General features: G+C 42.2%; 4 protein-coding genes across 6 annotated transcripts in view; 1 reads left to right on the top strand and 3 right to left on the bottom strand.

Annotated features, from left to right (window-relative positions):
• Positions 1 to 16,393: 16,393 nt before the first annotated feature.
• On the bottom strand, positions 16,394 to 19,375 carry LOC308315060 (DIS3-like exonuclease 2; the record flags this gene model as incomplete). The annotated part of the gene is made up of 1 exon (XM_080762888.1): positions 16,394 to 19,375. The coding sequence occupies one exon, from the start codon at positions 19,373 to 19,375 to the stop codon at positions 16,394 to 16,396; it is 2,982 nt and encodes a 993-aa protein (XP_080619014.1).
• A 5,920-nt stretch (positions 19,376 to 25,295) lies between these two features.
• LOC308315061 (organic solute transporter subunit alpha) lies at positions 25,296 to 33,034 on the bottom strand (the record flags this gene model as incomplete). Its single annotated transcript, XM_080762889.1, has 8 exons — positions 32,942 to 33,034; positions 31,870 to 32,021; positions 30,828 to 30,901; positions 30,113 to 30,268; positions 29,812 to 29,923; positions 27,938 to 28,190; positions 26,892 to 26,962; positions 25,296 to 25,640 (listed from the first exon to the last, which is right to left on the bottom strand). The coding sequence occupies exons 1-8, from the start codon at positions 33,006 to 33,008 to the stop codon at positions 25,296 to 25,298; spliced, it is 1,230 nt and encodes a 409-aa protein (XP_080619015.1). The 5' UTR covers positions 33,009 to 33,034.
• Positions 33,035 to 34,674: 1,640 nt separating this feature from the next.
• LOC308315508 (protein-serine O-palmitoleoyltransferase porcupine-like) lies at positions 34,675 to 45,679 on the bottom strand. Of its 3 annotated transcripts, none has more exons than XM_080763526.1 (13): positions 45,568 to 45,679; positions 44,368 to 44,557; positions 43,063 to 43,255; positions 42,336 to 42,379; positions 42,023 to 42,204; positions 41,484 to 41,614; positions 40,977 to 41,102; positions 40,278 to 40,378; positions 39,566 to 39,642; positions 39,254 to 39,317; positions 38,740 to 38,825; positions 38,287 to 38,397; positions 34,675 to 35,707 (listed from the first exon to the last, which is right to left on the bottom strand). In XM_080763526.1, exons 2-13 carry the CDS (start codon positions 44,501 to 44,503, stop codon positions 35,606 to 35,608), a joined length of 1,353 nt encoding a protein of 450 aa, XP_080619652.1. In that variant the 5' UTR covers positions 44,504 to 44,557; positions 45,568 to 45,679; the 3' UTR covers positions 34,675 to 35,605. The 3 variants fall into 3 exon arrangements, with proteins under 3 accessions (XP_080619652.1, XP_080619654.1, XP_080619653.1); XM_080763527.1 differs by having other exon boundaries at positions 35,689 to 35,771; XM_080763528.1 differs by lacking the exon at positions 44,368 to 44,557 and having other exon boundaries at positions 45,568 to 45,671.
• Positions 45,680 to 56,592: 10,913 nt separating this feature from the next.
• The window catches only part of myt1a (myelin transcription factor 1a), a gene marked incomplete at its 3' end in the record, with an annotated part of 19,889 nt that continues 4,392 nt past the window's right edge, over positions 56,593 to 72,089 (top strand). The window contains exons 1-18 of the mRNA XM_080762890.1: positions 56,593 to 56,620; positions 60,276 to 60,364; positions 60,821 to 60,875; positions 61,091 to 61,142; positions 61,251 to 61,319; positions 61,771 to 62,000; positions 62,326 to 63,621; positions 64,003 to 64,122; positions 64,625 to 64,715; positions 65,426 to 65,545; positions 66,286 to 66,506; positions 66,979 to 67,190; positions 67,762 to 67,980; positions 68,492 to 68,646; positions 68,940 to 69,002; positions 69,369 to 69,437; positions 70,720 to 70,782; positions 71,930 to 72,013. Of these exons, the coding sequence (XP_080619016.1) occupies positions 56,596 to 56,620; positions 60,276 to 60,364; positions 60,821 to 60,875; positions 61,091 to 61,142; positions 61,251 to 61,319; positions 61,771 to 62,000; positions 62,326 to 63,621; positions 64,003 to 64,122; positions 64,625 to 64,715; positions 65,426 to 65,545; positions 66,286 to 66,506; positions 66,979 to 67,190; positions 67,762 to 67,980; positions 68,492 to 68,646; positions 68,940 to 69,002; positions 69,369 to 69,437; positions 70,720 to 70,782; positions 71,930 to 72,013 (3,233 nt within the window). The 5' untranslated portion in view covers positions 56,593 to 56,595. The remainder of the gene's footprint in view (positions 56,621 to 60,275; positions 60,365 to 60,820; positions 60,876 to 61,090; positions 61,143 to 61,250; positions 61,320 to 61,770; positions 62,001 to 62,325; positions 63,622 to 64,002; positions 64,123 to 64,624; positions 64,716 to 65,425; positions 65,546 to 66,285; positions 66,507 to 66,978; positions 67,191 to 67,761; positions 67,981 to 68,491; positions 68,647 to 68,939; positions 69,003 to 69,368; positions 69,438 to 70,719; positions 70,783 to 71,929; positions 72,014 to 72,089) is intronic.

Raw genomic sequence — 72,089 nt, forward strand, 5'->3', positions numbered from 1 at the left:
GAACAGCACTGTACTGTACTGTACATAATGCGTCGCATGTCGTTATAGGTGAACAGTACTGTACTGTACTGTACATAATGCGTCGCATGTCGTTATAGGTGAACAGTACTGTACTGTACTGTACATAATGCATCGCATGTCGTTATAGGTGAACAGTACTGTACATAATGCGTCGCATGTCGTTATAGGTGAACAGTACTGTACTGTACTGTACATTATGTGTCGCATGTCGTTATAGGTGAACAGTACTGTACTGTACTGTACATAATGCGTCGCATGTCGTTATAGGTGAACAGTACTGTACTGTACTGTACATAATGCGTCGCATGTCGTTATAGGTGAACAGTACTGTACTGTACATTATGTGTCGCATGTCGTTATAGGTGAACAGTACTGTACTGTACTGTACATAATGCGTCGCATGTCGTTATAGGTGAACAGTACTGTACTGTACTGTACATTATGTGTCGCATGTCGTTATAGGTGAACAGTACTGTACTGTACATTATGTGTCGCATGTCGTTATAGGTGAACAGTACTGTACATAATGCGTCGCATGTCGTTATAGGTGAACAGTACTGTACTGTACATAATGCGTGGCATGTCGTTATAGGTGAACAGTACTGTACTGTGCTGTACATAATGCGTCGCATGTCGTTATAGGTGAACAGTACTGTACTGTACTGTACTGTACATAATGCGTCGCATGTCGTTATAGGTGAACAGTACTGTACTGTACATTATGTGTCGCATGTCGTTATAGGTGAACAGTACTGTACTGTACTGTACATTATGTGTCGCATGTCGTTATAGGTGAACAGTACTGTACTGTACTGTACATTATGTGTCGCATGTCGTTATAGGTGAGACGTAATGTACTGTACTGTACATTATGTGTCGCATGTCGTTATAGGTGAACAGTACTGTACTGTACTGTACATAATGCGTCGCATGTTGTTATAGGTGAACAGTACTGTACTGTACTGTACATTATGTGTCGCATGTCCATATAGGTGAACAGTACTGTACTGTACTGTACATAATGTGTCGCATGTCGTTATAGGTGAACAGTACTGTACTGTACATAATGCGTCGCATGTCGTTATAGGTGAACAGTACTGTACTGTACTGTACATAATGCGTCGCATGTCGTTATAGGTGAACAGTACTGTACTGTACTGTACATTATGTGTCGCATGTCGTTATAGGTGAACAGTACTGTACTGTACATAATGCGTCGCATGTCGTTATAGGTGAACAGTACTGTACTGTGCTGTACATTATGTGTCGCATATCGTTATAGGTGAACAGTACTGTACTGTGCTGTACATTATGTGTCGCATGTCGTTATAGGTGAACAGTACTGTACTGTACATAATGCGTCGCATGTCGTTATAGGTGAACAGTACTGTACTGTACTGTACATAATGCGTCGCATGTCGTTATAGGTGAACAGTACTGTACTGTACTGTACATAATGCGTCGCATGTCGTTATAGGTGAACAGTACTGTACTGTACATAATGCGTCGCATGTCGTTATAGGTAAACAGTACTGTACTGTACTGTACATAATGCGTCGCATGTCGTTATAGGTGAACAGTACTGTACTGTACTGTACATAATGCGTCGCATGTCGTTATAGGTGAACAGTACTGTACTGTACTGTACATTATGTGTCGCATGTCGTTATAGGTGAACAGTACTGTACTGTACTGTACATTATGTGTCGCATGTCGTTATAGGTGAACAGTACTGTACTGTACTGTACATTATGTGTCGCATGTCGTTATAGGTGAGACGTAATGTACTGTACTGTACATTATGTGTCGCATGTCGTTATAGGTGAACAGTACTGTACTGTACTGTACATAATGCGTCGCATGTCGTTATAGGTGAACAGTACTGTACTGTACATAATGCGTCGCATGTCGTTATAGGTGAACAGTACTGTACTGTACTGTACATAATGCGTCGCATGTCGTTATAGGTGAACAGTACTGTACTGTACTGTACATAATGCGTCGCATGTCGTTATAGGTTAACAGTACTGTACTGTACTGTAGAGTACAGTAGGGGCGGCGGTGGCTCAGGGGTAGAGTGCCTGGATGGGAACCGCAAGGTTGCCAGTTCGAACCCGGGCTCCCCCAGAGTTACTGTCGAAGTGTCCTTGAGCAAGACACTGAACCCCTAATTGCTCCCGATGTGCTAGTTGGTGCCTTGCATGGTTTCCGCTGCCATCGGTGTATGAATGGGTGAATGTAATGCACAATCTATGTAAAGCGCCTTGGATAAAGGCGCTATATAAATGCACCATTTACCATTCACCATTTAGGTGAGACGTAATGTACTGTACTGTACATTATGTGTCGCATGTCGTTATAGGTGAACAGTACTGTACTGTACTGTACATAATGCGTCACATGTCGTTATAGGTGAACAGTACTGTACTGTACATAATGCGTCGCATGTCGTTATAGGTGAACAGTACTGTACTGTACTGTACATAATGCGTCGCATGTCGTTATAGGTGAACAGTACTGTACTGTACTGTACATTATGTGTCGCATGTCGTTATAGGTGAACAGTACTGTACTGTACTGTACATAATGCGTCGAATGTCGTTATAGGTGAACAGTACTGTACTGTACTGTACATTATGTGTCGCATGTCGTTATAGGTGAACAGTACTGTACTGTACATTATGTGTCGCATGTCGTTATAGGTGAACAGTACTGTACTGTACTGTACATAATGCGTCGCATGTCGTTATAGGTGAACAGTACTGTACTGTACATAATGCGTCGCATGTCGTTATAGGTGAACAGTACTGTACTGTACTGTACATAAACCGTCGCATGTCGTTACAGGTGAACAGTACTGTACTGTACTGTACATAATGCGTCGCATGTCGTTATAGGTGAACAGTACTGTACATTATGTGTCGCATGTCGTTATAGGTGAACAGTACTGTACTGTACTGTACATTATGTGTCGCATGTCGTTATAGGTGAACAGTACTGTACTGTACTGTACTGTACATTATGTGTCGCATGTCGTTATAGGTGAACAGTACTGTACTGTACTGTACATTATGTGTCGCATGTCGTTATAGGTGAACAGTACTGTACTGTACTGTACATTATGTGTCGCATGTCGTTATAGGTGAGACGTAATGTACTGTACTGTACATTATGTGTCGCATGTCGTTATAGGTGAAAAGTACTGTACTGTACTGTACATAATGCGTCGCATGTCGTTATAGGTGAACAGTACTGTACTGTACTGTACATAATGCGTCGCATGTCGTTATAGGTGAACAGTACAGTACTGTACTGTACATAATGCGTCGCATGTCGTTATAGGTGTACTGTACTGTACTGTACATAATGTGTCGCATGTCGTTATAGGTGAACAGTACTGTACTGTACATTATGTGTCGCATGTCGTTATAGGTAAACAGTACTGTACTGTACTGTACATTATGTGTCGCATGTCGTTAAAGGTGAACCGTACTGTACTGTACTGTACATTATGTGTCGCATGTCGTTAAAGGTGAACCGTACTGTACTGTACTGTACATTATGTGTGGCATGTCGTTAAAGGTGAACCGTACTGTACTGTACTGTACATTATGTGTCGCATGTCGTTAAAGGTGAACCGTACTGTACTGTACATTATGTGTCGCATGTTGTTAAAGGTGAACCGTACCGTTACTGGGTTAACGATCCCCATTTCCTGTCAGCCTACTTTCTATCCCTTCAGAAAAATATATAAAATAAAAGGCGAGACACCAACAAAAAAAAAAAAAAAAGGGAAAAAAGGCCTGTCTTGGTTTAAAGCCCACTCACCACGACAAGGTGCAGGCCGAGAGTGGGGAACACAGCACAAGAACACATAATAATAATAATATTTTTTTATTTATAACGCACTTTACATTTGAAGCAAATCTCAAAGTGCTACAGGCAGAAAAATGTAAAAAAAAATAAGAATAAAACAGTTAAAACAGCACACACTTTATGAGCAGTCCAAGTAGCATGACTGTCATTAGCAATAGTGGTTAGGAGTCAAGATATGTAGCATCATCTGTTGTAGTATGTGATCTGTCACTTAATATATAGCTTCAACCTATAGGCTCTGTAACCCTGAGAGAAAGAAAGAACAAAACAAAAGAAAAATGCTCATTATTAGCAGGTTGTTGTTCTTGCTTACTGTAAATTGTTCTGGATTATGGGCCTCTGTTAAATGCTTAAATTGTACATTGTTGATAAAATATTATAAATATATACAGACCTTGCTGTGTGTGTATATAGTTAATATTATTTAGGCATCATTATTATTTAGGCATTTAGCAGATGCCCTTAATCCATATAGTAAAGGTAATAGTTACCTTGCCATGATGGGAGTCAAATGAATGATGGGAAATTAAATGAAATTCATAGATTGTCTTGAAGAAATGAAATTCGTCAATTGTTTTATTGAATGAAACACACACACACACACTCTCGTATACACGCATGCATGCGTGCATTAACATCCACACCACCACAACGTCCTAATAGCTATAGGGTAATACGGTACGGAGCTGCACTACGGTAATTCATATGTTAATTTATGTCACTAGAAAAGTGACACAAATTCAACATTTGCCACCTGGAAAGTACTACAAAAGGGGGTTAATCAAACAGAAACTACAACATTTGGCCAACCTGGCAGGAAGGAAAGTACAGGATAGGGAAAACATTTGGCCAACCTGGCGGGAAGGAAACAACCTTGGGAAGGAAACAAGATATTCAACAGTTGGTACTTTGAAGAGATGTGAAGAGATGAAATCTGAAACTAGAGAAGAGAGAAAACTAGACTAAAGACCTTGGTAAGGGAGGCCGGGTAGCAGAGCACAATGGACGGGGGTCGCACGAGGGACCGCTGGGTACGACCCGGTTCCTGCACAACCCAGTTCCTGCACGACCCGCCTGCCCATTATGCCTGATTATCCCAGATTCAACCCATACCCCGGGGAGAACTACACTATAACTGACGTAGATCCAGCGTCGTCCAGCTCGTAGATTCAATGTTGTCAACGTCGGGCCCCAAATTCAACACGGCAAACGCATGCACGCACACACAGACACAGACAACCCCCCCCCACACACACACACACACACACACCCTTAGGCCCATCACAATTACTACATAATAAGTATTTGTGATAATCGCAAAACTTTTGGGATAATAGTCATAATCGCTCCCATGTTAGAAAGTAGTGGAAGTAGCAGATCTAGGAGCTCAAAACCCCATTGACCCCATTGGGAGACCCCCCAGGCATCTCGACCCTATCCCCGGCGTTCGGAGGTCACTCCCCTGGCGTTCCCAAGGAGCATTCCAGACATCAAGGACAGCCGGCATAATTTTCCTTAATAAATAATGCCTATAAATAAATAAACAAAAAAACAACAAAAAACAAGTGTTAGAAATGACTACACCTGTACGTGCCCATCGGCCTACTTGAGAACGATGCAACTAGGGAACCTAATAATACCCGTAGTCAACTTGTCATAGCACCCGTTTTAACGGGTCCCTTTTGTGCCCTTACTGTATATGGAGGTCTCTACTGTATCTGTCTGTCTGTGCCTGAAGAGTGCAAACTGACTGGAAAAAGTGGACTGGTTAAGTAATCAATTGGCAGGTGTGGGGTTGCCATGGCAATCAATTGGCTGAGGCAGAGGCTGTAAATTGCACAGGTGTAAGTATAGAAAGTAGAAAGTATAGTAATTCTACAGAATGTCCCATTACAAGTTTTCAAATGTGAGCTTGTAGATCGGCTACTTTTGTATACATGTATACAGGACTGAAGTGGTTAATGCATGTTTTGTAATAAATATTTAAAAAAATCTAGTAACAAATGTTTTCAAATAAATGTAGTGGATGTAGAAGGATAATATTTGGATCCGAGATGTAGTTGTAGAAGTAAAAAATATTGGGGGAAATATTTCAAGTGCAAATACCTCAAAATGTTTGTAGTTTTTTTCAACCAAGGTTCATGTTTTAGGTTGTTATTAGAGAAACTAAAAGGTTTCATTTGCAGCTTTCTTTCGTTTTAGGGATTTTAGCAGTTTTTGACAGCGGGGCGGGGGCATTCGAGCGTAGGGCTAAATATGTATTTTTTTACAAAATGTTATGGAAATTTATTTTTTTATTTCCTACTAGACCCCAAGAAATCTGGCCACAAAAGATCACAGGATCTACTGAATGTGACTGACATATTGAGCCTATACACACAGTGTGGCTTCCCCCAGTAGGCTACCTTCACATTCAGTAGATCCTGTGATCTTCCGTGGCCAGATGCAATTTCCTGGGATCTAGTAGGACTATAGTAAATAATAAAAAAATAAATCACCATAAAATGTTGTACAAAATACAAATACATATTTAGCCAACATGCTCGAATAACATTCATCTTTTACTTTCTCTGATAACCTAAAACATGAACCTTGGTTGATCAAAACTAAAGTTGTCCTTTGAGGAATGACCGAAGAACTCAAATTCCCTGGAAAACTGTTTTTGAGTGGTGTCACTCCCTTGGGTGGCTGTGTCTGAGCACGAAAACAGCATGGTTTTTTTTCACCACCTGTGCGCAGCCTAACGCACACACAAACACACACTCACGTATTAACTGTAAATATGATGATTTCGGGTGTGCCAGTACAGTACAGTACAGTACACATTAGACTAGAGACCCCGACACGGTAACCATTTCGGACACGGGGCGGCACGCGGGAACCGGGCCGGCACCCTGGGTGCGTTGCTGTAGGTCTGGAACTTTTTGCGCAGTGAACACTGTAATAACATAACTGTAACAGTGTAACATCATTGTAACAACACTCACCGGTCTGCCGGGGCCACAGGCCGGGGAGAGGCAGGGAGCCAAATCTGTACCTCTCCCCCACCGCAGTTCTGAGGAGAGTTCCCGACAAGGGTTCCCGACAAGGGTTCCAGACAAGGGCTCCAGAGGACAATTCTACAAATGCCTTCTAAATCCTGACAGTTTTCTGAAAAAACTCATGTTTCTATGTCAGTGGTTCTCAAACATTTTCATGTCAAGGACCCTCATCTGAAAATATGCTGTTCCAAGGACCCCCCCGCTCCCAAAGAGGCAAAGATTTGAGTTAAAAACGTTCGCTCTGAAATAATATATTCAAAGATTTGTGCCACATTTTCCAAAAAAACAACAACTACAAGCTCATCTACAAGCACATGAGCTTGTAGATCTAACATATTGCTTAACACCAAAAGGGATTCCCGCCCTCAATGTGTGAAAAGAATCACACCTGTGTGAAGTGAGGGGCCATTTGAGCCACGGAACCACCATTTGGCCTCTCATACCCAAAACTAAGGAATATTTTGGTGTCGTTGGAGAAGATGTTGTGCATCATTCCATGCTGTATTGATGTTGGTACCATTATTATATACTGTATGTGTGTGTGTATATATATATATAATTATACTGTAGGAGATATAGCAGGCAGATGATCAAAATAACAATTCTTTTACATTCTCTAATTGGGTAGACTTCTTGTAAATTAAGTAATGCAGAGGTTTAACAATAATTTAACTCTTGAGTGTAAAATTAAACCAAATATTTGGTTTCATTTTACGCTCTCAAGAGTTAAAGATCTATAGAGCGTCGCTGTCCCGCTCCCTCGAGAGACCCGGATTTTTTTTTTTTTCCTCAGACTTTTCAAAAAGTATTCATTTAAAGACGTTTACGCCGTGGACAAAGCCAATTCGTCATGATTTCTGAACACTTGAGTTGGCTCTGTCCGCGCCTTAAACAGCTTTAAATAAATACTTTTTGAAAAGTCTATGAGGAAAATGAACGTTATTATTTTTGTCTCTCGTTGTCATGAAAACTGCAACCCTCTATAAGGGTTCATTTGGTTACCAACTATCCATCATTTAGCTGGGGAACACCTAGCTGGAACCCTCTCAAGGACCACTGGTGGTCCCCGGACCACTGGTTGAGAACCACTGATTTAGATCATTAGTACAAAACACACATCAACCACATTAAGCCCTATATACACTTTGAAAATTGCTGATCTACAAGCATGCGATGTAACACAATGTTTAGTTTGTATAGATCTGCCATTTTAAAAATATCTGTATACAATTTATACATTTGAAAACGTGTGTGAAATAGGACATTCTGCATAATAATTGCAATCGTAGATTACTATGAAAACCGGCAAAACCCGTGGCGTGACCCATCAGTCACTCCACCATATACGGGCATCAGTCCGTCACGCCTCGTGACACAAGCGAGAACAGAGCGACACGGAGGCTGCCGTGACACTCCATATATGGGCATTGCATTGGGACTGGATTACCAAGAAGCCCTGAGAATTAAAGTTGCTAGAAGCAATATTTCTCAAAATTTTAAGGACATTTTTTTAATTGATTTCTTTGGTATTCAGACAGCCAGATACGAGTAAAACGCTCAAAAAATAATGTTACGTCTCTGTGACACATCTAGGGGCCACAATCGGCATTCAAAGATGTTCCTAGAAGCTTTGTCATTGGTCGAAAAGGCAGTGGTAGAAAACACATTTATTTTACCCCAGTGCCCCCCACAAAGTGACCGGAAAATGAAGGGAAACTTCACCCTTTTTGCAAAACAATATTTGTTTAGAAGATTTAGAACACTTTCCTTTGGGGTCTTTACGAGTGTAATATGTGGTTTTAGATATTTTAGATTTTAGCAGTGAGCCCAGTGTCTATGATGTCATGAACACTGGGCTCACTTACTTCCTGGACTACATATTGTTGTCTCAGTAAAACAGCCCTCCCTCTATCCACAAGGAGGAGCAGTGCAGAGCATTATGGGAATTGTAGTCCAGGAAGGAAGTGAGCCCAGTGTCCATGACATCAAAGACACTGGGCCCACTGCTCAAATATTAAAACTACATATTACACACATAAAGACCCCACGGAAAGTTTTCTAAATCTTCTAATCGTCATTAACATATTATGTTTTTGCAAAAAAGGGTGAAGTGTCCCTTAACCCATTTAGGCCTGACGTCGAAATAAATAAAAAGTCTTCTGAAAGAATATTATATTCAAAGATTTGTGCAGCATTTTCACAATTTTTCAAAAATAGCAGACCTACAAGCTCGTAGCGGCGCGCTATGAGCTTGTAGATCTGCTATTTTGCAATAGCTAAAGTATAATATAATGCTTAGTTAAAAGACCAAAAGGGGTTCCCGTCCAGAATGGATTAATATTCACCAAAACCAGAGCAGAACTCCCACCACGAGACTCTGGCAATCAATCAATACAGTTGGAACAACTATATTAAATGGCAAGTATTTCATAGAGCTCAAGTTAAAACAGTTGTGAACTATCCGTTTAAGCATTTCAAAATGTACTGGATTAACCCAATTTGGGCGGGAACCCATTTTGGTGTTAGCATTATGTTACGCTTTAGCCATTGAAAAATAGCAGATCTACAAGCTCATAGCGCGCCACCGAGTGGCGCGCTACGAGCGAAGAATAATAGTCGAAGAATGACTGACATAACATAGCTTTTTCAGAAAACTGTCAGGATGTAGAAGACATTTTTTAGAATCTGATCATAATGGGTTAAGCAAAAGTATCAATGCTTCCATGTGGAAATATGGTCCGGATTTCAAAATGTACTTGATTAAAACAGCGTACATGTTATTTATTATGAGCTACTTTCTGTCAAGAAATGCTGTGCAGGTAGCGCTCGTTTCAAGTCACTGAAGTGAACAGCCCTGCATACCACCGTTTTGAATTTGCACATAATGCAGGAGGCAGCAGCGCAGCCAGTTAACAACGAGTGCTTCCAAACTCCCACTCCAAAATCTGACCCCTCTGAAGTGAGTGGTACTGTACTGTATATGTCTGTTAGGCTGTGCAACAGTGACACCTGGTGTTGAACACACAATAAATATTGTCATGCTGTGACACACACTCTTACCAATACCATATACATTAATGGCAAGGTGCTAACAAGGTGCAACTTCCCATAGACAGCCCATTCATCCAAACAGAAGTCCTATCTGATTGTATTAAACAAGGTCAAACTCACCAACATTGCAGCTGTATGGAAAGCTTTAATTGTTCTCTTTCTATCCTCAAAGTGTTTGTTTCGTAAAAATCCACTGTAGACACGTTACGAGTTACTTTGTAGTTTGTGTCCTTGCAGGTGATTCTTTTTCCAAGTGATGGACTGGAGTTTGGGAGTGCTCGTTAGATATCACTCAACTGTCCTGAGTACCACCTGTTTTGAATTATCACATAATGCAGGAGGCAGCAGGACGTTGCTTTACTGAAAACGAGTGCTTCCAAATTCTGATGGAAATCTTGCCATCAGAGTTTGGAAGCACTCGTTTTCAGTAAAGCAGCGTCCTGCTGCCTCTTGCATTTCATGTGCAAATTCAAAACAGGTGGCACGCAGGGGCAGTTGAGTGATATCTAACAAGCACTTCCAAACTCCAGCAAGGACACAAAGTAGCTCATAACAACATGTCTACAGTGGATTTTTATGAAACAAACACTTTGAGGATAGAAAGAGAATAATTCAAGCTTTTCGTACAGCTGCAATGTTGGTGAATTTGACGTTGTGTAATACAATCAGATAGGACTTTTCTGTTTGGATGAATGGGCTGCCAGTGCCTATGGGAAGTTGCACTTGAACCTTGCCATTAACTTATATGGTAAGATGGTTGCACCACTCAAAAAGACACCAAACAAATATCTACAGTGCTTTGGCACCTTCCCAATCAACAGGATAGCCAACAACACTGCAGATCAGACAGGCCTGTGACCCACAAATAATTTAGCTTCCGCACAGTGTCAATAAATGAACACATTAAAAAAAACATTGTAGTTCTCTCGTGTTGTTACTTAAACATGGTCTATATGTTGTACACAAGGAACGAAACGTATATGCAACACAACACAACGCTTCCAATCACTTCCAATCCAGCAGCTGGTGATGTCAATTACAATTTAGGCATTTAGCAGACGCTCTTAATCCAGAGCGACTTACATTAAGCAAGAATTGCTTAGTGTGTGTGTGTGTGTGTGTGTGTGTGTGTGTGTGTGTGTGTGTGTGTGTGTGTGTGTGTCCAATCCAAATCACAATGTTGCACATTAAGCAATATCAAGATTTGTATGAAATGCATACAAATAGCAGATCTACCAGCTGTGCAAATATCACAGCGCGCCACACCATCATATCATATCACACAAAACAATTATTCTAACTAACTACTAGATGCTTTATCAAGAAACATCAAAGTGAAATTACACGCAGGCAATTCCATCAATTCCTTTAATGATAATTAAGCAGTTAATTAGCTAAGCCAGTGCACCATTGGTCCTTCCAGGTGGTCCCCAGCTAAATGAATGATTGTCATTTTGATCAACGTTTTGCCTGTCATCTCTCCAAATAGGTGGTACCAACATCAATACAGAGTGGACAACATATTTTATAGAAGTGTATATTTGTTAGTCTCTAGTCTATTTATGTTCTGATGAATTGAAAATGGTGGACCCTATTGTAAACAAGTGTAATGCTGTCCACAGTAACAGACAGTCCTTGTATTGAGTTGTGCTTTCATGTGAAATGTAGCCATGCTGCAAAACTGTTACTTCAATCAATCTTATCCAACACAACAAAACATTCTAATAGCCTATATATAGTTTTGGATCCGAGTAATTGTAGTGGTTCCGTGGCTCAAATGGGTCTGAGAGGCTAAATGTAGCTCTTCTCAACAACATTGACGACACAGGCGGTTCTTTATGAACGGGCAATTGGGCATTCTTCTCATCCCAGCTGTTCCATGCCTGGTTAACCGGCATGCCCACACAAAAACAATAAACACACAACACAAACAACCAGCAAAGTGCGTCACGATACAAAAACATTGACCAAACAAACACAAAGAAAATGCGCGATGCGCAGGCGAACACGTCCATCAAACAAACAACGCAACAAACACCAATCCAAACACGACAATACCTCGTTGGCCGACGGTCTGTCGCGGAAAAGTCCCCCTGCATCCCGAGTTGCTTTTAGAGTCCTTTGAAATGTCTCTTTGACTTAATGTTTTTATAACTTTAGCAGTGCAAACGCAATACACTGCTGCACGTGTAGTGCTTCCTTGTTCAGACCAGAGTCTGAATGAGCGAGACACGGCTGCAGCACCTGTGTGCAATCACTGCACTGCAATGCCAGGCAATCATGCATCAACCAGTCAACCATCAGAGAAGTTATCATCACACGTTTTACATTTTAACCTTAAATGAAATCAATTATGACAGAGACAAGACTCTGAGTGTGAATATGGAAAGCAAAAAGTTTAATCTAAGTAACAAGTTTGAATGTGTGTGGAGGAAGCAGCAGCCCACCTCCTTTCAGCACAGATGGTATTCTCTTTGGTTTTTCATAAGCTTACCGTGTTCATGTCTTCAGTCAACCACAGCACACCCACACACTGTCCTGTGAGACAATAAAAATGTTTATCAGCTATTAAAGACACACATTGATGAGGAAATGGGGAAGGTAGAATGAGAAATCCACAATGGGAGGACGGAGTGCCGCCTCGTTAATTTCTTGACTTCCTTGACATTAATTAGGAAATATACTGAAAAGGAGAGGGGGAGGAGACTGGTTCTGCTGGGAGTTGGAAAGTCCAAATTAATGCCTTGTCTCCTGTGTTTCAACATCTATCATGGGCTTCTTCAGTGGTTGTTGTCGAGTAGATCTACCCGTATAGTATACACAAACTCTGTGAAAGAGGCAAATAGCCTGGAAACCCATTTGGTAAAAAAAAAAAGAAAAGGGCTCACTCTTTTCTTCATCAGTTGGGGTAACTATGAACCAGGTGTCTGCCCTATCAAGAATGTATAATTGACCTAGACTAGAAGCATACTGAAATATAGTCCTGGAAATTAGCCAGGCGCCGTGCAATGTCCACAGTCCACCTTTAAAACTTTTTATAAAATGGCTTTTAACTAGAGGAATTAATTGTCCCTTATAGCCTATGTTTTTTTGTTGTTGTTATAATATATTTATAATGGGCCCAAACCCCAATCCCAGGGTGCTCGAGGCATGTGACGGGCTGTTGGCAGTAGAATTCCAGAATATCTCTTCAACCTCTACCCTGACACTGAAGAATTTGCCCCAAAACTCCTCCTTGCATTGTCCTATACTATAGTGTTCAAGAGGGGACACCCTTTGAATGCTTTCATGTAGTGATTCGGCACACCGACGCACAACCTATACATACTGTGTCAATACTAAGCTCGTTTGGCTGAGATGTTGCGGCCGGGTCTTGTCCAGGCTTGCAGGGCAAAAAGCATCTACCCCTGGCCTCGGTTTGTGGGAGCATGTCCTTGATTCACACTTCAGGCATGCGTCACAACCCTCATACGGCACAACATCCTTCATGTCCCTCACGCAAGAACCTCCTCCACGTCTTGCCGACTACACCAGATATAGTAGCCTAATTCGCCCCAAGCAGGAGTCGAACCTGCAGTGTCTCACTCGACAAACCAACGCACAAACTACCGTGAGCTGTCGTGGCCGGGCCTTGTCTCGGGCACTACATATAGAACGTGAAGATATTTGAGATTCTGGTTCCGCAGCACCCCAAGCCCTTAGTGAGTGACTTCCTCCCAGGACCCCCTGCAGTTTGCATCATAGGAAAACATTGATATGGATGATGCCATCATCTACAATGTAGATAGATGATACAGAGTTATGATGCAGTTATGGGGGTCCTTGAAATTTACAGGTTTGAGAACCGATGCATGTAGAGAGTAGACCAATGCACGTAGATTCTACACGCACCTGGAGAGGCAGTGTAGCACTGTGAGTCATGTTCTTCAACAACCAAGTGGAATACTGCTTAGATTACAGACTATACCTCACCAGAAGACCTCATTATGTCAGACTGCAGGACAGTATCTTTATCTGCCTATCGTAGCCTCAACTGCCAGTGGTATGGTACCAGTTCCTAAACTGCACATCTCTACCTTTCTATAAAATCCTCATTGGCATCTGTGAACAATCTGGTGTTGAGGGAGAAACACTCAGAGAGCAAGGTTTTAGAGTGGAATTGAATAAGGTGCTCTATTGATATTGCCCTATAGGGGTCAACATGGATTCCATATCCCCAAATAAAACACAATGTGTATACAGGCATTTCTTTTAGGCAGGGTTAGATAATAGTGACTGAATTCAATTGACATAAAAACCTTTACTTTTTGGTGTATATATATAAATAAAAATCACACCCATGTGAAGTGAGGGGCGCTCTTAGTCTTATCATCGTTCATCATCATACATGATCTCATACTGGCCAATCAGAATGCCTGTTGCCACAAATGTATGTCATATTTGGCGGACATTTGACCTAATTTCTACTTTCATTGTCGATGGCAAATATGAGACAAGATGACGTACATCTTCCCTTCATTGTCAATGGCATTTAATGTTTGTGTTGTGGACAATTTGTGGGGACAAAACCTGTCATGAGCACATGCCATGAGTCTAGCTGCCTGACTCATAAGCTGCACCATCCAGAAGGACCTCTCCGACTATTCAGATCATAGGCTTCACTTCTCCCTCTATCTCATCTCTTCACCACCTACAGTCAAATTCTGTACTAACCATAATCCAACAACAAAAAAATCTTTTGCGGGGTCCCTGCCACAAAGTCTCAAATGAGGTCTGCAGTGCTGCCTATTGCAATTTGGGGTCCACTGCACTATACAAACCATAAAGGCTCATTCATAGTGCAAGTTATAAATCATATATTTGACAAATTGGCATCCTTATCTAACAAACTACATACACCTGAAAACAAAAAGACAAATAAAATTGCCTGGTTCCAATTTCGTAATGCATGATCTACAGAAAGGACTGAGGACGCTTTCAAAACGAAGACACATGCAGATAACCAGTGGAGAATCTAAAACAAAACAAAAAACACAACACCATCAGATCAAGGCAAACACAGCACACCAGGCACTGTAATTGAGGAATCAATTGATTCAAGAAAAGGTCTGTCTCTAAATACATTTCAGGTTTGGACACTATTTTAATTTGATCTACACAGGAGAGGGAACTCATACAGGATATACAGGACAAACAAGTGAAATTGCAAGTGATTAAACAAAAAACATGAATTGGAACACAATAACATTGGAATTGGAACACAACAATGTTGATAAAGTACCTTTGTGAGTTTGCTCTCCTGATTTGGATAACATTGATATCCTCACCTGATAATGTATTTTCTGCTTACTAAAGAGCTGGAGTGACAGGGAGACAGACTCCTGTTAATACCGAACAAAACTCTCTATACAAAACTCTGTGTATGATTATTGATTACTAATTAGAATATTATAGAGAAAAAAAACAAAAAAATGTTTAATTATTTTTACACCACCTTCAAGCTTCTGCTCTAGAGTGAGGAACGTTTTAGCCATGCAGTCCCTTTTCTCCAAGCAGTTCCTTCTTCTCCTCATGCCGGCTGTGCTTCTACTCTGCAGAGGAAGCGTCCTCCAGAACCACTAGAAGGCAAAGGCAAGGCGGGAAGGGGAATGTTTATTTGTATAGCATGTTTAAACAAGGCAAGGCAATTCAGTGTTTTACATATACATTAAGCATTGATACATTAAGACACAGGGCATTAGGATAGACAGTGTAAAATAAACATTATAGAGGACATGATTTGAAGACATACAAAAATAAAAATAAGTTAAAATAAAATAGAGAAGTGTAGAAGTGTAGAAGAGGAAGAGAATCACCTATAGGTCTAGAATATACAGATCAGACCTGTGTAAGATCATTATTTATGGTTGTTACTTTGGGAATTGATCAATCTCTTGCTCATCTGTTGAGGCTGACACCGCTCTGAAGTCTAGCCTCAAGTTCCCAGACGAGCATCTCCTGCATAGCATTCAGCTTCTGCTTTTGTGTAGGATTCATTGTAGGCCCAGCTGTCTGGCACTCCTGCTTCCCTCCTGTAAACCTGACCCAAGAGCAGATACATAAGCAGGCATCCCACTTCAACGACAAGAGGACGGCATCTAAGAGAGCCCGGGACCTCAGCATTCAGCTGAAAATCCTTTTAAACGCAACCATCTGTTTGAACTCAAAGTGTACAAATTAATCTGCCCGCAGTCTCTCCTCTCTCTTGTTGTCTCTGTTCTGTATTAGAGACCCTATTATATTAATGGGTACAAGTTGTACTCTGATAATGGGTATAGGCTACAATGGGTATTGCTATTGCATAACCGTTCCAGAGTGGGTCAGTGACAAATGTCATACATTTTAATTATGTACCTTTGAATGTTCTATAATGCGTTCTCATCTGGCCTTTTAAGCACGGCACTGCATTTCATTGTAACAGGGTCCGCTATGAGCTGCACCTCAACTACGGTAAAGAGTGAAATGACCTGACAAACAGAGGGTTGCTGCGGGTCCTCATCTGACGCCCAGACGAGTGTCAGCTCAGATTTCTTCCCTACCTTGTGATGCTGGATCTCCAGGCCCGGCAGAGACTTGAGGTAGATGCGTTTCTGAACACCATAGCGGAGAACCATTATGTCAAAGGAATGGTCCAGTACTCCCATCACCATGGCCTCGGAGTCCAGAGGACCACACTCCTTGACTAACACACCGAAGAACAGCTCTGTGCTGAGGTCCTGGGCTCTCTTAGAGGCCGCCCTCTTGTCGTTGCAATGGGATGCCTGCTTATGTATCCGCTCTCTGGTCAGCTTTACAGGTGGGCCGCAACCCAGGGAGGCAGCCAGTAGCCTGTGTACAATGACGTCAGCGTATCGGCGGATGGGCGAGGTGAAGTGAGTGTAGAATGGAACGTTGAGGGCGTAGTGCTTAAAACGAGACTCCTCCTGCTGAACGCCAGTGCAGAAGTACTCTGCCATTTGCATTGGTCTGGAACACATGTTGGTGAGGACCTCCTTCCTGGCACTGGAATACTCATCATCGCTGAAGATGGCAAGGAGGCTACTGTGTAGAGCTCCGGCGGAGGAGAAGTCGATGTCGAGGCCCATTTGGTCACAGAACTCCTGTAACTCTGCCACCATCTTGGCCTGGGGTGGAGGGTGGCATCTGAGCAGGGCCAGCTCTCGGAAGGAGCGGTAGATCTGTTGGGCTGTGGCTATATTGGCCAGTAACATGAACTCCTCCACCAGCTCGTTGCTCTCTCTGTACTGGTAAACATGGCAGCTCTGTGGCATCATGGTTTCTTCGTCCAAGGTGAACGAGAGCTTCAGCCGGTCCAGTCGGAGAGCTCCTTCTTGGAAGCGCTGAGCTCTGAGGTTCTTGGCTATGGAGTGCAAGTTGAGCACAGCATGTTGGATCTCCTCAATGGTGTGCTCAGGGGCCACGGGAGGCAGCTCCTCGGGGGAAAACAGCTTGTCTGGTGCCTCGATCATGCACTGTGCGTGGTCATAGCTCAGCTTCACGCAGGAGCGGATCACGGAACGGTCAAAACACTCGTTCAGTATCTTCCCCTGTGGTGTGATGGTCCAGATGACTGAGAATGTAAGTCTGTCGGTGAGAGGGTTCAGACTGCACAGCTCCTCACACAGCAGCCTGGGCAACATGGGGATCACCTTTTGGACCATGTATACACTGGTGGCTCTCTGGCTGGCCATCAAGTCCAGAGCATTGCCCTCTTTCACAAAGTAACTCACGTCAGCAATGTGGACTCCAACCTCAAAATTACCATCCGGGAGTGGTTTACAAGACAATGCATCATCCAGGTCTCTAGCTGTATCGGGGTCAATGGTGAATATACACTCATTCCTCAGATCTCTCCTCTTGCTAAACTCCTCAGGTGGGATGGTCCAGGGTAGATTATTGGGGAGGCAGTCCTGCACGTCTTGCGAGAACTCTGAGAAATCCACATCATACTCTGTCAGGATGCCTTCTGTCTCTGGTTCGATATCCCCGGCCTGCCCCAACGTATTTGCAAGACGGCCTTCAGCTAACCAACTGTCAGCCGGCCAGTCGGTGATACGACAGATGAACAAGGTGTTGGAGTAGTCACTCGGGCGGGAGATGAAGTCGGCGGGGCAGTCGGCAAGGGGAACATTTATCCGTGGCACCCGGTGGTCCACAGGGCAGAACATGGTAAAGAACTTGTTATTGTTGTTGTGGTTGAATTTGAGGAAACCCGTAGCGGCTCTGGAGTGTTTCTGCTCGACGATGTACACCACATTGGCGGTCCTTTGGAGTATTTCTCTATTGAGTCGTGGGACAGAAGGGTCAAGGGTGTCGAATTCAACGTCATTATCCGATCTCACGACCTTCCACTTCTCCCGTGGAAGAACCTGCACCACTACTACATCACCGTTGAGTGCTCGGTTACGAGCTAAGATCCCATCAAGGAATATATCACGTGTGCCGTCCGGCGATGGAATGAAAGCCTCCTGGTACTTCCGGGGGTTGATTCTTAATGGTCCTTGAATTAGTTGTCCACTCTTTAGGCCCTGGTTTACTTCCTCAGAGGTCATGTAAGATTCAAAGATTTGCTTCCTTGGCCATTGCCCCCCTGTGCCATTATTAATATAGCCAGCGTGGAAATAAGGGGCATGGGCTGCGTGCTGCTGCTGCATGTTGTTGGCATTGACTGCAGCTCTCATCATGCCGTCCCTTCTGTTCTCCTCGTGATGCTTTGGCACGTTCTTCTTCTTTGGCCTTTTCTTCTCTTGTTCCTGGCCATTGCAGCTGACCTTCTTGGGCCATGATGCGCTGCCTTGGTGACATGGGGCACCATCCCTCGTATAGTCTCTGTGGAGGTCTTTGTTCCTCCTCTGCTGCTGCCTCTGGTGTGGTTGGGAGTCTCTTGCTCTGGGAGGGCGGGATTCCCCCACATACTCCACGTCTCCATATTGGCGACCAGTGATGGCGGATCTCCTCTCTCCACGTCGCTGCTTGTTGCCAGACACGCCATGATGCTTCCTGTCACAGTCCTGCGAGACATTTCGGTCATAATTAATGGAGCCGTTCTCCCCTCCTTTGCTGCAGTTCCTGGAGGAGAAATCATTTGAACGTGAGAAGTCGATGAAACCCTGGTCGCCCCTCCGCTGAGGTGTGTCGAGTCTGTCGGTCTCGAGTGCTGTGCTCGGTCTGTGTTCTTCCCCCTGTAATGACAACCCTTGTGCATACTGCTCCACGTATGTCTTGAACTTGATGCCATGATGCTTGCTCAAGAGCCTGGCATATTGGTCTTTCTGAGTGGTGGAATTATATTGGTCATCCTTCTGAGCAGTGGTGGAGTTGTTACCCCACTTATATCTCCTAGCCATGAATATATTCTGTCAGCAGTGATGGGAAATATATTCTGTCAGCAGTGATGGAAAAACATCCACACCGTTATGGTGTGCACACTCTGTTCTTAATCTCTCTTGGCTGGCTCTCTTTCTCTTCAGTTTGAAGTCTGTCCCTATTATCTATATATTCTAAGATTATATATATTACCCTGTATCTTTATCTCCTGTCTCATCATCTCACTGTATCTCTGCATATATAACTGCTTATATAGGCAGTCCCATTTCTGTGTGGTCTGACATCACACACAAAACAAACAAAACACTAAACTGTTGCCTTGCGTAATATGTGTAGGAGTGTAACGAAGAGGTCCTCCGTTACTTATATTTGGCACATTTATGCTTATTTTGCACACATATTGTACCAGTGTTTGATTGAAGTATTTATATTTGCACAGCATATGTACTTTAGTTAGTTGTATTTGCACACAAAGGAAAAGTCATGAGTTGAACTGGTTTATTGAAAGTATTATGAACATGGGAGTTGTTTCCTATCCGGCAGGATGGCCACTCAGCATTGGACAGTATCACCTGGGGAAACAGAGGGATGTTTGATCATGATGGGCAAGTGCAATACAGTTAAGAATGAATATGTGTCAGGGCAATAAGTACAATATATAATATGAGACTGTGTTATGGGTAATTGAATACTTACTGTTCTGTCTGTTCGGGCAAAAGAGTCCCCAGGCTATACCAGAGCACCATATATTGGTCTGGACTGGACCACAGTGAAATGGCTAGGGGGTGTTTGAGTTATGCATTGGAGCTGCTAATAATAATGGGATATGTGGTTTATCTTGCAATAGTGGGCATAATTTATATTTACTTACCGGTGTAGTGATATAGATTTATAGGCTCATGTGATGTGGGTTATGTGGGGTTCAGAAGTGTTGCATGTTTGACCGGTAATATGGTAGAGTCTGCACTGATTGTTTCAGCTGCCTATAAAAGGCTGCCAGGAAGCACACACACACACTCAGTGTTAGATCAGTGAGAGGGCATGGTGGAGCTGCACACCAACATGCCCTATTTGTTTGCTGCTTGTCATGCCATTTCCCATGCTGTACACCTTCTTTTGGGAATAAACCACGGTGTGGCTGCATTTGACCTCCTCACTCTGTGCTCATTTCCAGCCGCTTATCGGGCCAACACCACAAGGAGCCATAGTGCATAGTTGTATATGCCTTTAGTCTCATGTGCTAGTATAATTGATGGTTTGTCACTTTAATGGCACCGCACAGCTGGGACTGGGGCGCTGGCGCGCTGCCACACTGATATAACGTTTACCTGTCACTAGAGTAATGGAAGTTGGACAGAGACCTTTACATCCACGTTTAGGTATAGCTAAACCCTGGGAACTGTTGTAACCTTTACGTGTGGTGAGTGATAATGGTCAAACGTACAGCTGGAGTGAACCTGAATTAATTGCGTGCGCGTCATACAAGTGTCCTTTTAACTCTCATGTTTAGCTCCTTGCGGCGGCCTTTTAAACCGCTGCAACAATATGTATATGCATTATTTTGCAATTGACCAGACCTGTCTGGCCTATTGCATTGTTTTAAGACTGCATAAAAATAATTTAACTCCAATCTGGATAGGCCACTGAGCCTGAACAACACAGCTCTAAGTTGTCATAATGTAGCAACATTTTCACCTTGTCAGAAACAAAACAAAAGCTTAATGGCCTGCCCATACCAAGGTTATAATAGTTTGGGAGTTTTCATTATAGTTTAATTTGAATTTGTTTACTTATTTGTTTTTGTTATTCTGTTTTGTAAACATCCTTGGGTTTTAGTTCGTTTAGTTCGTTTTTAGAGCGGGTTTGCCAGTTTGTATTTAGTTATTAGTTTTAGTGTTTTCAGACCTATTCAATCCCGCACCTGTTTAGTAAGTAGCCTATTGTGTAATGCAAGAAAAGTTACAGATTAAGCATTTCTGCATGGTGCATTTCTGTAGTACCTTTGTCTGGTGCGTTTTGCAGTGTGCATCACATTCACACACACACACACACACACACACGCCGCTCTACCACCACCTGAGCCACTGCTGCAACAACATACATCTTATAATCTGCATATTATTATTTATATATTGCCTAGCTCTAACCCAATATATAACTTATTCTAAAAGTATGTCTCTTGTTCCTCCATCCTCCCCTCTCCTCCCTGTAGGAGCCATAGACGACGCCATGTTGTTGATGTTCTGGGTGATGGCTGGTCTGTCGGTTCTGGGTGTGTTGGCTCAGCGATATGGCCTCCGACCGCTCACTTTGGCTCTCATCCTGAGATCCATCTACCACCTGGGCATAGGGAACACTCTGATACTGCTGGGAACGCTCAATGTAAGAACACTTACTGTAACAACTAGAACTGGCAACGCTCAATCCAAGAACACCTATAACAACTATAAACATCTATAGGAAACAGTCTGATATACTGCTGGGAATGCTCAATGTAAGTCAACACCTAACACCTATACAGTAGGGCTGCAATTACCCATTATTTTCTTAGCCATCTATTAATCGAGTAATTAAGAGTGTTTCTTTTTATTTAATTGCTTTGTGCAACAGCCGTTTTTCAATTTTTATTATTAATTATTATTATTATAAAAAATTATTAATCAATTATTTTGGATAATAAATAGGTAGTAATCTAATATGTAATATAATGTGTTGTTCAGTTGATATTGTGAAGCGGGCAGTAATGTGTAATGGAATATGTATATGTCCAGCTGATTAACAAGGTGGTGTTTGTGGTGAGTTTGTAGACTGAACTACATTACCCATCAGGTAGTAATGTGTAGTATATATAATGTATTGTGTCCAGCTGATTAACAAGGTGGTGTTTGTGGTGTATTATATTACATATTAGATTACTACCTATTTATTATCCAAAATAATTGATTAATTATTTTTTTATAATAATAATAATTAACTTAACACTTAGAATGCTGAAAGCGTTTCTATACGCTTTATTATACACAACCGTGCTATGCGCATACCGTTTTTATACGTTTTATGGTCCAAAATACGTCTTTTTATTGATTTCTGTAGTTCAACTATATACGCGCCCGGACAACTCATAATGTAACACCGATCGGCTCTAAAAAGAGGCTGCGTCCGAATTCATTTTGTTATAGTGTCCGAATGTGTAGTGAGCATTTTTGCACCCTAACGTAGTGGACTGAAGTATCCCACAATGCACCGGGAATTGTAGGGAGCATCCGATGGTCACTACAAAAACACAGCGAAGCAAATCTGCCCCATAATGCATTGCGCAAGCTCGCTCTTGAGCGCACATGCACGCGTTCACGTGCGCTGCTTCTGCATGCATGCGCTCATTGCGCAATGCGCTCCAACTCAGAAGAGGCAGAAGTTGAACCAGCGAAAGAAATCAACACAAATGCACTTTTTAAACTTTTGTTTTCCCCTCTTTTCTTCCCTGGCGGATCTCGAAGCTACAGATCTCGAGATGATCTGTGCATTTATTTGAAATTGTTTTATTTTATTTATAATAAATCTACTCATTTGCAATAGTATTACTAATCTGATTCATTGTATCACCCAGGCCCAGCGCATGACGTTAGGAGAGCAATCAGTTGCTTGCTGTAGAATATATTTGTGAGATTCCTTATCACAAACGTAGGCTAAATGGATGCATGTGAGACACATATTAATTGTGTCCGAACATATGTTTTATTAATATTCATTAATTCCTGCCATGAAAAAATATGCTATCTAACATTATTTAATTGAATTGCGATAAATGCATTAAAACCTCATTGTGTGTATAGGCAGTCATTTATTGGACTGCGGTTTCTGTTTAAAACACCAAACGTCCGTATTGTGAGCAGAGCTTGTAGATCGGCTACTTTTGGTCTTTACCAAAAGTACCCAAGTAAAAGTATACAAGCTCACAACACGGACGTCGCGTTACTTATAGATCGGCTATTTTTGCTGTATCCCCCGCCCCAGTATTAGCGGGGGTTCATGTGGTTAATCAATCATGCTACTGATATTTTCATATGTTGTCAAGGTTGTGCACTGTTTAATATTGCTGGATAATGGATATAGCCTAATATTAATTTATTGATAATAATCATAGGCCCATTGTTATTTTAAAATAACCTTTTTATCATAGATATATAGGCCTAAATGCCTGCAAACATATTTTCATTAACCTATTTTTTCTTTATTCATTCATGAATTTAAAAATAATTTTACAAACTGTCCTTGCAGGGAGGTGACAGCCTGCAGTCACTTATTTGATACAGTCTGTTCCTAGCGGAAATTCAGCAGCAGCGTTTTGACTGGTTTCTTGTAGTCAGTTGATTCTTCATATCCAAATGAGTGAAACGGCCGGGATGATTTGTTTATTTTTCAAACAGTTCTTTATGAGGCGATCTGAAAAAACCTAATGGGGATTTCATGCAAATAAAAAGTACATGAACCCGCGGAACTACAGCGCCCTCTACCGATATTGACGTCAGAGTCGGTGCTCCCAATACAGGGAGTATTGTCCGAAATCATCACTATAGAGTCCACTAGAGTCTGGATCCCCGTATGGGGGATAGGGAGTAGGGAACAACCCTAGCAATTCGGATGCAGCCATGGGCTATAACCCATCGTTTTTTTCATTTTTTCATTTTTGTCAAATCGTCAAAACCTGTAAATGACAACACAAAAACTAAGGCACTGGTGTCGTACTTCTGGTTTACCGGAACGGGGTGCAACTCCCTGCAGTGCCCTGCTCAATGTGTTGTATTTACATGGTTCATTTTTTTCATAATTTCAAAAAACATGGGCTATAACCCATCGTTTTTTTATATTTTCATATCCTCAAAAATGATGAAAAATGATTTTTGAGGATTTGGAAAAAAGAAAAAAAAACGATGGGTTATAGCCCATCGTTTCTTTAATTTTTGATTTTTTTTTATCCTCGTTTTTCATCATTTTGGACCATGGGCTATAGCCCATATCGTACGCCTTTTTTCATCATTTTTGAGGATTTGAAAATAATGAAAAAAACTACTAGTCCTACATACTTAAACCTACCAACCCCATTCTAGCCTACTTAGGTTCATCTTACCCAGTGTTACATGTTTGCCTGAAAAATAATCTTTGAAATGTTTCATAGTTTTAGAAATATAGTGCTTTCAAATTTACAATGGGACTCAATGGCAGACATTGGCACGTCAAAAATTACTTTCACCTAGAAACTCCATTCACACTTTTTATTATTCAGCTTACTGTGGAGACACACAAAACTTTTTACTTTGAAATGTTTTATAGTTTCTGAGTTATTTAACTTAATGGAAGGTTGGATAAAGTGAGGTGGGATAGGAATAGATCAGTGGCTCTGGACCACTCGTATATTTCAGTTAAATAATGCCTGGGCTTGATATAATTTGTTGCACGTAGTATCGTGAATGAAAGCAGGCCCTTAACACTTAACAGTCATGATTTCACTTCAATCTTTTTATCAGCTATTCATTCAAATGTTGTCTTACATTTGATGGACTTTCTTCTTAGTCAGGGTGGTGGTCCCTGGTTCACAATCAGTTGGAAACCCCTGCACTAGGTTGATTCTTTCCTTTATAAATTGGATCTTTGGGGGAGTTCAGATCCCCTGTTGCCTTCTATTAATCCTATTCCTAGCAGACAAATACATTTATGTTCCTGTTACTTTTTCACAGACATTGTTGAAACTTCTCTTCCTTTCCTCTACTTGTTTAGTTGTTTACTAGCAAATCGTCATTTTAACAACTCCTAAAAGGCACTATGGTGAGCCTAGCACGGCAAGCTCGGTACCCAAAGTACAAACTCCATATTACAACCAGACATGGAGAACATGACATTGTTTTTGGAACAAATACTGTATGTCACCCAAAAAAAGAGAGGTCAGACAACCGTGACACCACTAGGGTCCACATCAGCTACGACAGTCACCGTGGCCAGATCCGGGCGATTACTTTCCCCCGAAAGATCGTGAAGCGCCGCCGTCAACGTCCCGGGCTTGTGTAGGTCACGGCGAGGTGCGGGCTGCAGAGGGAACGGGAAGCGATCCAGAGGGGCGTGCTCAATTTTGCACAGGCTGTCTTCGCTGTCACTTTGGTAGCCCGGATTGTTGCCGCCAGGCCAGGGCTCGGTTGAAACGCTGTCCGTTTGGACCGCCTTCTCCAACAACTGGGCTTTATGGATATTCCTCTCCTCCAGATCCAAGTCGTCCCCCATGCTCGGCTCCACCTGACGCAGCGGTGGAAAAAAGTATTACATTATTTTTTTACTGAAAGCACCGCTTCACCACTTTTCAACCTATCTTCATATAATTGGTCCTAGCTAATGAAATGGCACCATTTTTTTGTTTAACCACTCCAAGTAACAGCAATGTCCGTGACTAAGTGACTATGTTACTATGTTTAGAGTACCAGTAGGGGTAAAAGTGGCGCTGTTGTGCCAGAGAGAGATAGTGCTGCACTGATGCCTGCAAATGAGAGAGAGAGAGAGAGGGGGGGGGGGGGGGGCAGGCGGAGATGGGAGTTGCAACACTCAGTTCACACGGGTGTGATTTTTTTCTACTCAGCCTGCTTCTCATAGGAGGGCTGTGGGCAGTTCAGAAACCCATCCACCAGTGACATCATTGATGGGGAATCCAAGCTAATTCCTGAAAAGTTGCAATGCGAAAATGGAAGCCATTAAAAAAAAAAAGATCTGCTTAACGATGATGCAACTGGTGCCACAGTGCTCCTATGAGACACAGACCAAGTAGAACAAAATTGTGGTATTTTATCATGAACATTAGTGGACCAATTATATGAAGATAGGTTGAAAAGTGGTGAAGTAGTCCTTTAAGTAAAAGTATTAATACTGCAGTGTAGAAGTAAAAAGTCCTCAATTTAACATTTAATTGAGTAAAAGCATACAAAAGTATTGACATCAAAATGTACCAAAGTATCAAAGCCAACACAAACAGACTGAAGAACAGTTTTCTCCCCCAGGCTGTGAGACTGCTCAACAAGCCTAAATGAACATGGATCATTCCGTGGTATTATGGTCTTGTATACTACTGATCTGAGTCCTTTAAACTTTTTTTAAACTTTTATACTTAGTATTGTTATTAAAATGTTACTTTTTACTTATGTGTATTGTGGAGCATCACCCAACGAAAGCTTTTCACAATGCTGTACCTGTACATCTGTGTGACAATAAAACACCTTGAACCTTGAACCTACTTAAAGTACCCAAAGTAGAAAGTAGTCATTGTGCCGAATGTCTCGTGTAAAGTTTTCAAATGTATTCAAATGTATACAGGGCTGAAGTGGTTACTGCATGTTTGATAATAATAAACAAAATCTACAAAGTAACTATAGTAACTAAAGTGTTCAAATAATTGTAGTGGAGTAAAAGTACAATATTTGCCTCTGAGATGAAGTATTGGAAATTGGACGTACTCAAGTGATTTACAAATACTTCAAAATTGTACTTAAATGTACTGACCTTGCGGAAGGTGTGGCGGGCATAGAGGCCGATGCAGAACATCTCCACAATGACACAGTAGTGATAGATTACTGGTGGAGGAGGACAGAGAACATCACTCATTTTACCATGGATTACATTCTAATGATGTCAAAATATTCAGAAAACATGCACAAGTGCACAAAGACCTGCACACCGTCTTTGACCGAAACGCCTAAATAAAGTGTTCGTATTGTGAGTACAGACGGTGTGCGGGTCTTTATGCACGTCTCAGAGCATATCGGGTCGGGCGTACATAAGACGTTGTTGCCTAATAATGTGAAAATAAAAATGGTAAAAACCCAGAACCTATGTCATAATTTGATAACATTCTCAATGATAATATATGTAATATACATTTTTGAAATGCTCCCTAACATTTCCCATGCTCAAGGGTGTTTTTTTCAGGAGTGAAATACATGTACGTACCGTACTGTACAACCTGGCAAAGTCACTCAAGCTCCATATAATCAAACACAAAGGATACTTACAATCATCTACTGTATATACCTTTAATTGATTTGAAATATTTACTTTAATTATATATTAAGCAGTAGATAGGGTTCCAGATCATTGCCTTTAGGGTTAGCTTTGAAAGCTAGACATATACAATGTACTGTATATTTATAGGCCAAAATAAAGTCAAGACAATAGTATGTACAACTACCACCGTTCTCCACTTGATGATGACGTCCTGATCTATTCCATTCTGCTACATTCTGCTATTTTCAGACTTTCACTTTCAAGTTATTTGCATCAAAAAGCAGCTGATATCGTTGGTGTAGTATATAATATATATTTTAATCCCTTTATTTTGAGTGTTCCAATTCATATTATGCTGATAGTAGCATCTAAACTGCAGAGCATATTGTCTTTACTGCTTCACTAATATACTGTAATGAAAAATTGTGAAAATGTGGAGCAAATCTTTGAATATATACAGTATTCTTTCAGAGGGGGTCCTTGGTCCTTTTTCAGAAAACTGTTAGAATTCAGAAGCCATGGGTCAAGTACAACAGTATACTTACGCTGGGACCTAGCGATGACAGAGAAAGGCGGGGCGCAGGGTATGACCGCCAGAGAGCCCATGGTCTCCAGGATGCCACTCTGCAGGCCACACAGCACCAGCACGGCCACGATGCACACAAACTTTGCCCTGAGTCCGTAGCCGTGCAACGCCCTCCTGGTGGCCTTGTAGAAGAGCAGGTAGCCATAGAACGACAGCATGGTCGACACGCCGATGATCCCGTTCACGTACAGGTTGGGATTTACCGAATCCACCTGCAGAAATATACACAGTACAGGGACGTGCACACATAGACATCAAACTTGGGGGCTTCAGCCCCTGCCCTTTTACCCGTCTGTAAAACAACTGAGAGACTGCTCTCTCCAGACCATGAATGCAGCATTTACTACGGTGAAAGAAATGCAAAATGCCACTCTTTTCCATGCCATACTGGAAGGCAGAATTCAGGAGAATTCCTTTTTTCCGAAAGTCTCCTGAACTTGAACGCAGCATTTTGCGTTGAACAATTTTCTTTAGAAATCCATGTCGTTACACCGCATCTCCACTAAGTGTAATATATAATAACTATTTCCAGGTGGTTTACCAATCAGCTTCAATTCTATAGTGCAGTGGTTCCCAAACTTGTTCATGTCAAGGACCCCCAAATTGACACTAAATAGCCCACGGACCCACCATTTGAAAAGATATGCCAGGGACCTCCATGAGAGATGATGTTTACGGCTCTAGCAGTGATTCTCAACCCGTTTAATTTCAAGGTCCCCCAGTTTGACATGCATTAGTCTACGGACCCCCATTTAATGGCATTTCTATCTCTGGGACCCCCAATTTATATTAGTTATTTTAACTCGGGTCCATTTGGTTCCATTTGTACACTCTCTGAGTTACAGACCCATAAGGGTCCATTTGGTTTCAAACTATCATTTAACTGGGGACCCCCCGGACCCCACTTTGGGAACCACTGCTATAGTGATCTAATTCCAATCGCATCTTCTCACTTAGCTTACTTGTTTCATCACTTCCAATTTCACTTATTGTTTATCCTGTATCCAATCAGGAGTTCTCTCTCCTGATTGACAAAACAAAACCCAGGCTAGTGAAAATGTACTTATTGTTTGGTAAGGAGTTGGACAGACAGGAGATTCCGGTTACTATAAATCAATAATAATGTGGACCTACTCCTCCCGCGGGGGAAATCCAGCTATCAGCTCAAACCAAACGATCGCAGCCATCAAGAGTTAAGAGTCTTGCTCAGGGACACACATCAACATCACTGGCCTGGCTTAGAATCGTACATACCCTTAGAGTGTCCTCAGAGTTACTACAGGGGGGCACCAAATATTTGTGTGGTAGGATTTTCTTTTTTTACATTTACCACTTGAGTTGTACAAGCTCTCAAAGTGTGTATTGTTTATTTTTGGCAAAGAGATTTAGTGTTTGGTGCAGACCAAGTACGAGCAAAAGGGCAAGTTTACTAAATAAGTTTGAGTGGTTAAATGTCTGAAAATACACATTAACATGAATCCAACACAGACTGATGATAAGTCTATGAATCTTTCTATGAATAATCTGCAACACAATTTCATACAATATGTAAAAATCCATGCTTCATATCTGGGTCCTTGGCCTGAACACGTTGAAACCCCTGTTTTAGTAAAAGGTATACACTTGCCCTACGACAAAATCTAACCTCAAATGTTTTAAAGCATAACCATCCGATGCCCTCCACCTTATAAACTCCGTTCCATATTGTATTCTCTGTAGTGAAACATCTGACCATGTGTAACTAACAGTTACACGTGGCAGATGCATGTCACAAAATATTATGACGTGTTTTGTAAATGTTTCCATTAATGAGGTTACGAGTTATGCACATACATCTCCATAGTCGTACTGCTCGTCTGTCCAGAGGACCAGAGTGATGAAAAACAGGATGCTTCGAACCACAGAGAGCTGGAGAACAGCAGCCATCATCCATCCCCGACTGCTCCTGAGGAGGATGGAACATTAATAATATTGTTGTTAATAGTTTGATTGTTTGACTTTGGCGGCCCCAAGTGGCAGTGAGAGGTAACTGTTATGCCATCATCACACCAGACCACTGAAGCTCTGTCATTCTGGTATATGTAAATCCTTGAAGATTTCCCAGTATAACAGAAAGAGGTGGTCTACTCTGTACCTGTTGATGGCGATCATGGGGAGACAGCAACAGCAGCAGCAAGGGAAAGGGTCTGGACTAACTTGTTCCCCTGACAAGATGTCCAGCATGCGTGCCTTCCCACCAAAGAAGTCTGTGATGAGCCCCATAAACTTCAACAGCGAGATGGAATGGTATCTGCACAGAAATGTACAGTACATACTTCCATGTTCTTGTCCCGTGATGTCACCATGACCAATGTACTGTATAGTTGCTGCCTTTCACATAAAGCAGTGGTTCCCAAACTTCTCCATGTCAAAGACCCCCAAAATGACACTAATTAGCCTGCGGACCCCCCCATTTGAAAATATATAATATATACCAGGGACCCCCATACAAGAGCAGTGATTTTCAACCATTTTCATTTCAAGGACCACCAGTCCACCAGGCTATGGAGTGGATCCCCCCCATTTAATGGCATTTCTATCTCTGGGACCCCCAATTCAACTTGTAAAATCAATGTTAATTTAACTCTGACTCTCTGAGAGTGTACAAATGGAACCAAATTGATCCGTACACTCTCTGAGTTACAGACCCATAAGGGTCCATTTGGTTCCAAACTATCATTTAGCTGGGGACCCCATGGAACTCCCTCAAGGACCCCTGGGTGCCCCCAGACCCCACTTTGGGAACCACTGAAATAAAGAGTATATGTGTGAGGTGTGAGAAGTTTTGACAAGCTCCAATGAGAACTCACAATGAAGCGATGAAATTACACACGGACGATGAGCGGGGAATATACAGTGCTATGAGGGAGGTCAATGCAAAGACCTAAGATAAGAGAAATACAATAAATCCAAGTTATTTCAAGTAATTAATGCAAAAAAATATTATAATCATGTTACAAAGCCTTAGATTGAAAATGTCATTCATTTTGATCAGTGTAGTGCAGTGGTTTTCAACCAGTGGTCCTTGAGGGGGTTCCAGGTGGTCCCCAGATGAATGATGGAGAGTTGGTAAACAAATGGACATCTTTAACTCTTGAGACTCAAATGGACCTGTATGGGTCCATTTGGTTTCATTTTACGTTATTGTTAAACATCTGCATTACTTAATTTACAAGAAGTCTACACAATTAGAGAATGTATTTTGATCAACTTTTGCCAACACTGAATTGTGGACAAAATTGATAACAAAATATTCTTCAGTTTTTGGGTCTCTGCGAGGCTAAATCTCATCATTTAATGGTGGTCCGTGGATCAAATGCCAAATAAATAATGGGCCTTTGTTATGAAAAAGGTTGAAAACCACTGGTGTAGTGTCTGCACTGGTGTAGTGTCTGCACTCCAGTGTTGATTTCGTAGACTAAAACTATGACCTTTTTTTACTGATGAGAACTAAATGGAAACTAAATGAAAACTAAGCCATGATGACTAAAAACTAAGACTAAATTAATATATCTACAATTTCGTCAACAAATAAAAACTAGAATAAAATGTTAGGAAGGGACTAGTGGACAAGAGATCCAGTATTTTACACTTTGCATGCTGAAAATAGCAGATCTACAAGATCGGCTATTTTCAGCAAGTGAAAAATCAGTCATTAAGACTTAAGATTTAGTAAACTAAAATATTATGATAAAAATAAAACTAGACTAACGCTAATACATTCCGGGTGACTACAATGTGACTGAAACTAAATGAAAACTATTCAAGAGACGATGATCAAAATTTGGTGGCAAAATCAACAGTGCTGCATGAAGGGGAGGAGGGAGGAGGGAGGGAGAGGGCTCACGTTACCGGGTACATCCCGAGTATCCACAAGTACAGCCTCTTCCGTCTGGACGAGGTGATGTGGCGTAGGAGGAAACCCACCTCCTCCAAGAACACAGCCAGAAGAATGACAGCCAAGCCAGCGGGGATTAGGAAGAGCCACAGCTCATCCTTGATGGCTGACACAAAGCAATATGAAACACACACACACGCACGCACGCACAGACACACACACACACAAGAACGAGAACAAATCCTGTTGCCATTATTGTGTAGCTTCACCGGGTGCATGTTGTACTAATAGTCCGACAGGCATTAGTCCGGCACCCTACCCTAAACCTAACAGGAAGCCACAGGTTTAACCGGCTGCGGGTCAGTTGTAACCGGCATGTCGGGAGTCACAGGTTAGTTTTAACCTGCCATGCATGTCGGGAGTCACAGGTTAGTTTTAACCTGCCATGCATGTCGGGAGCCACAGGTTAGTTTTAACCTGCCACAGGTTGGATTTAACCTGCCACGCATGTGGAGAGCCACAGTTGAGTTTTAACCGGCCGCGGGTTAGTTGTAACCGGCCACACATGTCGGGAGCGACGGAGTTGTGGGACTAATGCCTGTCGGACTGTTAGTATGTCTAACCAACGTATGCACCCCAGCTTGCATGCATTTGGCAGTGGGGGGGGGGTACTATGGTGCGGATTGACTGAGCAGACCGGATAGGATTCGGCATAATGTATAGTTCTCTTGTCACTTTGAATACAGTTTCTCTGTCAAATTGTGGATGGAAATTCTCTCTTGCATAAAACCATAAAACAATACTTTAGTTTAAACAAGACTGGTGGACAATGGAAGAAGACTGTCTGTCCAGATTCTTTTTTTTAAAGTTTCAATTAACTAAAGGTCCTCACCCATCCAATGATTCAAAGTCTTTCTATATGAACGTGTAACATTTGGTTACACTCACACAGTTCCATCAGTATGCAGTTATACCAGAATGCAGACACAAATCTTAATGTATTAACTTTCATAGCACACATAAAATCCTGAATGTCCATTGAACTTTGCGTGGTTGAACTGTACTGCATAGTGTAGACAAAATTACCACTGAAGATCTCTGACGAGAGTGGGAGCTCAGGCCCCATCCAGCTGCAGTTGGCCCCTCTGCCCATCTTCTCAGCTCACTCTCACAGCTATCGGTACGGTGATCGCAGCAGGGCCGCACAGTAACCGCTGTGGTCTTCAGAAGAGAAAGCAAAGATATCAGGAAAACATCTCTCGGCAACGAAAGGACGACAGCTCCATTCAAGGGCTAATCGAATGACGTGAACAACAGAACCATCAAAGAAGGACCATATTTGTTTTTAAAGAAGCGTCTTGTCTCCGTCAGTTCCGTATTGACATGGGGTTTCCCTTGTATGACCAATGCCCTTCTCATAGAGGGCATTAATGATTGACTAGACAGGTAAGTGCATAGGTGGGGATCCAAGTCCATTCTGAAAGAGTGATTATGATTGCCTCTAGGAATCATGCAATCAATAAGACATTAGAATGGTAAATTGAATTTCTACGTATAACAGAGGAATGGCATTCACACCATTAAGATGAGATGGCATGATATTATTAGAGGAATGAGCCACTTAATACATTGTAGATTCTTTATTTCACCGTTCCATTTCCTCTACATAAATTGAGTCTCTCCGTGTACTCTTATTACTCTAGAAATTGCTATAATTTTCTGTTCTCCTATCCAAATTGTGAGTCAATGCAAATGACAAATGTAGTGACAAATACTCCCGAAGAGTGGGGTCTAAATTATTATTGCATAATATTTTTTAATATATTATTTGTCCTTTCCCCCCCCCCCCCCCAATGTATTTGTTATGCCAATTCCCAATGGGAACCTTGTAGCCCTGTCACTGCTAACCCCTGCTGTCATGTGGGAGGATTTTATTTGTCTCCTCTGATAGGAGGATAGAAGCATATCACAAACCAGGCATTAAGAGAGCAACCCAACAGCTCCCAGCATCTCGCCTTGAGGAACATCCAACACACACCATCCTGGCCTTCAATCCCCAGCAGGGCGGTTAGAGATGACCTCGAGGCGCCCCCCTGGATGTAATAGACCAGGACCTTAAAGCATGTAACGTGACTTTGGCACAAGCTCAACACCTTGCCCACGACACGACAGACCCAGATGGAGAGACCTGGTTGCTATGGTTGGCTCTACGTGCCTTGAAGTGCAACAAGACTGACTATTAGCTAAGAAAAAGCCTCTGATACACTCTTTTGACGTGACAGTGAAGAGGGAGTGCATAACACTGGGAAAGTGTAACGCACGGCGAGGAACACGCTATCCCTCCAGGCACTCCAGACACCACACACCACAGGACAGGCACTCTGTCACTAGACCAGTGACTCCTACAGGTTGGTCAGAGAACAGCCTTGCCGCCTGGCTCCCCACCTGCGAGTGGGAATGCCTGGCCAAGCTGGACACACCGGAAGATTCAAATCCCCAGTCTCCACACCTGTGGAAGAAAGGAACTTTACCCCTGTACCACCGGGACATTCAAAATTATGTTACTTTTAAAGCAGCTGAATACAGAATAGCAAGCAAGAAGGTTCATGTGTGTAGGCTAGTTCTACACTTATATCGTTAAGATAAACGCAGGGTACAAGGTGGGTTTGTAAGCTGTGTCAGACACACAAGCAAAACATTCTAGTCGTCCCTTTTTACTGGGCTAGCTAGTGATTTGATGTGAATATCTGTGTGCAATTAATTTACTAAACTATCTTTACTGTACAGCATGATAGATACACATATGTTAATATAGAAAAAGATATTTAATATAAAAAACGTTCAACAACAAAGACATGAAAACAAGTACACTACCATGAATCACAAAAAAACAAACACTGAACATCATATGCAAAGCTTGAACATTTGCAGTTATGCTTTTATAAAAGGTGCAAACTGTTGCAAGCCAAGTATCAGTAGAGTATCATTTCACCTGACTGGCTAGCTTCAGCATTTGTGACACATTACAATATTATACTAATGCAGATTACTAAATACAGAGTATGTGCAACCCTTTCCACCAACAAGCAAGCCACAGGTTAAAAATCATCTAAACGAATGTCTCCATTTAGTCTTACACAAAAGAGGTAACTGTTGCAAGGTCCCTTGTGCTAAAGAGGACATTTCAAAACATTCTTAGGTGTATCTCGGGTTTCCAAACAATATACTTATCCAGTAAATATGTCCATGAGCATCATAGACACAAGCCAAATAGGAATGAAGATGAGAATGGCTCCGGCTGACATCCCTATTATGTCATTATAGTTGAAAAGTTTCAAGATTTTACAAAAAAATCCTATTTACAAGCTCACAACGTGTCACACAATGCAACACGTTGTGAGATTGTAGAATGACTACTTGTGCCGTGCAACACCGTCATGGGGGTTAGGTACCAGTAGTTAAATTACATGGGTTTACTTTGGCTGTTGCACCAAAGCAGCACTTTCCTCTGCATGGAAACATGTCTCGATGTGGGGTCATCATGACTACAGCATGGCCATTACTTCTGGGCTTACTTCTGTTCCAATTTAACACCAACTCCAGTTCTTCTGACTTCCAAATAAAGAAAGTCCCAGTTCCCATTAGGGGAAGGAAACAAGGTCACCCAAATACAGAAGAACAGCCCCCCCCCCCCTTCTTCCACCATGTAACAAATACCAGTCAGGTCCATTTGTCTCTGATTGGACGAGGTCACTGGATGAGGCGGTAGAAGAGCCAGCAGGCGAGGGCCAACCAATGGCTGGCCCAGTTTAGTTCAGACCACTTCTGGATGGTGTGGCTGGCCACATAACCCTGCAAAGGATGACAACATTTAGTTAAGAGACCACTTCTGGATGGTGTGGCTGGCCACATAACCCTGCAAAGGATGACAACATAACAAGGAAACACTGTCAAAAACATAGTTGACATTTAGATAAACCATGGAAAAACTCACAAGAGTCTATTCTTTACACATTCAGAGTCGACCACTTTCAACCTGGTGTCCCAGTTTTGGGCATGTCATCATTATGGTGAGCTTGTAATCCGTGTTGATTTTGGCAGCACATTTTGATTTTAGTTTTAATCAGTCTTCTGAATAGTTTATTTAGTTTTAGTCACATTTTAGTTACCTGGAATGCCTTAGGCTTAGTGTTAGTCTAGTTGTAGTTGCAGATCGGTTATTTTCAGCATGCAACCAAGTGTAAAATGATTTATACTGGATCTCTTGTCCACTAGTCTAGTTTTTATTGGTTGACAAAATTGTCAGTATATTTAGTCTTACTTTTAGTCATCATAGTCATAGTCATCATAGCTTAGTTTTCATCAGTGCCTTAGTTTTAGTCGACGAAATCAACACTGCTTGTAATGTACATATATATATAATGTAGCTATTTTTGCAATGAGGCTTAAATCACAGGTGGTCAACAGGTGATTCGTGAAGGTATTGCACGTGGTCCCTGACCATGTGTTTAGTAATGTAGCAAAGTGAAGATTTGGTATTTTCTTCCACGGAACAGTGCACTGAACTTGTTTGTGTGCACTGTTCCGTGGAAGTGCGTCAACGTTGTCAGTTTCTGGGAAGTCTGAGGTTAAGACATTCCACAGAAAAGGGAGATAGAATCTCAAGAAGGGTTAAGTGTACCAGCTTCCCTGATTGAGTCATCATTATTGGGAAATGGGCCCATAATATAATCATGTCATTGTGTGTCTGCTCTATCAGTAGGCCTACTGTATATCAGTTAACCCAAGTTTAATGGAAGGTTGTTGGATAAAGTAAGAGAATGGAATGGAATAAAGGTAAACGTGGGATAGAGGGTGTGCGCGTGACATCATTATCAAACCCGGAAGTTATGTAGGAACACCTGCTGAGTGGCAAAAACTACTTTCTGGCCTTGACATGATTGCATTAAACGACGATAAACGACATTAAACTCACTTTGTCACTCGTTTTGCCACTCGATTTGCCATTCACTTTATGCATGTGCATACCCTATAGCAGGGGTGCCCATTACGTCGATCGCGGTCGATCGCAAGCGCTGCGCAGGTAGACCGGCGCTTGGCTCTGACATGAAAAAAAAACAAAAAAACAATCCTCGCCGCGGGCAGGCGGCGGAGGCTTTAAAACCCCCCACAATGCAGTGCCTTGTTTTCAAGTGTGGGGAACGTCGGGTGTGTTCTGTTGTTAAACAAACAAATTAAAAGGATATCTATCCATCATTGTTCATAATTATAGCAAGATGCGCGCGGCAAAGAAGCCTAAAACATATCACTTCCATGCAGAGTGGGAAGAAGATTATTTTTTCACGATGTCACATTCCAAGTCCAACTGCGTTTGCCTTACTCGAGCCCATCGCTACATTCATGTACTTCCCATTCAGAAGCTGATGTTGATTCCATTGCCTCGAAAATAGCAACACTTTTTAACATGAACTCTTCTGCGTTGGAGAATGAGATCATGGCACTGCAGGCTGACATACAGTTAAAGTTGCGCGCCCGCGATGGAGAGTTTTGGAACTTACTCGTGGAGGAAAAGTATCCAAACATCAGGACTTGTGCAGCCTCGCTCACAGCGTTATTTGGCTCCACATATTTATGTAAATCAGCGTTTTCCCACATGAAGATAATTAAGTCCAAATAACGTTCCACGTTGACGGACGATCATTTGGAGGCCTGTTTAAGACTAGCTGTCAGCAGTGACTGTCCGGATTACGCAGCGCTGTACTCCATTCAGTACAAGGCTGCAAGCAGTCATCTGATTAAAGGGATAGTTCAGATTTTTTAAATTTAAATTGTATGAAATACTTTCCATTAATATAGTGGTTGCAACTGTATTAATTGATTGCCAGAGTCCTGTGGTGGGAGTTCTGCTCTGGTTGAGTTGAGTGGTGCATTATTCCTTCATGTGATTGTGTATGCTTTTTATGTGTGATACTTTTAATATTTGTAACATTTTATGAGCAATATGTTATTACAAATTGAAATTGACGTTATTACAAAGAGTAACTTTAACAAAAAATCTCTTCTTTGCAATGTGGGGTAACTGAAAAGGTGAATTGATTTTGAAACCGTCCTAATGCCTTAATGTTATTTATTTTGAGTATTTTAAGCAATGGGATAATATTTTGGTTGGTAGATCACCTTGAGCTGGCAATTTTAAAAGTAGACCTCAAGTCAAGCACCCCTGCCCTATAGGAACAGATCAGTGGTTCCCAAACAATAAATACAATTAAAAATATTTTGGCTCTGACTACTCACTACATTTAAAAGGGCTTTTTATTTATATTAAAAAGAAAAGTCCCATGGACCACCTGCAGGCTGGTTAACAATTAGTTGGCTTAAATGTTTAAATACACACTACAAATGCAGGTGCTAGACAGCCTGTGGCTACTCACCTCCTCTGCGACCTGCTCGTCCACATCCGTGTCAAACATGGAGCCCAGGTAGGCGAGGTGGAAGACCGCCAGGAGGCTGAATAGCAGGTTCAGCCCCGTCACCCAGTACACCTAAACGCCCAGACAGAAAATGGTTGGTTTTAGTCGACTAAATCTACAGTTGTATTTTGGTAGGCCTTGATGCCGTTTTACACTTTCTGAAATAGCCGATCTACAAGCTCACAACGCGTCGACACGGCTACACACACACACGGCAACTGAGTGAATAATTACCTTTAAAAACAAAGCAACTTTTAACTTTGTAGGCATGTGTCCTGCACTAGATGATGTACACAAAATAATGCTTATGATGTACATATAGGGGGACAAAATTAACCATTTCAAAAAATGTTTGCTGCTGCTGACCCCTCAGAACATCAATATCTGTCAAATCAGACAGAGTGTGATCTGTACCTTCTTGTGCTGATGAGTGCAGTCGGAGGGACAGCGCCTGGAGAGGACACACGCACTGAAAATGGTTGCCAGCCTCTTTCTCAGGACTAAAAGGTATGAGAAGGAAGAACATGATAGAGCTGAAGACTTTACATACATACACCTCAGAATAGTTGCATATGGTCCACACATTATGGGTGTGCAAATAAATAAAAGCTAGATCCTTATTTTGAAGATTAGACAATACAAAAACGACTCCTTGACACCATTCCAAAACTTCCAGGGGGTTTCCGGCAAAATTACAGTAGCAAAAAGATCAGTTTGATTTAGTTTCTAATGGATTATATTATTATTATATTTGAATAGTTACTATTAACGTGTTGCAATTTGTTGCAAACTTCTAGATCTGCTATTTAAAACAATCTTGATAAAAATGAATGATTAGAATATTCTTGAAACATTTTAACATTTTGGGGGCCCATGACATGAAAACAAAAGATGTATTATTATTAGCTGACTATGAGTCTAGTCCTACCATGTTCAACATAGGTGATGAACCCCAAAGAGAGCAGGACAGCCCCAAGATGGAAACTCAGACCCTGCAAGGTAACAAAACACCACATTAAATGGTAAATGGATGGGCTGTGTTTATATAGCGCCTTTCTTTGGCTGATTAATTGATTGACACTTTTTTTATTGACATGAAATGCATATATACATGAACTTATATTTCCATTGTGGTTGAGTGAAAATGTGCATGTAAACTGAGTGCCAGGCTGTAACCCTGTGCCACCCGAGCACCCAGCTAGCATGTTAACATGGAGTGTACATGGGGTGGGAGGCTCACATGAAGTAAGGCACTGGCTGTGTATGTCACCAGGATCGCAGGGAAAGTCCCGAGTTTCATGGCATTTTTGAAAACATCTGTGAAAACAGCAAATAGGCAAGACCATTAAAGTTTGGTGAATACTCATATACTGTACGAGTATAACCCCTTTGTTGAAGGTTGAATTTTTTGCCGTGCAACAGTACACCATCGTAGGGCAAAGTATAAAATTGGGTTTAAGTGGTTAAGTGTTGGCAGTTGGCATGAACAAATCCAAAACTAAATACACTAAATGATAAATACTCAAATCTTCAATCTTCTCATCATACAAGAATACAAAACAAGTTCTCACACAAAACACCGTAAATGGTAAATGGTGCATTTATAAGGCGCTTTACATAGATAGCGCATTACATTCACACACACATTCTCACACCGGAGGAAACCATGCAAGGCACCAACCTGCACATCTGGAGCAATCAGGGGTTCAGTGTCTTGCTCAAGGACACTTCGACACTAACTCTGGGGGAGCACGGGTTCAAACTGGCAAAATTGTGGTTCCTATCCGGTCACACTACCCCTGAGCCACTGCCGCCCCTGTGCGACCGTCATACAACAAAGTATGAAATAGGGCTTACATGGCTTTAAAATCACTTTGGTCGATCTGAATGTGCAGGGTGCTCTTTTTCACTTAGCAGGTATAACAGGTAGGTATAAAAAGTAAAGTATTTACATGTATTGAGCCAGCGAGACATGGGGATGTTCCAGGAAGTCACCACAAGCACCATTGAGCGGGGAAACTCCACGTTCAGGGGCTTCACTACCGTCATATCCCTGAGGAACCAAACACAAACAGACACATACATACAGTACACTATGAGAGGGGATGTACTGCAACCACATTGCACCTGCAAAGTACCTAGAATCATTGCACTCAGTGGATGGCATACCACTGCCTACTGTGCAACTAACCCATTTTGACCTGAGGTCCTGAAGTTCTAAATACTGACAGTTTTCTGAAAAACCAGTGGTTCTCAAACTATTTCATGTCAAGGAGCCAAGGACCCAAAAAGATATATGTAATTGGCCGCCGACCCCCATCTCAAAATATGTTGTTTCAGGGACCCCCCAGAAGCAAATATTTGAATAAAAAATGTGCACGTTTTCACTATTTTTCAAAAATAGCAGACCCATAAGCTTGTAGCGCGGCACTCGGTGCCACGCTATGAGCTTGTAGATCTGCTATTTCTCAATAGCTAAAGTATAGGTTAAGATATGCCATTTCCACTGTAGATACTGTATGAGGGAGACATTTTTCCCTTGATTGTGGCCTTGTCCTTTTGACCTTTGCGACACAAACATTAAACATCTCTTTGGGACAGCCAACTACTTTGTCCTTTAGACATTCATGCACAACAATAACAGAACTCACCACTTGATGTTGTCTTTCTCATCAGTGAAGCCTGCCCCAGTAAGTACGGCGGTGCTTTCACTGAGATATCCCACAAAGTAGTTACTGAAGTGGAAAGACACTGCAGTCTCATAGGCATGGAGCCACCTGCACGGGAGCAAATCACATCACAATTATTAAACTATTATACATATGTTTCTCTCTCTCTCTCTCTGTTTTGCTAAAGAATGACAGGGACTGTAGAGACATGGGAATACAGTAGTCCTTGTTACTCATTCACGGTGTACAGGAGCAACAGATAATGATCATGAACATTATTGTTTATGACTTGTCTTAGATCATGACCAGGCCGTTATACAACCCAAGGTTCTACCAAAGTTGACCATGGCTTACCTAGCGTCTCAGATGCCTCTTAGAAGCAGGGGGAGAAAAAAGACAGAAAGCTTACACAACATGTTGTACTGTACAAACTCTTTGACTGAACAAACTGATGGGACCAGAATGGAAATGGGTCAAACGTTTACTTACTTGAATGTGACACTGTTGCCCTCGATTGGGATGAAGAACGGGAAGAGGTAAGGAGCGATGCAGGTGGAGACCACCAAGCAGAGCTGGCTCTTCAGAAGACCAAGGGAGGACTTCTGCAGCCATGACCAACTCTGAGGGGAAACAACACATATCATGACCAACTCTGAGGGGAAACAACACATATCATGACCAGCTCTGAGGGGAAACAACACATATCATGACCAGCTCTGAGGGGAAACAACACATATCATGACCAGCTCTGAGGGGAAACAACACATATCATGACCAGCTCTCACTATTTTCCATGTAGTTTTCGTCAGTGGAAAAAGGTAGTCAACGAAAACAACACTGGTTTGGAGCAAGCCAACAAAACGCCATTACAGCGACAACAATGTACATACAAGTGTGAAATCCCAGTCACCATTTCTCACTTCGATTCAGAATCACAACACCACGAACAAACAAGAGGTTAAAACAAGATAAAACCCACATTTCTGCAACTGGTAGAAGGAGGCTCGACAGACACTGCTGTCACTCACCAGCTTCCTGCTGTCAATGGCGTCCTTATAGCTAGAGAAGCTGATCCAGGGGCCAAAGATGACTGTGCCCACAAACAGAACGTAACCCAGGAACTCTGCTGGTGAGGGAAGGGCGGTCACCACACCTCGGTCCATGTCAAAGGCTAACGAAATGGCCTTCATGGCCACGACCATCTGGGAGCCTGCAGAACAGACACAGGTCTGAAACACTCACAGCCCACATACGTACATCAGAGTCAAACGTGAGATAATCTCCATGCCGTCGGGGAAATCTGTATTTTATGTCCGGAGGACACATTGAACCTCTCATTACCTCTCATTTTCTGCCAGGTGACAGGATCAATCAAATGCAGCTCTCTGAAAAAGAGAGTAAAATCTAAGTTACGAAGCATAGATTAGTCTTAGAGCAGCACTATGTAACTTTTTTGTATGAATTAATTTGAATAATGTACCGTATACAATTGAGTTGGTTATATTTTGTCTCCCTGCTCAATGGTATAAAGATAATTCAGCACTTCAGCACAAGAAACTGCCGGGTTCGAATCCGGAGTAAAAGAGGAAATTTACATAGTGCAGCTTTAAGGGGGATGGGAAGGTTAGAAGACTGGAATTCTAGAGTGAGTGGTGGACACTGGACAGTAACTACATTTACAAGAGTTTTTCTTCTTCTCTTTTTGCAAGTTCGTGACTTTCACTACATTTCAAATACAATTATTATACTTTTTTACTCCATTACATTTCTAGGAATTGACTCTTGGGACACAAACTTACAAAGATATTATTTTCAGCCCTATTTCAAATATTGAAAATAGCAGATCAACACAACTTAGCCTCTGTGCGATGGGTTGTGAGTTTTTACTATATTTGAAAATGTCATTTAATATCAACGCATTGATATTAAAAAAAAGTTTGTCATTTGAGTATTTACTTGAATATATACTTTGTCCATTCATATTGCACAATACTGCTCCTGGCAAACACATACAGACAACTCAATGCATCTTTATATATACGTATGCAGGCTCTTGCTTACTCCTCACCCCAAGAGCAGGAAGATGAGGATGACTGCAGAGAGGAAGAGGCCTCTCCTGCTGGAATGGCGGTTGAGAAGCAAGGCCAGGTAGCAGAGGGCACTGAGCGCCATCACCCACAACATGTGCAGCTCGAAAAACCGGAAGAGGGCGTACGTCCCGACCACGGCTGACACCACGTGCTTCACAGCGGACGAGGCACCTGAGAGAGGAGAATGAGTGTTAACACATTTTGACCTGAGATCAGATTCTAAAAATGTCTTATACATCCTGACAGTTTTCTGAAAAAGCTGTGTTTCTATGTCAGTCGTCCTTCGATTTTTCAAAAATAGCAGACCTACAAGCTCGTGATATGAGCTTGTAGATCTGCTATTTTTCAATAGCTAAAGCATAATGTAATGCCAACACCAAAAGGGGTTCCCGCCCAAAATTGGTTAACACATTACCGAAAATAATCGATAGCTGCAGCCCTAAAACGGTCTGTGTGCGTGTGTTAAAGCCCAGGATCCGAACCAGGGTCTCCCGCATGGAAAGGGACCCTAAAGCCAAACATCTACTTGCCAAAGGGGAATCGCCCTGAGACAGGGGATATTGCTTTTGGTCTTCAGGAAGAAAAAGAAAAGGAGCAGGAAGAAGATAAATCTTATTGATACCTGCCCCTATCTATCCTTTAAAAAAACCATCTAATTGATGCTGCTACCAACCATTAGTTTTACATTACCATGATTACATCAAAAGAAAAGAGAGAAAACAAACAAAGACAAGAAGAACATAGAGCTCAACAAGAGAACAAACAAAACAAAGCAAAGCTGAGGGAACGAAATAAAAAAAATAACGGGTAGCTAGGGAAAACGGACCCTTACTGACAAATGGACCTGTATATCTGTTCTTGACAGCAGTATGGAGTAGTGCTGTGCCAGTGGCATTTAAACATTTTAATCTTCAAGCCCCCCAGATTGGTATAATTAGGACACGGACGGCCATAACTCTCAGATTTACAGACCTGTAAGGGTCCATTTGGTCCCTAGCTATCCACGCAATCCTCGCATTTAGCTGGGATGTCCTGGAACCACTATGGATCCCAGGACCCCACTTTGAGAACCACTGAATAGGTGCCACTTATCATGAGTCACAACTGCAGGACAATGTCAATTCACTCATGTGACTCCCTCTGTCATTGGTGTGAAGCTGTGACCACTATCGCCTAACCTCGAGTCACACACAGAAATTACACCTAAACATATAACCCCCAAAACCCTGTTCACCTGGACGAAACACCAGGAAAAAAAGAGACTCATTCAGTCATTCACTCACATTGCCTGAAACAAAGCCGACAGAACAGACAGAGTAATACGAGTTCCCAGATCTGCTCCAGTCCTTGCTGTGCGGTGGGGAGGATGCAGTTCTCTGTCAGATGAACCCACAAGTCCAGCCTACTGAAGTCCTCCATCGGTGGAACTTCAGCAGCACAGCTAGCCTTCTTCCAGACCCTCTTATTTTCCCACTGAAAAACAAAACAAAACAAAACAAAATAAAATAAAAATATCCACAATAAACCAGGTTTGCAAACACCTCCCATAAACGTTATTTCTCTCCAAACAGACAATGTTCTTCAGTCACCACAGTACATAGGACCTCAATCAATGGATTTACTGTTTTATATATAAATTGAAAATTGGTGGACCCTATTGTAAACAAGTCAAGTGTAATGGTGTGTAATGGTGTTTGACCCGAATACGGCCCCCTATTTAATGGCATTTCTATCTCTGGGACCCCAATACATATTATAAGAGTGTACAAATGGATTTGTTACACTCTCTGAGTTACAGACCCTGAGACCCATAAGAGTCCATAAGAGCTTGTGCAGTTTCACTGTACAAGCCGTTTGTAGACATGCATGTCTTAATCTTTGAGACAAGCATTATGCTCCTACTCTATCATTTAGCTGCAGGGGACTCCTTGGAACTCCCTCCACCCTAGCTGGGTGGGGTCCCCGCCCCGGGACCTGGGAACCACTCCACTGCCTTATTATACCATGTATGTATGACTGCTGTTTACATTTTTTGCTGCTGCTATTGAGAGCACTGTGCACGTTTTACTTTCAGTTCCTTCCACATGTTATTAGTGCATTATTAGCCCCACAAGCAGAACCCAAATGTAGTAAAGTTTCTGACACTTTGAAGCGACAATCAAATTTCATAAAAGCTTTATGTAGGGTTCCGAGAGGGGCTAGTGCATTATATAAGTTGGTGAGTCAGTCAACTCAACCCCAGAGTGGGTGAGCCTCCCTCAGCCAAAACGCTGTCTGTCTGTTAGCAGCTAATGTTAGCTGTGTGTTGCTAAGTAACGCGCAGCCAGCAGTGGGTGAAGTTATACAGTTAGCAACCAGGAGCTAACGTTGAAGCTTCGCTTCGGCTTGGCAAAAACTACAGTATTTTCTCTCAGCGTGACACTACTGTGGCTCTGTAATGCTGATACTCCTTTGAATAAAGTTGGCCAATGAAGGTGACCTACCTGAAGGTGAGGCGTTTGGTCAAAAATACGCGAACTTGCGGCCTTTTGTCAAGGTTTGGTGTCTAGTAAATTCCACATCATAACCTCAAGAAAAGTCAGTCAGGGCATCGTTGTTGTTGTATTCAACGATGGCCACTAGAGGGCATACAAATTACAAAACTGGCAGCACCACCTAGTTTTGAAAGTAGAAATGGTATAAACCAGTGGTCCCAAACTTTTTCATGTCAAGGACCCCCATTTTGACATATACCGGTAAGCCTATTAGGCTACGGACCCCCATTTAATGGTATTTCTATCTCTGGGATGCCCAATTTATATTGTAAAATCAATGTTAATTTAACTTTGAGAGTGTACAAATGGAACAAATGGAACCAAATGGCCATTTGTGGTTGCATTTGTACACTCAGAGTTACAGATCCATAAGGGTCCATTTGGTTCCAAAGTAAACTATCATTTAGCTAGGGACCCCCTGGAACTCCATCAAGGACCCCACTTTGGGAACCAGTGACATAAACCTTTGTTATCAAAAGTTAGTGAAATCCAATGGAATTGGAAAGAAATAATCTGGGGGATATATATATATTGGGATTATTGGCACACCCCAAGCAGCTTTTGCATTACATACATGGTGTTTTATTTCTTCACACTGACTTTTTTTGTTTTGTTCCATCATACATTTCCCAAAGGATCCAAACAAACACTAGAAGGGAATGCAATAAAACAGTTAGACTTATTTAAACACATACCTAACCCTTATCATTCACTATTTGCTTCTATTTCCACTGATGGTGGCATCGAATCAGGAATTATGTCATCACTGTGAATTACGTCTTGAATTTTCAATAATCTCCTTAGAAATTATTTTATATTATATATTTTTTATAATTGTATGAATAATTAGTATGAATCAATTTAAGCCCTATTTTGCACTTTGTCATACAACAGTGTATTACAAAAATAGCTAAAATAGATGATCTACATTAAGCTTGGTGCATCCCTATGCCATGCACTGAGATTGTGGGTCTGTTATTTCTGGCATTTGGAAAATAATTTGGAAAACAAAACATAATTGTTGTATCATATTCAATTTATGAATTCGCTCCTGTGGATTAACAAAAATCAATAAATAAACAATAAAACTTTACTGAACTTTATAGAAACAACAAAACAAAAAGCTTTGAGAAGCTACAGAATTTAGGAGATTTTTTCTAATACAGTGTGAAATGATTTGTTTATTGTTGTTCATTGTTTTTGTTGTTATTTGTTTGCTTGGCCTGTTTTATTATTGTATTACATGTTCTATTATTGCACTGTGGATGGACTACGGTCTACCTGTTTTCTGAAAAGAACTTCAATTGGGTCAACTGCTGTTGTTTTTAAATGCGCTATATAAATAAAATTGACTTGACTTGACTTGACTAAACTGAAAACACAGTCTCTCACAAGTAGACCCATGCACATCATGCATTTATCTGCAGGTGTCATGTGACGAGAAGGAGAAGCCTATAGCTTCCTCTTTCAGGCTTTCTCCTTTTGTTGTTCTGTTTTATGACTCTCAAGTCAAGTCAGCCCTTCTGTTACAGTGCCTAGAGGCCAAACCTTCTGCTGCACCCTCCTCACGGTAAGGATGAGGCAGAAGGGCTAAGGAAGGCCTTCTCTCTATCTGGCCTATGAGTGCCTCTATCTCTCTCTCTCTCTCTCTCTCTCTCTCTCTCGCTTGCTCGCGCGCGCACACACACACACACACACACACACACACACACACACACACACACACACACACACACACACACACACACACACCCACGCACACACACACACACACACACACACACACACACACACACACACACACACACACACACACACAGCCTGCTCATCATGAGCATAAAGAGAAGCAGGGGAGGGAGGGGCTCGGGCAAGAGAGAGAGCAGAGAGAGAGAAAGGAGAGACAGAGAGGAGGAGCACACTCAGCACAGTCCCTCCCTGCAGTGCTCTCTCTCTCTCTCTCTCTCTCTCTCTCTCTCTCTCTCTCTCTCTCTCTCTCTCTCTCTCAACTGAGGAGCATATGTCAGTGAAACCAGGCAGTGCACTTGCTAATTAGACACATCTATTGTGGCAGGTCATCCCCCCCCCCTCCCCCTCATAGCTTTGACGGTTTTTATTGGGCCCTTAATGAGCCCAGCCCAGGGATGCTCCTGTCTCTGGTTTCATCTCTTTTAACACATTTTTGTCCATCATTATGCTGAAGCCTGCAGGAAAGTGAGGAAATAAGGGACTAAATTAATTTAGCTCCTATGCCACCAAAATGTGGAATGCCCTATACCAACAGTCATTAAGACATGCGAATCCCTTGACTCCTTCAAAACCGCTCTCAAAAGGGCACCTATATGGATGGCTGGCAATTCGAAACTGGCCCCCGTAAAATCTGAATCTTTTTTTCCCCTTTTTAATACCTCCTTTTATGATGATTTCCTGGTTTTGGCTATATTGAAGTGTATATTTGTACATCTCTAAATGTTCGGTTGAATTGAAAATAGTGGACCCTATTGTAAACAAGTGTAATAATGCTTTATGAAGTTTATGCTGTCGTCCACAGTTTAGACAATTTTTGTATTGAGTTGTGCTTGAAATGTATACTGTAATTCTGTAAATAAATACTTCAATCAATCATTCAATCAATCAATCAATCAATCAAGGCCTCGAATGGATCCTGATTTCAGCTCATTATCTCCGTCTGTCCAAGATGAGGTCCCTCTGGAGCAGAGAGGGCTTCTTTGTGACGGTATCTGGTGAAGACAGTCACAGCAGGCACCCTGGAGGCATTATAACTAGCCATATATGCATATTACACAAATGTTTTACTTATAAGTAAAAGTATAAAATACTGCAAACAATGTAGATGTACTCCGTTACAAGTAAAAGTTACCAAATTCAAAAATGTACTCAAGTAAAAGTACAAAAGTGTCGGCATCAAAATGTACTTAAAGTTAGAATTAAAGTAAAATTAGGCTACTCATTATGCAGAATGTCCAATTTCACAAGTTCAAAATGTGTACAAAATCTTTTGAAAATAGCAGGTCTACAAGCTAACAATGCGTCGCGATGCGACGCATTGTGAGCTTGTATATCGGCTATTTTCAAATGTGCGAAATGTATAGGGTTGATGTATGTTTTCTAATCTAAATTAAAATCCCCAAAGTATAACTAGTAGTGGAGTAAAAGTACACATTTTGGCTCTGAGATAGTGAGAAGAAGTAAAAGTATTGTTAATGGGAAATAGTCAAGTACAAATACTCTCAAAAGTGTGCTTAAGTACTTCAGTAAAATGTACTTAGTTACTTTACACCACTGCATACTACATAATCATAAACATCCCGGCTTAAAGCCTGTGTTGTACAGTATGTTACACTAGAAACCTAAACAGTGTTAACCACACATAAAGCCTCATTTGAAAATGAAAAATCACACCTGTATGAAAGGCGCTCTTATCATTATACATCATCTCAGGAACAACTGAATTTATGTGATTGGTTAGCCGATTTGCTCGTCTAGGATACATATGACGTACATTTCCCTTCATTGTCAATGGCATTTAATTTTTGTGTTGCCACAAATTTACATCATATTTGAGGCACATAATTATGACCTAATTTCTCCTTTCATTGTCAATGGCAAATATGAGACGTGTGGGGACAAATATGAGACGTGTGGGGACAAATATGAGACGTGTGGGGACAAATATGAGACGTGTGGGGACAAATATGAGACGTGTGGGGACAAATATGAGACGTGTGGGGACAAAAGCTGTATATAGGCCTCAAAAATCACACCCGTGTGAAGTGTCTCGTTCTGGCCAATCACGATTTGCGTCCTCACTTTTATTTCTTCACTTTTCTGCCTTCACCTTTACCTTCAGAAAGCTGGGCAGAGCCTAGCGCTCCTGAAAATGTTGACTCCAACTTTGGGCCAAAGTTTCAGCCTGATCAGAGCCCCATTGACTAAGACTTAAATTATAAAAGGTCAGTAAAACAGTATAAAACCAGTAGTGGCCTACTGGCAGAATGCATACAATTTTTGGAGCTGGAAGAAATAGGCATGTCAGTTTGAAAGTGATTAAATTAATTCAGGATCTTACTGTGGGTCCTTTTTCCTTTTTCTTTGAGTCTTAACCCATTCTGAACGGGAACCCCTTTTGGTGCTTTAAGCATTCTGTTATACTTTAGCGATTGAAAAATAGCAGATCTACAAGCTCATAGCGTGGCGCTGCTATTTCAGAAAAATCATGAAAATGTGGGACAAATCTTTGAATATATATTCTTTCAGAGCAAATGTTTTTAACTCAAATCTTTGCTTCTGTCGGGGTCCCTGGAACTACATATTTTCAGATGGAGGTCAACGGCCAATTATATTTTTGGGGGTCCTTGACATGAAAATGTTTGAGAACCACTGACATAGAAACATGGGCTTTTCAGAAAACTGTCAGGATTTAGAAGGCATTTGTAGAATCGTCATCAGGTCTAAATGGGCCGAAGACATGTCTCAGATGTAATGCCGCAGGATATCTAGTAGGTTCATTGTTGAGTCTTAGAATCGACTCAATTGGAGCTGGCAGACGCTGTCATCTTGTCCCCACATGGCTTCAATAGCACGCCGTAGCCTACGCAGCATAGAGGAGGTCTGTCTGGAGCCAAGATAAGCAGAGATCACACAAGGGCCTCCTCTGTGCAGTCAATGCAATGGTCAATTCATTCAGTCATGATGAATGAAAGCTCATGGAGTGCAACCCCCCCCCCCCCCTGCTCATGTACACACAAGAAGAAGAACATACGTATTTGCTCCATGTGATTGCTGTGCAACTTGAAGCAAAAGGATCCGTGCTTTTCAACATTTGTGCCCAATTAAGGCACACCAATGGGCAAGCCAAAGGACAACTGTATTCGTAGTGAAAATCGCCGATCTCTAAGTTCGCAACGTGCCGCTATGAAACGTGTTGTGAGCTTTGTGCCTATAATGGCATGTCCAAAAAGAAGGACACCAGAGTTAAATTTTGCCATATTGGGAAATAAGTGTGCACAAAGAACTGATATTGTAAATTAAAAGATATTTCATAACTTTTTGTATAGTTGTATGTATTGTAATACTAATGTGTGGTCATCACAAAATTCCAAGGCACATCTGGACATGGTCTCGTCATGTGTGTGCCTCAGCATACTGTTTAGGAATCACTGCTCTACATTAAGCATGCAGATATGCCTTTGTGGAGGAGGGGCTGCTTAATTAAGCTGTCGTTTTTTGGAACCCCCCCTTCGACCCTTTGGGAACGAGGCACGTGGTGTATTCAGACCCAGTAAATAAGGCAGCATCCCCTAGCTATTGTTTTTCAAGAGGTCAGTCCCCTTCCAGCACCTGCTTCTACAGCAATGCAAAGAGAGGGGCTTCACCAGGTCGCTGACCTCTCTTCTCCCTACAGGGCACCTAGGTGGGGTCAGGAGGTCAAACAAGTGAGCGGTGGGCCAGAACGTCTTACTTATTAAAGTGCTCAGTGTGAATTTAACTCAGGGAGGGCACAAATGGAATCACGTGGAACCGTAAGTGTCCATTAGGTTGCATTTGTACCCTCCTAGAGTTACAAATGGATAAGATAAGACGGAGGATTTTGCTGTGTACCCTGCTCTCTAGTGCAGCGTGCACCGGAGCCCTTCCCTGTGGGCAGAGTATCTCCTTTCCTTGAGGCCATTAAGCCTAAATGATGCTTCGTCCCACAGCGGTGTCGCTTGTCGAAAATAATAGATTTTTGGTGTTCGAAAATCTGTTCTTTTCGTCGCGCGACAAAGCATTAGTTAGGCTTTAGTCTGTCTCTCATTTATCAAAGTTGACTGACTTCCAATCCAATAGAGCAAGGGTGCCCAAAAGGTAGATCGCGATCGACCAGTAGATCACAAAGGGTGTGCAGGTAGATCACATGACATGCCCCTAAAACATATATAATGTAATATAAAAATATATAATTTGGCATCTGACACTTGAATTAAGGTGACTTGATTGATTGACATAAAAAAAATGCCTGTTAACCCACAACAGATTACTTTGTTTTCAAGAGTGTTGAGCACAAAGATCAGTAGCATTAGAAAGTTACATACAAAAACAAAAACTATTTCCATTATATATACTATATTTCCCATGCATTCTAAGTGTGTTTGTCATGTTCTTTAAACTAATTTCAGCAATGAGATATTTTTTTGGTGGGTAGATCTTTTTGCGCTGGTCATTTTCAAAGTAGCTCTCAAGTCAAAAAAGTCTGGGCACCCCTGCAATAGAGCGTCGCAGTCTCACCCCTGGCGACCAGCCCGGAAATGAATTTCCAATTCATTTTTCCCATTGACGTTTCAGAAAGTATTTATTTAAAGATATTTTAAGCCTCAGACAAAGCCAACTCGGATCATGACAAATCATGACAATAAACACAATATTTTGGGCTGAACAAATAATTAGTAAGAAGGAGTAAGTAAAAAGGGCAGGGTACAACACCTTTTTTGTTGTTTTTCTTCTTTCTATAATTATTTGTTTCGGCCCATTGGGCCGATTTGTCACCGTCCGAGTTGGCTTTCTCTGTGGCTTACAGGTCTTTTAATAAATACATTTTGAAATGTCTATGGGAAAAATGTATGGGAAATTCTCTTCCGGGCTGCTCGTCATCATGAAAGGGTGCGGGACTGCGACGCTCTATTGGGTTCAGTTGCAGGATAAAGAAGTAACTACAAAAATGAAGGATATCTGCACAATTAATGAGTGTATTAAAGAGTTCCCTTATTTTTATGGTATTTTACTCCATGAGTGATTTAGAAATATCCCCAAAGCAGATGACTTAAAACTTAAAAATAATACAAATTAAATGATAAAATGGAATGAAAGAAAATGAAAGAAATTAAATATTTATTTTCTCTTTTCTGAGATTTTTACAACTCTGCTGAGTTGGTGCACTTTCCGACTGGCAGACAGACAGCTGCCTGTAATTTTGTACTATTTCCGTCTTAATGAAAAAGAATTGGGGGGAGGGGGGGCTAATTCTCTGTATCATTGGGCTGATTTACATACAGATGCCAACTCACTCAGGCCTGCTGGGTAGAAAATGAGGGGTGGGAGGGCTCTGCTCTGCAGCTCCACAACTCCTGCAAGCCTGCTGGCTCCTCTGCTGGCCCTGCGCCATGGTGATAGGAATGTGCTGCACCTCCAATGACTATGGATTCTTTGGAGGATGGGCACAGCACAGGGACTTCATCAATCTAGAGAGGACCTGCCATGAATGGGGTGCATTTAGTTTAGACTATTGGTTAGACATGGGTTAAGGTTAGGTTTATGTGTGCTTCCCCGTGAGAGGTTAGGGTTAGGGTGAGGGTTTGAGATACAGTAGGTTGTAGTTATAGGACTAATGACTGGTCTAACCAATGACTAGTGTAAACTAAGTACTGTTTAAACTAAGTACTGCACCCGCCATGCAATGGCTGACACGTGCACACACGTGCACAATCATGCACACACACACAGTGCCAGTGGCTCTGGTGATGATGAAAGAAAGGTTTGGAAGTTAGTGAGTATTATAATTAAACATTTGATTTATTTATATATGTCAGAAACAACAGTTTAGACAGTGAGTGAGGGAGTGAGTGAGCAAGCGACTGACTGACTGACTGACTGACTGACTGACTGACTGACTGATTGAGTGTATAATGGAGGGATGGAGTGAGGGAGGGAAGGGGTGATTGAGTGGGTGGGCTTAATTGGGGAGGTGTCAGTAGGCATGGTGTTGATAAAGACGATGGGGGTGCACAAGGGCAGGTGGCAAGAAATTGTGTGTGTGTGTGTGTGTGTGTGTGTGTGTGTGTGTGTGTGTGTGTGTGTGTGTGTGTGTGTGTGTGTGTGTGTGTGTGTGTGTGTGTGTGTGTGTGTGGGGGGTGTGTGTGTGTGTGTGTGTGTGTGTGTGTGTGTGTGTGTGTGTGTGTGTGTGTGTGTGTGTGTGTGTGTGTGTGTGTGCGTGTGCGTGCATGCGTGCGTGTCGTCGTGCGTGTGTGTGTGCCTGAAAGAGTGATGCTGGCACATTACCTCTCTGTCTCTCTATATCTCACACACACACACACACATGCGCAAGCACACACACACGCGCGCGCACTCACGCACGCACGCATGCACGCACGCACGCACACACACACACACACACACACACACACACACACAGTACAGATACTGTAAATTCTGGAGCACCACAAAGTTTTCATCCACACCAATCCTCAAGTGATATCTGAAAAACTAATTCAGCCTGTCATGTAGAACTAGAACTACTTGGTTGTACAAAGAACCCAGATGGAAACAATTAAGCCATAGTCTTTCTTGTGGGTATGAATTCCACTTAGTAGACCTTATCGAACTGCACTTTCCTGTGCATTTTTTTCCTTTTCTTTTTTGCAAAATGCTAATAAAGTATTCAATCAATCAATGGAAAGTATAAGTTTTTATATTTGTATTTTTGGACTTGGAGACAAATATAGTACTACGACTAAGACTATACATTTCTAGGAACAAACAGTAGAAACATTGTCTTACATTTTGGGGTTCAATAGCCTATACAGCAATAATATTGATAAAAGTAATTACATTTGTAGTTATTTTTTAAAGCATTTACGTTTGAATAGCCTACTAAAGTATTTTTTAATGCAAAGACCCCATGCACGCAGTATAGGCCTACTTTAATTCAAGTATCTTATTTGGCCAAGCAACTTAAGAAGTTGAGTAATATTTGACTTGGAGACTTTATGTGATTGATTGATTGAATTATTAACAGTTTGCATAATTACAGTACATTTCAAGTACGACTCTACTGTTAACAGTGAGTGGACGACACCATAAAGCATTACACTTGTTTACAATATAGGGCCCACCATTTTCAATTAATCAAAACATTGCATGTATTGAATGGGTATACTTTGTCCACCACTAAATGTGAATGATAAAAGACAGCTGTACTGAGAACATTTTTTCTCATCACACACATACTGCAAAATAATGAACACATGCTTTCACACATGCACACGCACGCACGCGCGCGTGCACGCACGCACACACCCCCGCGCGCGCACACACACACACACTCAAGCACACTCAAGCACACTGCACACTCCTTTAAGCGGCTTCTTGTTCAATGGCCTGGAAATCATTGTGATAACTCCGCCCCAAAGTGTGAGCAGCTTTTGTTATTGTAATCAGGCTTTGACAGCAACGTGTGTGCCAGGGTTATAGGAGAGTGCGTGTGTGTGTGTGTGTGTGTGTGTGTGTGTGTGTGTGTGTGTGTGTGTGTGTGTGTGTGTGTGTGTGCGTGCGTGCGTGTGTGTGCGTGCGTGTGTGTGTGTGTGTGTGTGTGTGTGTGTGTGTGTGTGTGTGTGTGTGTGTGTGTGTGTGTGTGTGTGTGTGTGTGTGTGTGCGTGTGTGCGCGCGCGTGTGTGTGCGTGCGCGCGCGGGTGGGTGGGTGGATGTTTTGGGCTTTGTATGTAGTTTGCCAGAACTTATGGGCATCAGGTCTACATGCAAGACTGCAGACTTTAAACGGTGCCTGCATATGGCTACTAAAATGTTTTGAAGCATATAGCCTTCATCAAAGGACACCACTTTTCTTATGAAGTCAATATGGTTCCTGAAGCAGGATGCATATTTGCAAGAACATGCAGTGACATGCATAACCACTTAAGGCTGATTCATATTTCATTAATTGTCCGATCATGTAGGTCTGTTTTTCTTTTTTTAATGACATGCCCAAAAATAGGGAAGCCTATTTGCATACATGCTATAAAATGCAGGTTGTATAACAATTAAGGGAGAATGTTGCTCTAAAGCAAAATTAGCTTATTTATTTATTTAATAATAATAATAATAATAATAATAATAATAATAATAATAATAATAATAATAATAATAATAATAGGAATAGGAATAATTATTAATATTATTATTATTTACAACAGTTATTGACCTTATTGATGCTTTCAATATAGGCTGGCTAGCCTATATATTCTTTGTAAAAAAAAAAAGAAAGAGGAAGAAAAAAAAGGGAAAAAAAGTTTGCCACAAAAGTTTAGGCGAAATGTCCTCTCTCACCTCTGTCCCTCCCTCCACTTCCACCCGTCGTCCTCAGAGCCTGCAGAAGTGCAGATGCCCTGGACTACAATCAGAGGCCCCCTTGGGCCGGGGGGGAGGGGGGTGCTGCAGTCATCATTATCTGCACTGCCATCTGTCATCCGGGTATACAGGGGCACCCCAGTCCCGGCTGGTAGAGTGAGAGCGAGTATTAGAAATCAGAACATATGCTGCCCTCTTCACAAACTTTGTAAGTAGCACTCTGAAACCAGGGAAGATGGACTCAGGCAAAAAAACCACAAAGCATCTCAGTTGTCTCTTCTGTTAGACAGACAGACTCAACACATTGCAACACCTCACACAAACACAAATATGTTTTGTTTATGGATCATTGAATGAAGAGAAGAAGCGATAAGTGTGTGTGTGTGTGTGTGTGTGTGTGTGTGTGTGTGTGTGAGAGAGAGAGAGAGAGAGAGAGACACGAGTCACACGAGTCAGATAATTCTGTATTATGTCCAATTTGAAAAACCTAGATTAATCTAGAAACTATAAAGACACCGGGCGAAAAGTTGGACTTGTGTGACGTGCTGCTGGGGGGGGGGGGGGGGGACACACCGCCACCGCGACTTCTTTGTGCTCATTTTCAATGGCCATTGTTTTGGAAAGCTGACAGCGTACGCCGCCCCCATTGGCTGCCTTCGAAGCCAGGAACAAAAGCAACGGCATCTGATTGGTTGACCGCCACAGCAGCTGTTCCCCGCACACACACCCCCCCTCCCTCTGCCCAGTGAGAAGTTTCCTTCAAAAGTTTCTCTGAAGTTGCTACAGTTTTAGATTAGAATTTAGAAGCGGCGTGTAGTCTCTATACAGTGTGCTGAGAGAGAAAACCTACCCGCCGCAAACATGAAGCTCTGTAAAACTTTCTTGGGTAAGTGTTATTTTCATTTTGCTTTTTTCATTCCTCTTCTTTGTCGCCGGTCACTACTAGTATATAACTGAATTCGGGGGACAGCTGTTATCGGAAAGAGCATCTGGCAGTGCCGGTACCCTGTTGTATGTGGTTTAGCGTTTAGATTTAATTTCATTTTAACAAGATTTTGTTTGATACATACTTAATTGTGAGCCTATTTTGAAGCGATTTTGTCTACATCCACGTACGTGACGTTGAAACGTAAATCATTGATGAATTGAAAATGGTGGGCCCTATTGTAAACAAGTGTAGGCTAATGCTTTATGGTGTCGTCCACCCACAGTTAACAGTTCTTGTATTGAGTTGTACTTTAAATGTAGGCCTACTGTAATTCTGCAAACTGTTAATAAATCAATAAATCAATAAAAAATATCAACTTTATACTGAACTTCAAGGCAAAAAATATTTTAAAGCTATAAGTCTGTACGTTAATGTTATTGGTTTGCCTAAAAAAATGACGACTTTCAAAAAGTTGAATGCAAAAAGTGAAATCTAAATTCTGATTAAAAGGCCAACTGAAGTCGCGATCCTGATTCGTTTAAAACTTTGCTTGTTGTATAGCCAGGCCCAGACAGTTTGTTTTTTAATAGACAAAGGAAAGTTTTGTGTCCGTAGGGATTAGTGCGGCTCTTAGCGCTGCAGTGGATGTCAGGCCGGGGTTCAGGGAATATTAAAAAGTTTTGTGCCAAGAGGGAGGGAGGGAGGGTGTGGGGTGTCTGTCAGACGGGTCCATCTGTTTGTGTGCATGCAGTCCTGAGCTGAGTGCCTTCCTTCCTTCTCGCAGCCTATGTAATATTTATACAGCCGGGCGCATCAGACCACATCCATCTGCACTGGGATGAAAAACAGGAGCTCCAGCTGGTCGCCGGCCAAGTGTATAAGGGCTCTTTAAATATGCAAAGCGACCCGCTGTCCTTTTTAAGTTTATGTCACACGATTTGCGTATAGGCTACCGGTATACTCTTGCTGTTGCAGCCTATGCCTATATGATCTATGGACTCAATATTACACCAATAATATGGTCAAACATATTAGTTTATACAAATGCAATGGGCACAGCACATTTTACTGGGCTATAACTTGCATCCAAATTGGACCAAATAGGGCTGCATGGTCATGGATGGATATAATTAAAACTGGATTCAAACTGATTCAAAATATTATTTTATATATTAGTAGCCGAATCTCCTTGGTTATTGACAAATAGGCATTTGTTGGCAGTCAATTGTTTTATTGATCGTGTTGAATTGGCACTGTAAGCCTTTGAATGAGTCCTCATTATTTTTTGACGAAAATTAACATTGTTTATAACATTATGCATAATTGGCTAATAATAATGTTTAACCACTTAAACATTATAGATAGGCTATTTTCCCTCCAGAATATGGACGCTATGGACTTCAAGTGATTTATGTCCATTATTATTTTATTTTTCAATCAAACCCCTTTTCCATTTGCCATTGTCCACAGCCCGCACTGCAGCAACTGTATGAGGTGAATGTTGCATTATATTAATTTGTATTCATAATAATACATAGGCTACATTTCTTTAGTGAAGTGTGTTGTGTGATTATGGACCAGTGTTGACCGGCAGGAGCGCACTAGAGCCGGGGCACTGTCCGTGGTCCTGAAAGTCCTGTCGCACCGGCCCCGGACACTGTCCCTGGTGCTGAAACCAAACAATGTCCGCTTGCTGTCACGTTTGGGACCGATCTTTATAGTGGCACGATGGTTGGAAAATAGTAGGAATTATAACTACTGTCAAAAATGACAAGAGAGCCCTGCCCCTCAATATGGTGAGGTTGGTTTGTTCTGGTGATGTCACATCAGTGGGGGAGGGGTGAACAATAGTCGGTGGAACGAAAGGTAAGGTAATATTTCTCTTTGACAAAGGCAAATGGGGACGCGTTCAGTTTTTTGAGGTGCCGGTATACATTTATACCATCCGACTATAACGCGTGGAACCGTGCATCGCCTGTAAGGAGCCGGAATATCGCTTTACCGGGGATTATTTTTTAACGGTCAATGGAGGAGGTAGGCTACGTGCAAGCCTGTGTAACGTTCAGCCAGAAGTTCGGATATGATCGGGCCCATCTTACTTAAAAATAACCCAGTCAAATTATTTGTTATAATAGGCATGCAGTTAATCGTCTTGATATATTTAATTACTTAAAAGGGCATTTTAAACAATCTGTTATTTTCGTGAGGTCTGTTTTTCAAACGATTTAGCAGTGTTTTTCTTTTTTTCTTTTTTTCCCCTTTTCTTTCGGCGATCATTGTGTTGGTTTCTACAATGGACGGCCGGTGTTCTTTTTTATAGCCTAAGTCTCACAAAAGCAGTCTGAGCATTTAATCATAACATGATAGAGCGATTATAGATGAATGTGAACTATACCTCTACATTGTTAAATTATGGTCGCTTGATAGCTAAACTATACAGTAGCGGCTCTTATGTAAAAGGGATCAGAAGTCCATTCTAGCGTCGTCCTAGCTGCTCATTGGACGGATAGTCGTTCATAGTATATGCTTGCTTAGGAAAAAGAGACGGGCCTTGTCCTGTTTATTTGTAAGAGCGTTTATAGGCCTCGCAGCCCAGCCTGCATTTTGCGCTGCGTTTTGCACTGTTTACTTATATTGTTGGCCCAGACTGACATCATGCGTCGTCTTCTTTTACACAAATAATCCTGTTCAAGTTGTAGACGCGGTTATTAGGCTATAAGTTCCTATAGGTTATTAGGCTATAAGCCTCCAAAGGAATGTTGATAGAAAAAGGGGGTTGTTTCATTGGACCAGCTGGGCCTGCACCAATATTCTTACACGGTACTTTATAAAGTCCACCACTTTCTAAAAACTATCTGAGAGTGTCCAATGGAACCAAATGTACTGCAAGGGTCCAGTTGGTTCCATACATGAACACAGGACAGGATGTTATTTGGAGTCCATGCGGGCTTCAGAAACCACAGTGCTGTGACGTACATAATATTAGCACCTTATTAGCAATATGCATGTTTTGACATCACCATTTTGCACTTGTTTGCATGAATATGTGTCAGGAACAAAGCAAATGGGAAATTATGTTTAGGCCTGTTATTTAAGTAAAAATGAAAGGCTAATAATAGTTGCAAATATGTCTGCACCATTTGTTTATTTGGATTAGCTACTACCTTAGTAGAAGCTACTCTTCCTGTAGTTTAACATGTTCTAAGTGGATCTATGCCATTTTCCTTATTTGTAGCTATATTCATGATATCACATTTAAACACCATAAACTGTCCAGCTGTGTTTTTGGAAGCACACAGCATTTATAGGGTGACACAGAAATGTGACACCGAAATATCTGCAAACGTAATTTTACCGGAAGCCTATGTATGTAGACATTAATATATTAATTCAAACTATGAAGTGAACACTTCTAATACACAAACTGCTGTGCATGTGTGACTGTGTGTGTGTGTGTGTGTGTGTGTGTGTGTGTGTGTGTGTGTGTGTGTGTGTGTGTGTGTGTGTGTGTGTGTGTGTGTGTGTGCGTGCGTGCGTGCGTGCGAATGATGAGTAGCCCTGATTGATGCCTAGAAGGCTAATTATGTGTGTGCCTGTTTTTGTCATTAAACAGAAAATGAGTTCAGAGGTCAGCTGCTGAACCAGCGGTGGACCAAAGGGGACACAGTCAGCAGCTGGTTGAAGAGGAGCCATCGAATCAAAGTAAGAGTCTCTGTGTCTCTCTCTGTCTCTCTGTCTCTCTGTGTCTCTCTCTCTCTCCCTCTCTCTCTCTCTCTCTCTCTCTCTCTCTCTCTCTCTCTCTCTCTCTCTCTCTCTCTCTCTCTCCCTGCCTTCCTCTAGAGTTGCACTGAGTGACCACAAAGTCAGGACCCAGTATAATAAATGTCATTGATTCCTCCCATTCAAGTTGTTTATCTTTATGTCAGAACATTTGAAAACCAAACTCTGGACCTCACTCCACATGGTTGTGATACAGTGTTCATTTGTAACACAGAGAGCATATATACACATGTAACCTAATGTAACCTATAATTGGCCCTTAGGGGTCCATTATATATACTTTCAGAGTTAAATTAACATTGCAGAGTTAGATTTTACAGGGCATTAACTCTATGGAAGTTGTTTGTGTAATTAAGCCTTGTGTTTTCTGTTGTGCAGATGAGCCAAGACGCAGCTGAAACACGAACGCGGACTCGCTCCAAAGGCATCCGAGGTGATTGGAATACGTTGCATACAGTATGGCAAACACAATCTAACAAGCTATGCTAAAAGGATAACACAAAAAGCCCTGGGGGCTTGTTTCCATTGTGGTCCTATATAATATGTATCACATAATGTAGCAACATTATGTGATACAATGCAAACTGATATTGACGGAAATCATTAGTTCTCCTTTTAATGACATTCTGACCCCCTTTTTGCCCTCAGCTGCTTTAGAATTGGTGGGGCAACCCGAGCAAGACATGAAACAAGAGTTAAGGTGAGTGACAAACATAATATGGATAATGCTTGCAAATGTTTCTCAAGCATACAGTAAAAACATTGTCTCAAAAACACTGACATCTGCCTTCCCCCTTTTTGTGTCCAGTAACAGCTGCCCCACTCCTGGATGCAATGGTAAAGGTCACGTCATTGGAAGATACTCACGCCACAGAAGGTAGGACTCTCAGCACCTCCTCCCTTAATCTGTCTAGATAGATGAAAGTCTGACCGGTCCATTATCTCTGGACAAACACATGCAGACACATAACAGCACATCACAGACTGACCATCTCATATAGAACGGCTAGCCTCCCGCAGCACCACACACCACCAAAAGAGCGATCTTATAGTCAGAAAATGTTTTAAAAAGTATGTTAAAGTTGTCATCATCCCAGAAGATTACATTATTGGAAAATGTGTATTTATATCGTAAACACGTACACCCTATATACTTTGTTGACCGGAGTCCCCCATGAGTCCTCAAATCTCTTCTTTCACCGAATGTTCAGTTTGCCTATTTTCGCAGTATGTTTATATATAAATGATGGCATGCCCAGCATAGGCATAGTAGGGTGGTTAAGAAAGTCTTGAAAGTCAACGTTGTGTTTGGTTTCTGCCTTCCTCAGTGTACTGGGGTGTCCCATCGTCAAGAAGAGGAAGCTGGAGGAGGCCGAGGCGGAGGAGAACCAGCCCACCCCAAAGAGGAGCAGGAGCCAGCCGCTGAAACTAGCCATGGATGAGGGCTTCAACGCAGACAGCGACGGGGGCAGTGAGGCTGAGCAAAAGGAGGAAGTGGAAGAGGACTTGAAGGAGAAGAAAAAGAACAACGAGAAAAGCATGGACGAGTCGGTGAAAGGTGAGTGAAGGACACCTATATAATATAAATATAGCATCTTGGGTTAAGTCAAAGCCGCCAATGATTACTTTAACTGGCATCCATAATTTGGGCAAATGTTCAAAATCTTTCAGCATTTTTCCAAATGTTCTTTTTTACTCAAAACATGGGCTGCATTGTCCATTGTAGTCCAGACATTGAGTACGATAATGTCGTCGAAATCATGTTCAAAATATTAAAACGCAGAAAAAACACAAAACACACTCCTATGCCTGTTATACAAGGTGTTTTCCAACTACAAAACCAAAAATGCGAAGTCACTAACCAGCTAATTGCACCTTAGCAGACTGTTCATCAGTGGAGACAAAAGACACTGAACCATCGTCAGCCCACGAGTCCACCGCAGATGCTACTGAACACAGCAGCCAGGAAGAGGTGGCGAAGACCGAATGCAACGCCTCCCTGCAGCCCCCCGACCCCACCGGGGCTGAGATCCCTGCAGAGGACACAGAACCGGAGGCAGAGGAGACCCAGAGGACAGAGGAAACGGCGGAGACGGTCACAGAACCACAGTTCCCCGATGTCCAGGACAGGGAGGACATCGCGAAAAACATGGAGCCGGAGGAAGAGGAGTCGGCCACCGAGGAGGGACCAACGGACGGACCGCCGGACGGACTGTCAGATACACCGTCGGACAGACCGTTGCTGGACGGACTGCTGGACAATGTTGTGGTGGCAGAGGAAACCGAAGTAGAGGACGTGAAAGAGGTGGCACAGGAGGAGGTAGAGGAAGAGGAGGAGGAGGAGGAAATAGAGGAGGAAGAGGAAAAGGGTGAGGTCGAGGACAAGGCAGAAGCAGAGGTGCAGTGCGTGAGCAGCCAGGAGAACTCTGATCACCAGTACTCGAGTGGGGATTACAACAGCCTTCCAGCCAAAGAGGCACTGGAGGGAGAGAGGAGGACGGAGCAGGAGGAAGAGGAGGAGGAGGAAGAAGAGGATGAGGAAGAGGAGGGGGAAGAGGAAGAAGAAGAAGAAGAAGAAGAGAAGGAGGCCCACCAAGAGATTGATACTCTTCTCACCTCCAGTCCTCCCACTCAGGGATCCGAAGCCGAGGCGTCACTCAGGGAAGAAAGACTCAGCACTCCGATGACCGAGGAAGAGGAGGAAGAGGAGGAGGAGGAGGAGGTGGAGGAAGAGGAGGAGGAGGAGGAGGTGGCGGGAGAAGTACAGAGGCAGGAAAAGGAAGTGGGCGAGGTGGTTGAAGAAGAGGAGGAGGAGGATGAGGAGGAGGAGGAGGAGGAGGATCGGGACTCAAACAAAGCCTCTCCCGCCACAGTGGTCATAGAGGTCCACTCCGAGGAGGAGGAGGACGATGAAGACGAAGAGGAGGAGGACAGGGAAGAGCAGGATTGCATGTCGGAAGGCTCCGGGGTGACCGACGACTCGGCTGACTGGGACATGACGCGGGGGAACCTGGGGCTGCTGGAGCAGGCCATCGCCATGAAGGCGGAGGAGGTGAGGGAGCCGCAGGACGTGCGCCGCTCGCCCGACTACCAGCCCTACCACAGTCCCAGCGAGAGGACTCCCGGAAAGACCGCCGACGGCATCACAGTGTCGCGCCGCAGTGGAAACTACAGCAAAGGTTGGGCTGCATTCATTCATTCATTCATTAAAAACGCCGTTGGCCTGGCGGAGACAATAATAATACTATTATTGTTATTATAAAATACCGTGTTTCCCCTAGCCAGAAGTTATTTGCCTATTCGCTGCCGCCTACTAAAGATCATACTGTGGTGGCTAGTCCTAGTCATGATTGTGTGGTGGCCCGCCACACAGTAATGCATATACTGTAGGGGAAACACTGAATGAATATACTTGCACTAGCAGAGCTGATACTGATGATGTTCTCGTCATGCCGTTGTGTGAAAATAACATTGACGGGACATTCCTGTCACAAAATTCAGTGGTAGCCTGTATAGTATACTACTGTTAGCTGTCTAAAGCCATGCCCTTCTTTATCCAGAGAAGAAAGAAATCAAGTGCCCGACACCAGGCTGCGATGGGACAGGCCACGTGACTGGACTGTACCCCCACCACCGGAGTCTCTCTGGATGTCCTCACAAAGATCGAATCCCACCTGAGAGTGAGTAGCACATGCACCTGACTCACAGTCACAAAGTACATGGACCAACTTAACCCATTCTGGATGGGAACCCCTTTTGGGGTTTTAGGCATTATGTTATACTTTAGCTATTGAAAAATAGCAGATCTACAAGCTCATAGCGCGGCACTGAGCTTGTAGGTCTGCTATTTTTGAAAAATCTTGAAAATGTGGCGCAAATCTTTGAATATATATTATTTTAGAGCGAACGTTTTAAACTCAAATCTTTGCTTCTGGAGGGTCCCTGGAACGATATATTTTCAGATGAGGGTCGGTGGCCAATTACATATATCTTTGGGGTTCCTTGACATGAAAATGTTTGAGAACCACTGACAAAGAAACGTGTTTTTCATTTCAAGCATTAGATTAAAAAAAAAAAACATTTGTAGAATCGTCCTCTGGTCTAAACAGAGATGTCAAAAGATCTCACCCCCCTCTCTCTCTCTCTTTCTCGCTGTGTCTCTTGCTGTGTTTCTCTCTCTAGTCTTGGCCATGCATGAGAACGTGTTGAAGTGTCCTACTCCCGGGTGCACGGGGCAAGGCCATGTCAACAGTAACCGAAACACACACCGCAGGTGAGTCATATCATTCCCCAAGGGATGTCTGTATAATATACTGTATAATATCAGTGGAGAGTGACAAGAGAGAAAAGAAAGCTGAGGTCGTTGGTCTTGATTGAATGTGCAACAGTCTGCATATAGAAACAAAACCAAATTAATGGACGTTATTGACTATCTTCACACAGCGTCCATTTTGCTCTCACGACATATTTAGCCTACGGGTTGGGAAGAAATGCTACCAGCCGGTGTGGCATTATTTCAGTAGCTTAATAGTAAAATGGCCGGTGTGGAAAGGAAATCCACCCCCCAACCCACTTCTTGGCCAAAGGAGATATTAGCCTTCAGACAGGGCTATTCTTCATTGGTAGCCAGGCAGGCATGCACACGCACGCACACACGCACGCACGCACACACACACACACACACACACACGCACGCACGCACGCACGCACGCACGCACGCACGCACGCACGCACGCACGCACGCACGCACACACACACACACACACACACACACACACACACACACACACACACACACACAGTCACACACACACACACACACACACACACACACACACACACACACACACACATGCCACCAATCAAAGAACTATGAAACACATGCAGGGGATGAGGCATGTTGGGTTTCAAGAGTATCGTTTGATTCGTTAATGGAAGATGCCATGCATGATGCATATATTTATGTCTCTGGTGTCCTGTCAGTCTGTCAGGCTGTCCCATTGCAGCAGCAGCCAAACTGAACAAGACCTATGACAACAAGCAGGTTCTCCCTCAATCATCAGCCAGCGAGCCCTCTACTGGCAACTCTGACCGAGTGCTCAGGTAAGACAGTTATTATTATTATTTTTTTTTTAATTAATAATATCTACAATTTTATAATGATAAAAGTGAACATTTAGCACAAAAAAAGAAGCTGCGGGCTAGTATAGAGCCACGGGGGACTCTGTGTCAAATGTTATTTCAATGTCTAGGAATTCTTAGAGGTCTTGGAATTTAGTCCTCTACACGCCACACATCCTTTTTCAAGGATAACTAGCCTGAGTGCCTTATTTAATGTCTTTGAGGCAAGTACTGAAGGGAAAACACTCTTTTTCTATTTTTAATGTGAAAACATGAATTCCCTCCCTCTTACATTCAATTCAATTCAGTTCCAGTTGGAAGAATAGAGTGCCGAAGTCCTGATGTCACTCATTCATCCCCTGATTGACGGACGCAATTTGTCTATGGAGATTAGAATGGGTCATCTTAAAATCGACTCATATAAGAATTGTCACGTTGATATTGTCAGGGGCTTGGCTCTGTATCGTTTACTATAGTCAGTCACTCATATGATACAGTCTGTTCTGCAGTAACATTAGCGTTTTTCACAGTCAGTTGATGCTTCATATGCGTATGAGTCAAACCGCCATGCTCATTTGTATATTTTTGGAAGACATTTCTTATTTGACACGATATTAAACAAGTCTATGGGAATTCTGAATGGGGAAGAAAAAAAAATGTGACCCAGGTAGGATTCGTAAAGTACGTCAGACTATACAGAACATCTTTCTTTCTCTCTCCAGGCCAATGTGTTTTGTGAAGCAGTTGGAGATTCCCCAGTATGGCAGCTACGGGCCCAACATGGTGCCAGCCACACCACGTGCCAACCTGGCCAAGGAACTGGAGAAGTACTCCAAGGTCTCCTTTGACTATGCAAGCTTTGACGTCCAGGTGTTTGGTAAGCGCATGCTTGTTCCGAAGACACCCAGCACCATGGGTGAAACCTCGCCCAAAGCCTTCAAATGTAAGAATCTGACTTACAGTGATCTCTCAGATGCACAGTTCATTTGTCATTTGAAGTAAAAGTCTGGATTTAACTGTGTATGATGTTAGCAGTAGTAGTTAGCATAGTTTAATTGTACAGATATTTTACTGTTAGACAGATATTAGGTTCTTAGTTTACAGTACTTATGATTCCTGATGACTATATTTTATTACTATTTGTTGTTCTTGCTTACTGTAAATCGCTCTGGATTAAGAGCGTCTGCTAAATTGTTAGCACACGTAATTACATTGCTACACTTCCTTTAGTGGCACATGATGAATGAATGTGTCCTTTTAAATTATGCCATCATCATTCAAAAATATGACATGCCATGTGCCCATTTCATGATAATGATAATAATAATATTTCAAGTTAAAGCATTCTTTCGCAAAGCATAATCTAATGAAAGTCTCCCCCCTCTGCTCTCTCTCACTGTCGTTGACCCCTCTAGCCAAACCATTCCCAAAGGCCTCGTCCCCCAGCCACAGTCTGTCTGGGGGTTACGCAAAGAGCAGCTCATCCACCTCATCCTCTAGCGGCTACGACTACAGCCACGATGCCGAGGCGGCTCACATGGCCGCCACCGCCATCCTCAACCTGTCCACACGCTGCTGGGAAAGACCAGAGAACCTCAGCACCAAGGAGAGAGAACCCAGCGCCAAGGTAAGAACTCTAGCCCTGGCTTTACCTAGCCAGTATAGCATAGCATGGAGTACAGCCAGCTACTGTAGCTTATACTATAGCTTTAAGTGCCAATGCAGAGTTTATTTGATGCCTGTAAAGTTATAGTGCAGGCATTTTGAGAAATTTCCCTGAACAAAATGCAACAGAAACTCTTTCAACTGTTTTTGTTTCATAAATATGTTAGTAGGAACATATCAAAAGTCCTAAGAAATCCCAATGGTGGAACATATTGAAAAATGCTAAAATAAGTTTAGATGATGGTACTATAACAACCTATATAAGGCAACATTCTGCTTTAATGTGTCAAACTAGGGGGTCATGATCCATAGCATTTCTTTTACGCGAAAAACACTCCTTGACCTTGGGCAAAAAACGGCCATAGCAGTCATCACAAAACAAAAAACAGTTTAAAGAGTTTCTGTTGCAATTTGTTTTAGGTTTATCCCTTTTTTGCCACAAAATGCCTGCACTATTATCCCTTCACGGTGTGACTTTATGGTAAGACCTATTACACTCACACATGAAACTACTGTGTTGATTGCAGCAGCAGGAATCGTCGGACATCGAGGTGGACGAGAACGGAACCTTGGACCTGAGCATGAAGAGGACCAAGCCGGAGGGCATGCAGACTCCGGAGCCTTCGTCATCCTCCTCCACCTCCTCCCAGCACGTCGGAGGCACGTCCTTTCAGGGCCACGCCCCGGTGGAGTGGGAGGAGCCTCTGGACTTCACCAAGCCCGGCGGCGCCAAGGAGGAGGACCAGGATGAGGTAAAACATAATGATTTGCATATTTATTGGCGCTTTTCTGTGCACTATGTCAGTTGTGTGGGAGACTTTGACCATGGAGAGGGCCATTGTACTTCTATGCACTATGTCAGTTGTGTGGGAGACTTTGACCATGGAGAGGGCCATTGTATTTCCACACTCACTCCAGAGGGCCGCATTGCTACTGTCTTAACAAAAACAGCCGATCTACAAGCTCAAAACGTGTCGCTCTGCAATGCGTTTTGAGCTTGTAACAGAGTATTGATACTTTTACTTGGGTAAAACAATTGAGTACTTGTTCCAGCACTGCGAACAAAAAAAGGCAGGACGGATGGAGGGATGGGTGATAATAAGTGTGCAGTATACAGTCCCCTCCATAACAATAAGTGTGCTTCTTTGGTGCCCCAGATGGAGTATACAGTCCCCTCCATAACAATAAGTGTGCTTCTTTGGTGCCCCAGATGGAGTATACAGTCCCCTCCATAACAATAAGTGTGCTTCTTTGGTGCCCCAGATGGAGTATACAGTCCCCTCCTATACGTCCTCTGATGTAGAAGACGAGTATCCAGCTCAGGACAACCTGGAGGACAGGAAGTACCCCGGTGAGGTGACGACCAGCAGCTTCAAGGTCAAGTTACAGCCCAGAGACCTCAAGAAAGAGGTCCTCATGTAAGTCACAACTTCTTGCATGGCTGGGATCATGTCCTGATGTCGTAGTTTGCCTTGCAAATGATTTGCAATACAGCTGAGAAATCATTTGGATTTCACGTGCAAATTAGTTTAGTTTTGACCTCATTTTGTGTTCATCGGTGAATCAAAGTTGTACAGACAAAAATTACGTTGTTAAAGTCAATAAAACCCCTTAGTGTCAATGCGTTGGCATTAAGGGGTGCTCATAATTTTGGATCGTGGGCCTGCTGAATGACTGGGGTTGTATGTTAACGAAAATGTATTTTTTCCAGATGTCCCACACCCGGCTGTGATGGCAGCGGACACATCACAGGGAACTACGCATCCCATCGCAGGTATTTTATATTAAAAGCTTGACTGGAACTGAAACAATGTCAATCTATACCTCTGAACTGTAGCCTAACTGCCATTCGTCGTTCTCGTGTGCTTTTCTTTGTTTGCATGGCAACTGTTATGCAAATCTGAACACAAACATAATTGAATCCATGCACTCCCTTGTCTCTCACTGTATTTACTATTAATCTCGGATTAATAGTAAAATTCTAATCTCATCTAATATTCATGATTTAGATCAAACTTGCTGGCCTTTCTTTATTCAAAATCTTAATCTTTCCTTCTTTCTCTGTCTCCGCCACCTTCTTTTCTCTCTCTCTCCTCAATTCTCCTCTTTTCAACCTGCTCTTCTTTTCGATATCGTGTAGCCTGTCTGGCTGTCCTCTCGCTGACAAATCACTTCGGACTCTCATGGCTGCCCACACTGCTGAACTTAAGTATGTGTTTTCACCTCCTATTTCCCCCTACCTACAGTATACTGTCACTGCCCCCTGCTGGGGAGATTAACTACAGCTTTTCTGTGTGTGTCTGTGTCCCTTTTATTTCCCTTTATTTGCCCTACCTATGTTGGGATTACTAAATGGCTTTGATTTATCTTTTTTCTCCCCACCCCCCCCCCCCCCCCTACTTTGTGCAATGCACAGTGAACAAAATAGCAATGCAATCACTGTTTAAAAGGGGTCTAAAATAAATAGGGACTAGACATGGGTTGTGGTAGTCTATGGACTGTAGACGTTCTCTAAAACAGTGGTTCCCAAACGTTTCAGGCCTAGACGCAAAATATCTACAATTGACCGGGATCTAAACTAGTGAAAATAGCCGATCTACAAGCTCGCAGAGCGGTGTGAAGCGATTTGTTTTCTAATTTGTTATATTTTTTCTTTTATTTCTCCATGAAATTTGGTTTTAATTCATGGAAAACTTGCTTTTTGGGGAATGTTTTTTTTAATTGTTTTGAAATAACAATTCAAAACCAAATATACCAAAAGTAAATAAGGGACCCATAAAATTGTGTCCGTTACCCACAAATGGGTCCCGACTCACAGTTTGGGAAACGTCTTCAGTACAATGGACCGTTTGTATTAATTAGTGTATGAATTGGTGGGTTATAGAACCCTTCTATTCTGTTCCAAACAAACAAACAAACAAAAAGTTAATGGAGATGGAGTGCCACAATTTTTGTATTTTTCCAGTTTTTCATGTGTCTATGAGGTGACAGTACTTCATTAGACACCCTGGAGTCGTTTTTATGTGCAATGGTGTATTAACTTTGTATTTAGGGTTTCTTTCTGGAGGCTGAACCCTTGACAGTCAAACAAACAGTGAAATAAACAGTAAAATAGTGACATCACACTATTAGCCCCTCCCTGAACACCTCCCCCTTTATCATACAACTACAGATGTGGCTTCAGTTCAGGTGGATCATTCACCACCCATCACCACCCACCAGGCAAACCAGGCATACTTAATGAACTGGTGGGCGTGTCCACCTAAAAGCATGAATTTAACAAATACTGTACACTTTTGGAAAAAGTTTTTCCTCCTTATATTATAATAATACCTGATGATCATATTTTAGGGTGGAAAAAAATTGTGGCACTCCATCTTTAAGTTAGAAACTAATTAAATACTTACATTTCTAAAGTATTTTTTTTAGAACTACCTACTGCATCATATATCATGTACTTATAAGGTGTGTTTTTCGGATTGTTGTCCTAGGTGTCCGACTCCAGGCTGTGACGGTTCAGGTCACATCACTGGGAACTACGCCTCCCACAGAAGGTATGCACGCACAGTTGATTTTGTCCACTAATACCATGACAACACCTTTTTTCCCTGCAGAAAACTAAATGGAAACTAAATGAAAACTAAGCTATGATGACTAAAACTGAGACAATTTTGTCAACAAATAAAAACTAGACTAAAATGTTAGGAAGGGACTAGTAGAGAAGAGATCCAGTATAAGTCATTTTACACTTGGCTGCATGCTGAAAATAGCAGATCTACAAGCTCACAACGTGTCACAAGGCGACATCCGCTTGTAGATCGGCTATTTTCAGCAAGTGTAAAAATGAAATCTGTCATTACGATGGCATCAAGGCCCACCAAAATACATTTTAGTCGACTAAATCAACTGTTTTGTGTACTAAAATCTTATATTTAGTCAACTAAAACTAGACTAGACTAGACAAACATTCCAGGTGACAAAAATGTTACCTTAAACTAAATTAAAACTATTCAAGAGACTATGACTGAAACTAAAATAAAAAAGTGCTGTCATGAATCTGTCACCTGTCACATTCATCGAAATACTCTATGACTACTAATGGTTGTGGGGAAACGTTTTAAAATGTTTCAAATACTGTGGATGAAATGTTGTTTTTATTATTCGTTTTCATGAATATGTTCTCTACATACCCTAAAGATCAAACGAATACACAGTAAAAAATATCAGTGTCAATTGAGTACAAATGTAATCAAATGGACCAGTGTCACACTTCCACACTCTTGCACACTCTTGAAACGGCTGTGCTGAAAACCAACCAGTAGTCCTGTCCCGGTTGCTAGGCAGCGCCGTCGTCAAACCCAGCACCAGGATTTTTGCGCACGGCCCCAGAAAGCTGTCCGTGGTTTTGAAAAAACATCCGATGTTCGGATGTGATTTGTGATTTCTCATAGGCTCACGATCGACATATTACTTTTTCTGGCAGAAGGTAAACATCGTAAGCTACTGCTAACATTAGCCGTTTCTTCTTCTCTCAGTCTGGGAGGCCAGGAGAAAGGATGTAAATGAGTAGGAAACCCGTCATTTCCGTTTGCAGGGGTTAATAACTACCTCCTCAGACCACCAGGTGGCAGTCAAAGTTAAGTACTCGCTAAGTGCCTGGTCTAGTCATCACTAACATTGCTTTGATTTTCTCCATGGCAGTCTTTCTGGATGTCCGCGGGCCAAGAAGGGAGGGATCAAATTCACTCCCTGCAAGGATGACAAAGAAGACTCTGAACTGCTGAGGTCAGCACTCTTGTATGTACATTTATGGTTCAAAGGACACAAGTACACACACACACACACACATTCCCATTTCTGC

This window comes from Protomyctophum bolini (assembly GCF_963924005.1).
Source record: "Protomyctophum bolini genome assembly, chromosome: 5".
NCBI classification, from domain to species: Eukaryota; Metazoa; Chordata; class Actinopteri; order Myctophiformes; family Myctophidae; genus Protomyctophum; species Protomyctophum bolini.

What these genes read in the sequence shown, in the direction of transcription:
- LOC308315508 (XM_080763526.1), bottom strand. Translation starts at nt 44,503, where the DNA reads ATGGAGGACTTCAGTAGGCTGGACTTGTGGGTTCATCTGACAGAGAAC. An exon ending in GAGAAAGACAACATCAAGTG is followed by an intron (nt 40,379 to 40,976) that starts GTGAGTTCTGTT and finishes TTGGTTCCTCAG; the next exon opens with GGATATGACGGTAGTGAAGC. An exon ending in CAGCCAGTGCCTTACTTCAT is followed by an intron (nt 39,318 to 39,565) that starts GTGAGCCTCCCA and finishes GTTACCTTGCAG; the next exon opens with GGTCTGAGTTTCCATCTTGG.